Source organism: Dermochelys coriacea, chromosome 7, assembly GCF_009764565.3.
Source record: "Dermochelys coriacea isolate rDerCor1 chromosome 7, rDerCor1.pri.v4, whole genome shotgun sequence".
Classification (NCBI taxonomy): Eukaryota; Metazoa; Chordata; order Testudines; family Dermochelyidae; genus Dermochelys; species Dermochelys coriacea.
The window spans coordinates 23,098,828-23,158,734 of record NC_050074.1 but is presented as its reverse complement, the minus strand read 5'-3'; the positions used below and the strand labels follow the sequence as shown (position 1 = coordinate 23,158,734).

Sequence of the window (59,907 nt, the reverse complement as noted above, 5' to 3'; positions counted from 1 at the left end):
GTGGGCTGGCCCTGGGAGACCTGGGTTCAACCAGCCTCTGTGCGCTTCAGTTCCCCATCTATAAAATAGGGATACCTCAGAGGGGTGAAACATTCAGATACTAGCGTAATGGAGGCCATACAAGTACCTAAGATAGGCAGACTGGTGAAAGGTCTGAACTGCCACCACCTTTAGACACTGATGGAGCATTTTAATTTGGAAGATTCACTTATCATACGATATAAACCAATAACACTATACAACTGGCAAATAGTTTTTTATATATTAGGGATATCAATTAACTGCCATTAATGTGTGAGACTAACGCACAGCACAATTAACACGTTAATTTTTTTAACGCACGTTAATCACAGACCCTCTGGGCATGAGGGAAGCATGAGCTGCTCTGGAGAACCTACATCTGGTCAGGCACAGTAACTCAAGCCACCACCAGGAAGAGAAGAGGCTAGAGAAAGACGTGGTTTTCATCCCAGCTCCAGCAGAGAAGTAGAGATCTTGACACACACCTACCCCAGAGTGACCATATTTTTTAAAGTAAAAACAGGATGGCCAGGAGCTCACCCGAGCCACTCCCAACCTTGCAGAGCTCACCTGAGCTGCCCTCCCCATGCCTCCTGAGACTGGGGTTGACCCTTCCCACCCCAAGCTGCCCATATCTGGGACTAAGTCCCGTGCCGCCCAGCCCTGTGCCACCTGCAGCTAGGGTTCATTTGCCCTTCCCCCATGCTGCCTGAGGCTGCCCGCCACTCCCACGAGCTCAGGGGCTGACCGCCCAGCCCTGTGTCACTCACAGCTGGGGCCAGCTCTGCCCTTCCCATGGCTGGGGCTCAATCTCCCCCCCACCCCATCCTGTGCTGCTCAAAGCTGGGGCTGATTGCCCCTGTGCCACCCGCAGCGGAGGCGGATTCCCACCCCCACCCCAAGGTCTGCACCTCCCCCGCTGAGGATTCCCACCCCGAGCTCTACACCGCCCAGGGATCAGCTCTGAAACCAGCATTGCCCACCAGCAGCAAATTTCTCCGCTTCCCTGCGGGCGGGCAGTGCTGCCTTCAGCTGACCCCTGGCAGCAGCCGCCACCCTCTGCTCTGCCTTGCAGCCAGGACAAATGCCCAGTTTCGGCAAAAAAGTAGGGACGGCCGGGACAGAGCTGAAAAAGGGGACCGTCCTGGCCAAAATGGGATGTATCATCATCCTAGCCAGCCTGGGCCTTTGTTCCCAGCCAGCCCCTCACTCCCGGGACCAGCCCCCCGTGCCTTGCCCCTAGCAAACCACTCAATCCAAGGGTACCCCACAGAGAACATGGGGCTGGTGAGCTCAGCCTCCTTACACCAGCCTCTCCTCCCCGGCAGTATGAGTCCCTGAGGTAAAATCCACCCTCCCTTTCAAACAAGGGCTCACTCAGCTGAAGGGAGCCCACCTAGCTCAGTAAAAGGAGGTAAGCCTGGTGAGCCCAGTACTAGAAACCACCCTTCCAGAAGCAGCAGCAAGACACCGTCCTCTCCCTCCTCCTGCACAAGTTATTGCTTGCTCCTCCCCATTGTCATCTCCTGTCCTCTCAGACCCTTCTCCTGCACAAGTTATTGCTTACTTCCCCCCTCCCCTGTCCTCTCCCAACACTGAATGCTTGTTTGTCTGAGTGATTGGCTGAACAAGTAGAAGAACTGAGTGGACTTATAGGCTCTTAAGTTTTACATTGTTTTATTAAGTGCAGTTTTTTTTTACATAATTCTACATTCGTAAGTTCAACTTTCATGAAAAGAGATTGCGCTACAGTACTTCAAGTAGGTGAATTGATTTTTTTTTACAGTGCAAATGTTTGTAATAAAAATATAAAGTGAGCACTGTACACTTTGTATTCTGTGTTGTAATTGAACTCAATATATTTGAAAATGTAGAAAACATCCAAAAATTTAAATAAATGGTAATTATTGTTTAACAGCACGATTAATTTTTTTAATCACTTGACAGACCTAATATATATATATATATGCATTATTAATAGGACATTAGATGGCAGTGGAGAGTAAAGTAGGGCTGTAATTCACACCAAAACCACCTACAGAGAATGAGAGTTCATAAAGGATGAAATAGAGATACATGCATTCATTTTTCTGTCACACGTGGGGAAGGCAACATGGGCACCTGCACTGACATCTCCAGAAAGGGAGTGGGGTCAAGGGTATAGAACACGAATAGGAAAGCTGGATTATAAACCCTATTAGTCTTTAAATTTTGCCTCAGTTTCTCCTCCAGTAAAATGTGGATAATGCTTGTTTGCCCTTTGTAAGTGCATTGAGGTCTGTGAAGGAAGAGTACCAAATATTATCTATCTTAGCCATTACTAGGAATGCCTGCAGTGGCAGACTCTTCTAACAGATTGTCACCAAGAGAGGAAGGATCAGGTTGGAGAAGGTGAGAGAGACCCAGACACACAACGGTCATAGTTACAGGGCTAGCAGCACCTTTGGCCCCCTTCTGCGTCCCCCAGTGCTCTCCCTCAGGCATTAGGCCATGTGCCATTATTTCCCTCAGGGTAGGATACCACAATTCTCCACCTGCTAGACTGGGTGGTGAGCTACAGCACCCTGCGGTGAAACCATGCTTACCTAGCATGCCCAACTGGGTTTGGGTCCGCACACAGTGTCGGAAAAAGAAAAGGAGGACTTGTGACACCTTAGAGACTAACACATTTATTTGCGCATAAGCTTTCGTGAACTACAGCTCACTTCATCGGGTTTACAATGGCGCCAGTGGTGCCATGGAGCGAGTCCCATGCTCAGAAGGGGCCCAGGCCTGCTCCGCTTGCACTGTGCCCCGAGATCCCGCCAGCCTGCTGGCTCCCCACCCCCACCCACCACTTGCTCCTCTTGGCCAGCCCGTCAGCCAGCTGACGGCTCCTCTCTGCCCTGTCGCCCCACTCAGCAGCTTCTGCCTGCCTCCTGGCCAGACCCCAGTGCACCTCTGCCTCTGGTTGGGCCCCTCCAGGCCAGCGGGTCTTGAGGGAGCCTGGCTGATCATGCCACTCCCAAGGGACTGGAGCAATTCCCCACCCCGGGACCAGCCCTGGCTGCACTGCTGGCTCAGCCCGGCAGACACAGTCGCCTCCCAGAGGGCCGGTGAGTGTGGCCAGGAGGCAGGGCATGGGGGAGTGGGTCTCTGAAGGGGTGCTGCTGGGCTGTGAGGGGGCAGGGAAGAACTGTGTGTGTTGGGGCTCTAGGGTGTGTGTGGGGGTCACTGGGTAGGGGTGGTGCTGTGCAGAATGTTGTGCATTTGTGACAGGGTTGGGGGGGGCCTGGGCATAAGGAGTCGGGGGTGTTGAGTGCAGAGGGCTCTGTGATGTGGCGTGGCGTGGGCCCACCCCCCAAGGGGAAGGGACATGCTGGCAGCATGGGCCATTGTGTGTCTGGCAACTGCCGGTTTGTAAATAGTGCCCTGGCACTGGGCTGGATGGAGCAGGGTCAGCCCTCCCATGCCATGCCCCTGGCCGTCCCCTTGCTCTGGGGACTGACCCCCCACGCTATGCTCCATTGCCCTCAAGGGGGCCCACAAATATGTTTGGCGCCGGGCCCACAAAAGCTTAATCCGGCCCTGTCTGCACATCCTTCCTTTGGGAGCAGTGGTATATCAGTGATCAGACAGCTTTCTCAAGCCAGCTTTCTCAAGCCAAAGTACTGTTTAATCTTAACAGTTGAAACAAAGCACACCATAGGAGAAAAAAAAATTTTTTAACAGGCTACATAAACAAGCTACACAAACCTAAAGCCCCATCACCCTGTGGTATCTGGCCAGGCAGGGTTTGCTGCTTCAGACCCGCCAGCAGAGTCTGACTATCTCAGTCCATTCTCTACAAACAGCTCTCCAACAACTGCCTCACCCTCTCTCCAGTGAGTGACTTTAACAGTTTAGTATCCTTTTGATCTTCTTACTTGCAGCCTTGGCAACGCAAATCTTGTAACTTTGGCGAGAGGCATTATCTTTTAATGACCCCTCCTCTGTTTAGTGTGATGTTGTTTATCTGGAGCTATCGTGGTGCCTTCCTGCTTGTTTCTTAATAACACGACTATTAAACTAAACCAACATATGCCTGCAGTAAGCATTCCAGTAATCCAATACAGCCAGATGGTAACTCTCCCAATAGCCAGGTCACATATAGTGTCTATAAATTATTAGAGATCAGCCCCATGCCCTTCATGACTCCTTGGGAGGTAGAGTTTAATTTAGGCATTGGATTAGCTTTCTCTCTCCATGGGACTAAATCAGGCTGTGGATGCTCTTCAATGCCTGGACTATTTCCAGAAATCCAGATGAAAAAATTCCTAAGAGATTAATTAAGAGTTTGTATGAATCTCCTGATATGCACTAATGTCTAATTACAGGAAACTTGGTGAAGAAATCTGTTTAGCCCAGAAGGAGGTGAATAGTCTAGCTGAGGAAGCATTTATTCCATCTCCCAAGAAAATATCTACAGAGAAGAAAGTATGGAGGGACCGGGGAGAGGATTTAGTGAGGCAGCTAAGGCTACAATAAGAGAGAACTGTCAGGACAATGGCTAATGCTATTCCTTAACTATTTTCAAGTTTTAAGAAAGTTTCCCTAAATAAGAGAGAATAAAACAAGACTCAGCCACTCAAAGGCGATGGACCAAATCCTGGTATCCTGAGTCAAAGTTACCAATCAAGTCAATGGAACTTTAGGTTTACTGAGGACAGCAAGATTTAGCTCTAAATTTCTTTCCACAATTATTGTTTTTAATTTAAAAACTGGCCTTTCCTCTGGAAAATGGTGAGACCTGCACAGCTTTTCTAAAAGCAAAGCAGCACTCTGAATAAGACTTCCACTTAGGAATAGATTATGTGCCAGATGCAAGCTCACATTACAAATATATCATCATTTGAAGTTACTGCTTCCTTCACTTTGGATTACAGGGTTGGTTTTCTGGCAGGAAGCTTCTCACCACTGCTAACACCAATGGAGCTGCGCCTGCATTAACAATTTTGGGATCCCTAATGGAGATAACCTCCACCACGCACTGATGTTTTTACCACTGTCTTCGAACCCTGCTCAAAGCAGGTGTATGTGACATGGTGTTAACGTCACTGGCTGCAGGAACTTAGTCTGGACCAGTGCTCACACAACTTCAGGGGTGCTGGAACAATTTTTATAGTCAGGAGGCTGAGAGCCATTGAACCAAACTGTAAACCCTGTATATAATGGAAACCACTTCAAGACAGGAGGTGCGGCAATGTCCCCTCCCAACCCCACCACACTCCTAGTTCCAACTCCTATGCACAGCACTCATCTGTAGAGGGGTGCTGCACGAATGGGAACTTTTTTCCAACCCCCCCTAGTGGGGACAAGGCCTTACCTACCAAGTTATCAGTTCAAGATTCTTACTGAGAGCACAATCAGCACTTTGCAGCAGAGTAGGGAACAAATCATTTTCTAATTCTGTTTCTTCTGAAGTAGAAGATGACAACTGTTTAGCTAGCAGCATACACCATCACTACAAAGCAAGTTAGGTCAGGGAGTGAGGAATGCTGTGCCTACTTGACCCTCTGTGGGGAATTCAGGGACACACAAGAGTTACCCAAGCTAAAACTTGTCCAGGACACCAGGCTCAACACATTCATCTCTTGCAAAAAAAATTCTAAAAATCTTCAGTGACCACAAGTAATCAGGATCTGAAGAGCAAGAGCCCCTCTGAAATACTCTCCTGTCCATCTTGTATTGTGTTCTCAGTGTCTCAGCAACAGTGTTTTTGAGGAGAGGGGAAAGGAAACGAGGCCATTGATAAGTTGGGTCTTAAAACTACTTGGTAAAGTTCTTCTTGGTCTGGGGGCAGTAATCAATTCTAGAGCAGCAGAATGCTGGCTCCACTGTTATGGAAGTATTTTAAATTAAATTAATAGAAATATTAGTTTTGTGCTGTTCTGTGCCTGAATTATATTAGAATGCTCACTTCTTTAGATGTTAATTATGGGAGATCAAAGCTGATCTTTCCAGTAAGGGCTAAGATGATCCTACCATTCTCTGTCCGAGCAGAGGATTTCATACTACAGTATTACTTTATTTGCCTGAAGTGCAGATTTCTATGTACAGATTCTCTCTCTCAGTTGATCAGTGTCACTTGTCAGGCAACTCCCTGTCACTAACCATAATGGCATCAGGATGCTCCTGTCCACCCGAAACGATGGGATAAGAGAACCTCTTCCTCCCATCCTTTAACAGGGCAATTATTACACCCTAACACACAGACCAGCTCCCCTAAATACACGATACAAATCCCAAGTTTCTTCAATATAAGAATACATACAGTCCAAATAAAAGTTTATTCAAGTATTTTCTACAAGTCTTACCTGCCAGGGTCTTCTCAGCCCAGCAGACAGCACTCTTCCTCGGTGCACTTCTTCCAAGCACTAGCTGAGAAGGAGAGGAGCCTGAATTATAAAGGCCCAAGACTCCTCCCCTTTCCCAGCATACCTAGCAAGAGGAGCACAATGGCCAGGCCTCCCTTCCCCCACTCTCTTATAGGAGTGATTCAGACAGCCTCACCTGGCTTTTCTCCTCTCTCTTTCCAGTGAAGAGCCCGTTTTGAACCATGCCTTGAGATCAATGTGGAAAGAGCCTGGAGCTTTCCCTGGACTTGCTTCTTGATCTTTTCCAGTCCTGGAGCCTCTAACACTGTGGGAAAAGAGGAGCTGTCTCTTAAGCTCTGAGAGGAGGGAGTGTATCTCAGGAGCCTGGCAAACAGAACCTTGGGAATATGGCAAGCTCATTAGCTGGCATTGAAGTCCCTTCCTCGAGTCCCCTTCTTTATTCTCCAGCAATTGCTTGCTGTCACATTCCCTTCAAATCTTACTAACCTCAGGGCATTATGGGAGAAGTGCCTCATCAAAAAAAGTATGTGCAATACTGCAGGGCTTTTTTCCCTCAAAAAAATGTTGATCATTCTTAACGGCTGTCATGTCTCTAGGCACCTCTTTGATTTCTAAGCTTAATTTTTCGTGTGCATTTAATGCTCATGAAAGGTACTGGATTGACAGCCCTGGAAACCAAAGTCCATTTTATCTGCCAAAGAAGTAGAGTATGGCCAGGTAGGTATAGCCAAGATCTTTCTCTCTCTCGCACACACTTCCAACAGCATTCCACAATCCAACCCTGAGGGGCCACTTCTTTTGCCAGGAAGGGAGTTCAGTCTCTATTTGACTCTTGCTTTTCTTCCAAGACAAACAAACACTTTGGATAAGTGTAGAGTCCTTGTTTAAACTCAGGTTTCAGAGTAGCAGCCGTGTTAGTCTGTATTCGCAAAAAGAAAAGGAGTACTTGTGGCACCTTAGAGACTAACAAATTTATTAGAGCATAAGCTTTCGTGAGCCGATGAAGTGAGCTGTAGCTCACGAAAGCTTATGCTCTAATAAATTTGTTAGTCTCTAAGGTGCCACAAGTACTCCTTTTCTTCTTGTTTAAACTGTGGTTCTACTCTGATATGTGGGTTCCAATGCGGGCTCTGTCTCTTAACCCCATGCTAGATTTGTTTTGTTTCCAAGAACTGCTCTAACTACCAGGCCCCCAAACTCTCTCCGGAATCTGGGAGTCAGAGCTCCCTCTGCCTTTAACTTCATCACTGGCAAAGACTCCGCAACTAGAACATGTACATCATCTGCTGAACTGTTAACTACATTTAATCCAAAATTGAATCCCGCTCCCAGAAATGTGTGGACTTTGCAGTGCAAACAGGAGCAAGATATAGAGAAAACTTCATTCAGTCGATAGACAGAGCAGAGGAATCTGTCAACACACAGTGAATGAGGTCTGTTAACTGAGAACGTGCCATTTTTAGAAACTGGCCATAAATGCACCAACACAAACTACTTGAGCAGGTAAAAGATAATCCAATCCATGGCTTTTACTCTAGGGTCTCAGCAAATTCCACTTTCACCATGAATAGCCTGCTTAAAACACTGTTGTCCTTCTGGTACAAATCACAAACTGAAGACTGATCACTGTCTGAACTTTTCAAAACTAAGTCCCTTCAGTCAGTTTCAAGTCATTCAAAGGTTTCTATGCTTCCCCCAGGAATACTGTATGTTCTAGAGCTACCTAGCATGCACTTGGGTCTTTACTTCCGTAGGTGCTGGGTACCCACAACTCTCACTGAAGTCAATGGGAGCTGTAGGTGTTCAGCACCTTTACCAGTCAGGTCACTACTGTTTGCTACAGAAACAACATTCTAGCAATTTGGCTACATATGGGGTCTGAAGGGGGAGACAAAAGTCTGCTCTCTTCTCAGAGATGGAGGTGGATGCGGCTGGGATACTTCTGTGATCTTGAGGTTTCTTCCATTAAATTACTTGTGCCTCAGGGAAAGCCCCCAAAGCACACTGGTGTCAAAATAATCTCTGACATAATTCAATGGAGTTACACTAGGGATGAATTTGGCCCAGGCAGGGCAATAGTAATAAGGCAAGACATTCCAGGGGGGGAAGAAGAAAGCCCATATGTGGAGAAAAAAATAAAAACACTCTCAATTCTTTGCTGTTGTGTTGTATCAGGGATTATATGACTGGCCCACTGGGGGGGGGGGTGGAAACGCACATTTTCCCCCACTGCTTGAGAGCAGAAAAAAAAATAGTTATTTGGTGGGTGGGTGGGGATGTGGAGTGCAGGCTAAACGTACCACCTGGGTCTTTTCAGAAATAAAGTCACGCAGACATCATTAGGGTCATTAACAAACAGGCCGCAGCAGAGACAGGCATAGTGAAATATACATTTTTTTTATTGCTGCACACATGCTCACACATTACATTTTTAAATATTTTTATTATAATATATTGCTGCTCTGATAAACTTTACAATTTTCTTATTTCAACAAATTGCTAATCGTAAATTAAGAGGATGGGGATAGCAGAACAGAACACAAAAAAAGACTAACAAGAGAAATCCTAATTTTTCATCTTGCAATAAAATTATTTGCAACACTAAAGTGAGTTCAACACATGTTACAAACCAATTTATTTATTTTACAATTAAGGAGCTTGTTCTGTAGGTTAACCACCTGCTTATCTGTTTTTCAGAGAGATGAAGGAGCCCTAGATACTTGGTAATTGGACAATCCAGTTTAGTTCAGAGATTTGGCCACTATGTACAGCTGGACAGACAAGGTGTTCCGAATTCATCCAGCACATTTAACAAAACTGCATTACCAGGGAGGAAAATAAAAATGACACATTGACCTTTAATCCCACAAGTTACAACTTCTAAGTGCCTTTAGCAGTGGGCGGGCTTCACCCGCCCACTTCCTGGATCCCAATAAGACAACTTCTAAGTGGTTCCCTGCTTAAAGGGACAGGAATGGACACATTTAAGAACAGCTGCATGGAAAATACTTACAAACTGTGGGGCTGCCATTTCACCCATTTTTGTACCACTCTCCTTTTTACTTTAAGAGTTAAGATACCTGCATGGAAAAAGGATAGTGTTTTTCTCAACAGTCCTGCTCCTGAATCTTACTTCCAACACACACCATGCTTTGAGGGCAAAGGCCAAATTCACTGCTGGTGTAAATCCATCTAAATTGGTAGCCCGTAGTCTTCTGGATGGAAGGGGGGGAATGTCACAACAGTTGCTGAGAAAAGGAAGGTTGTGTTGCAAGCAGAGTGACTGAGAAATGTATACAGCAGGAGCAGAGAAGAGGTGATAAAAACCTGAGCATCATGCTTATATACAAAGTCATATGTAGTTATAAAGGGAATAGAAAGGCAGGTGAATCGTACCAGTTTAGCTAGAAGGTTGTTTCTGAATAACAGGTTTTGCAGGATCTTTAAAGAGCTTACATCTCAGAGGGTGAGACAACACTCACTCCTTCCCCTGAGACAAAATACAAGGGATTTAGCATTAGTCTATCCAGCCCTTCCCCCCACATCTTAAATTGAGAGACGCTTCACCAGCTGCAGGTTACTTTTGGCTCTCAGAACTTCACTGTCCTGTCGTTCTGTCCTTCAGCCAAAGCTAATCTGTGCTCTGTAGATGGATACTGAAGTACACAGACCTAGGGTGTTCTAAAATACACACATTTAAGGAGCAGAACATACAGTTCCTCTTTCCATGTCACTATTCTGATACAGGACCAGGCATGCACTCTATGGAATCAAGATGCTGGCACCTGCCTGCAAAAAGCAAGCCAGAAAACTCACCTGTTTCCCCAAAGGAATTTCTAACAGAAATAGAGGCAGATCCTGCTCAAATAGCTCAACACCCTCCAGAGACACACACTTCCCCAAAGATGCCTCGTCTGCAGGAGACACCACAAAAATATGGATAAGAAGAATTCTCTGGAGGCTGGGAGAGCCAGTACATAGCTGAAAACTCTCAGCTCTGACAACGCATCTCAGTCCTGACCTACTAGTCTATTCTTGGGCTTCCACACACAACTCTGCTGATACAGCTCAACTCCGCCGGCAATACCCACTACTCTACCGACACTGAGCCTTTTGGAGTCTTAGCCAAACTATGTAGCAACTTCATAATCATAACTAAACCAAGACAATCAAATGCAATTTCATTAGCTGTCCAAGCCACTTCAGAAGCCAGGCTAGCAGATGGGAAAGGACAACATAAAGCCCACATAACGCAGTCCTTGCCATACAGGGGAACTTAAATCCCTTCCCTTGCTTATGTTGGAAAAATGTTACCAGAAGCACGGTCAGAGGAGCTGTTGGGGACCCAGATCACCTATCTTCATGAACAATTCAAAGGGGCAACACATGAAAGCACAAGTCACAGGGGTGTGGTTTTAAACCCCTGCATCATGCAGTTACTGTAAACAGCAACATCCACCAGTGACAGCAGCACCAACATTTTGATAGGATTCCTCATGCAACTAATACAGCCCAATTTTCTCCCCCCTCCCAGGCCCCAAGTACTGCAGAAAGAATCCACTTCCCTTCCCCTGACAAATCAACTCTCATGTAGTACATAATTCTGAGGAGACTTAGTAACACAGAGCACTCAAAGTCCTTGGCAGCATTAAATTTCCAACATTATGATACTTCCTCTGTCTCCCACCATTAAGCCACGCGCTTCCTATGACTCTCTACAGGGTAAGAGCAGTTAAGTCTCCATGCTTTGCTCTCTGGGAAAACCCGACAGTGAATCCTTGGGACTCTGATGACAACTCTAGAAAGTCTAGCAACCATAGTGCATCCTTGTGACAAGAGACAGGAGATTTATGAAGAAAACAAAATCTGGGTGCAGGCAAGATTTTGTGATCGTAGATCCCCTTCCTCTCTTTAGCCAACACCAAGAAAATAGCCTGACCTCACTCACAAGTTAAAGAGAGGATGTAATTGTCCTGTACTCTGGCAATAATGTCTCTTTGGAGTATTACCCAGTATGAGCACACAGGACCACTGAATCCAACCTGAAGTCATTTCATAACCCTAACATCCTGTAAAATTGCAACGTCCAGCCATGCTGTCACACAAAACAGAGCGACAAGTAAAACTTTAGCTACATTTCCACCTCTGAGGGTATCTAGAAACAGGACAACATTAAAGAGGGACATCTAGTGAGACAGGATGGGTTGTAACAGCGAAGGGCTGTAACAGCATGGGAGCAGGGCTCGGAGAGCTAGTCCATATGATTAGATGTACTTAGTGCAACTGCTGGCTGATGTTGAGAAAAGAGGGAAAGACCAGCACCATCCCTCTCTAAAAGCCAAGGGAGACCAGATTTCTAAAGATAATATCTACTGCAGAGGAAGAATCCCCAAACACGTTTGCAAGGATGAACAATTAGCTTCTTGAAGAACAAGGAACTCAAGGCCAGAGTAAAGTCAGAAGATGAAAGAGCAGGACAGATGAACTGCAACAGGCCTTGTAAAGCTCCCTTTTCCTTGTAACCCACCCTTAAACTTTGATAAGTCTCTCCTTCATCCTGACACAACAGGCCAAAAAAAGAATATGTGGCAACTCTGAGAGGAAAGGAGCTGCTCCCCTGTTAGAGTGAGACAAGGGCAGTACCTCTGCATCAGTGCCTTTGAAAAGTCACTGGCTCTTTAGCAGACTGGGTCTCTATCCTGCGGCTCTCAAATGTATTTCTACAGGTTTATATTTGGGACATGCATTAAACAAAGTATCCAGAAAAGAAATCATTCAATTTAGCCATGTCCCCCGAACAAGGATACACTGTCACAATCTGTCAGAATCTGGATTTAAAACCTAAACTTCCATACTACACGGAGGGTGTAAATCCAGGTACCAATGCTTGGAGGATCCCAGTAGTTTGTGACTGAGAAACAGGAAGAGCAGGTGAAGTCAGCTAACGCCCCATAAGGCTAAATTCCTGTGCCCCATTAGTATGCCATCCTCTCTGCTAACTCCCCATAATCCTGACAGCGAAAGACCAGCCAGTTTAATTCTAATAGATTCCCTTACACTCAGCGTAATCCATTTTTGTTCCCTTGATAAACTATACAAGAACCCTGGTTTGAACCAGTTTCAGAAATGATTGCTGGCTAAGAGGGTGGGGCAGCTCCTGGGGCCAGATGTCATGGAGTCCATTAAAAGAGCTCCATTAGCCACATAGTTGGCAGTTCCCTCTCAGTGCTTTATCGTACAAGCAGTAACTATCAAACTGGTCTGCACTTTGGGATCGTATTAACGGAAGGAAAAAAACAAAACATGTGAGAGTCCAGCCATGAATGAATTAAAAGGAAACCATGCCTGCGGGGGTGGGTGGGAAGGAGGAGAGAAAAAAGAAAAAAGTCATTTGACTAAGACTCATATGTTCTTGCACTCAGAGGTAACCCACTGGAGGTCACACAGGTTGTTCTCTGCATCCAACAGCAGGATTTACAGACTTCAGCACTCGAGCCCTATACTGGCCAGGAGGTTTTCCAGTGCCTCTAGTTTCTGGTTGGCCTCCTCGATGGCACTGTAAGTCTGCACATTGCTGGTGATGTGGAAGCGGATGTCGTCCACCAGGGGGATGGAATCGGTCTCCTGCCGTTCCTCCACCGCCTCAGCATTCTCCTTCACCGCAGCCGCAAACTCCTCCAACTCCACCAACTGGAAGGATGAAGACAAGACATCGATTAGGGAAACTACAAGGCTGATGGGAAGTGGCAACGTGATGTTCAGCTTTCACCACTTAAGTCACCAGTTCAAATCGAGCTCAGGCTGGTAATGAGTGAAAGTCTGGAGAGTTCAGGAACCTGGGTTTGTGAAATGAATTGGAGGGTCTCGGCTTAGTTACCACTGAGAAAATGACCAAAACAAGGTCATCCCCATTGCTGGCGCTTCTGATGAGACTTCCAACAAGGAGGATACAGAGTGCCAAGGACTGAATAGCCCCTGGAGACTGAATTCTCCTTTCACACTCTGCAGGAGTCCTTCCAGGTTCAGCATGAGGCACACCAGCAAGGGGCAGCCCACAGGAAAAGCTTGTCCTGCCATTGACAAGACTGTATCTGCTCTATGGATAGACACAAGGATTCAGTCTTCAGGGCTGTCAATCCTGTACCTTTAACCAGCAGGAAAAAGACTCAAACGTTTAAAGAGCAGACAAAACCTGTCACTAGGCTGCAACCCCTTCTCCCCTTCAGTGTATTGTTGTAAACACACACTGACCAAACATCCATCATTGCAGTGTTTGGGCAACATTTCCATGAACTCACAAAATTTCCCCCAAAGCAGAGAGAGAGAGAGAGAGAGAGGAAGAAACCAGGAAACAAACCTCCACAGGGAAAGCCAACAGCTCCTGTCGTGGCAGAGACAGACAAGAGATGTCAATCTTGCAATGGAACTTTAGGCCTGGTCTATACTACACTGTTTTGCCAAGAACTTCCCATCATTGCCCATACCAATTCAGCTCTCCTAGAGAAAGCGCTACTGTAGAGAAGGGGCTGACATCTGCTGGCAATCTAACTAATGGGTCATCTCAACTTGCTCTGTGCTCCACTAGATGACACAGTTCGTGGTCCCCTGGAGCCCTCCCTGCATCAGCACTCCCACTGTTCTTAGCACTAGTAAAACAATGGGGGAATGCCCTAAAATTGTTAGTCTAAGCAAAGTCCCAGTGGCAAGAATTAAATGTTCCCGATCACTGCTTGTACAGTTCATTCAGCTGTTGGATAAAAATCCCCTTTCCAGAACTCAGTTCTGGTCATAGGCTGATGTGTTGGTTCCCTCATTTATATTGATCAATGGCACTTTTGAAAGAGAAGAACTGTTTGGAAATGATTTTCTTCACTGTTTTCAGAGGCAGGAAAGAGTTGCACACCTTTCTCAAAGCCTCTCAGCTGCAGGTAAAGAATGTTACAGCTCATGTGGGAGTGTTAATTAGAGCCATTTATATAAAACTACTGACCCCACTAGGAACCAAAATACTTAGTAGAAGAACTGAGACTGTCTGTGCCATATGGTCACTGTTTCTTTGCAGACATCACTGACTCCCGGATCTCCAAGCAGCCATAAGAGAGAAAGGCCAAAATAGCAGCGGGAAGGAATGTTTAAATTGATCCTTGTAAATAGGATTCCAGTGTAATAAGATTCAGTATTTAGCTAATCATCAGTAATAAGTTATCCCTATGGAAGCCCCGATAATCTGCTTTTTGGGGGTTGTAATGAATTTGAGGCTACAGTACAAAAGCACTAATTGCACCAGAAAGAGCCATGTATGGAGATGAACACTCCCACCTACCCCCTGCACACAGCACCCCAATGCACATCAGTTGTGATCTGCAGCACTCAATGCTATTCCATAACTGCAGCCTTCTTCACCAGTCATATCAAACTGTGAGATGGGTCCTATTGAAGACCAAGGTGGGACTACAAAATTCACTTCACTTATGACCCAACATCTTCAGAAGTGAAAAGTGCATACATTAAACCATGGCAACACTTAGATGCACATTTAGTAGTCGCACCTGAAACATCTTAGGAAAGGGTTTTGCATACCTTCTCAATGATCTTCGCCATGTACTCCGTGCACTGGTCCTCCAGTCGCGTCAGCTGGAACAGCTTTGCAATCCTCCAGATGTTGACAACATTATCCTCATCAAGTATCTGAGCCAAGGTTCTCCCGCACAAGCGTTTGAGCCCCGGCAATAGATATATGTCTGCTACGCACAGCACGTCATAAGCATTCTCCGGGGACAGCTGGTAATGCAAAGAAGAGAGTCACCATAAAAAAAGTCCTGCCTACACCATGTGCCTCTGTCAGAGATAGATTGCCCTGAGATTTCATTTCAGACATAATATCTTGCAGTTAGGGGAAAAACACCAGTACAGGACTACTAACCCTGAGGAGAGAGCTCTATGCCATCATTCAAGAGACTGAGGCGATGTTTACACTACAGACACTACAGTGGCACAGCCACGGCACTGCAGCACTGTAGTGTAGACACTTGCTATTGTAACAGAAGGGCTTTTTCTGTCACTGTGATTAATCACACCCACAAGAATTCTTCTGCTGACCTAGCAATAGCTACACCAGGACTTACATCGGCTTAACTATTTCTCACACCCCTAAGCGACATCCTAGGTTGACAAAAAAATATATATTTTTTAAAAAATTTACTTAGGAAGTTTTAACAAGTTTACAAACCCTTGCCATGTAAATATGGGAAAGAGAACAATCGTTACAATACTTGTCTTTTTAAACAAAAGCTATTATACACATTTAACAGACTAGGCGCATCAATCAAGATATTTCATAGAATCATAGAAGAATCATAGAACATCAGGGTTGGAAGGGACCTCAGGAGACCATCTAGTCCAACCCCCTGCTCAAAGCAGGACCAATCCCCAATTTTTGCCCCAAATGGCCCCCTCAAGGATTGAACTCACAACCCTGGGTTTAGCAAGCTAATGCTCAAACCACTGAGCTATCTTACTCAGACAAAATACACTCACCTGCAAAAATAAACCCAGCATACTGGTCTAATTTTTTTTTTTTAAATATTAACACTTGATTGTCATGCCCGGGCTGTGTTAAATATGTGTACTGAGTTTTCACTCAGTTTACTGAAATCTCTAGAAATGAAGTATGTGTTATAATGATGCTTACTCTGTAATATGATGGTTAAATAGCAAGGTCTGATGTCTTTTTAAACAAAAAAGTCACAGTCCTAAACCTTGTTCAGACTTTTCTCTCTCTTTTTCCTGGCTGGTCAAATCCTTGACATTTATTTTACTCAATCATCTATGTCACTAATCTGGAACTAGAGTTCTCTTCTGTGCAGTTTTACTATTGCTAATATGAAAGGAACGGTGAAGAGCACTGTTACCCATCTGGATTTGACGGACATGGCATGCACATGCTTTAGAAGAGACCAGGTCATGTAGGATTCTGAGGAGAATGAAATCTTGTATGTTTATGCTAAAAAACTTTACATTTGCAAGTTGGACAGGTACAAGCTGCAATGGTGCAGTGCCTCCACACTAGCCATTCTGGGCCAGGTGCAGTGCTGCCCACATCCACACACAGATACAGATGATCATTTCAAAGTGGGGTTGCACTAGAAGGATTAATTGCACCATTGCAGCTGCAGTGTTTGCATGGCTGTCTACACTAGTACTAGAATAAACAAGATAATTCAGAGCAAGGGTGAATTGGAATGTGACTGGAAAAGTGAATCCTTGTTTGCCACAGTGCACAACTGTACATAAGAATGCAAGGTGTATTAGGAGGCATGCAATAGTTGTTAACGTGCTGTAACAAAGCTATGCAGTTCAAAGCAGCAACAGCAAGGTTGTCGGGGTTATTCAAGTGTTGTTATAGACGCAGGTCTCCCAGATCTGTGCTCCCTGTCACTTTACTTAGTCCAAAGTCATGTGTATACCTTTCTCAAGGACTTTTGCACAGGAGGCTTGCAAATCACCTACCCCTTCCTTAGGGTAATTTGACCACACAGTGCTTGAGTTTCACCCCCACAGTAACTGCAAGTCTCTCTACTGTAGCATCTAATATGATGCTTGGGGAACCTATAAGGTCATGAGCATTTGAACTGAAAACACCAATGCTCGATTGATCACTGTTCAATAAGAAAACAATCAGTTTGATGTTCCTTTTCAAACTTCCCATATATACACATACATATACACACACACAAGTTCCACTCAGCTGCTTATTTTTTCCACTCAGAAACCAAATGCACACACACTCCCCTTTCATTGATAATAAGGGCTGCTGTGAATGACACAACAGTGACAGAAATGTCAATCCTTTGAAAAAGGTGAGGTCATGCAGGATGGGCACTCTGGTTATGTCGGCACTAGACTGGGAAGAAAAAAACACTGTACAAAACTATTGAACTTTGAAAATCTGCCAGGAAAAATAATCAAGAAAACATTAATATAACTTTTCAAACAGATGGCCTCTTTCAACAAAAGCTCATTTGGCTTGGGACTCAAATAGCCACTGGAAAAATATGACTAATAATTTTGGAATGACAGTAAATTGTTTTTAAGCGAGGTGAGCCATCAGGCATAGTGCAGTGCACAAACAGGTAGCATCCAAAGAGCCACTCGAAAGGGAAGGTTGCAGCTAGAACTCCGGTTTGGAAACACTTCTACTTAGCAACAACAGAGAGTTAGCCAGATTCTGGAGGTTCAAAGAGGGGCAGCGGGAACTGGGTCTGGCTGCAGGGCTGTGACAAGATTCTGATGTGCCTTAGGGCTCCTCACCTCCCACTCCACCTATCCTCCAGAGCGTAGACAATAGGACGTTGTGAGCAGAATGAGTTAATGTGAAGAAGTTCTACAGGGTACTAATGACAGCCTCAGCAGGCTAGCCAGTGACTTCCTGTCTGATAAATCATCTCTCTGCCTACCACAGATTCTATATTGCTGCCTGTAGCCAAGCTGGTCAGCAGGAATAAGGTCACAGATGTGCAGGTGGTCACAGCAAACCAAAAGCTAACCCACAGTAGGAATGCCAGAGTAGGAATCTCAGAGTACAGTCTCACTCATACAGGAAAGCCTTAAGCTTTGGAGAGGACACAAACCAGCTCATCGGCATCATTAACCCCTTCAGTGCTGCCAAAAGATGTATAGTGCTGGTTGCACTTTTAATTAGACTGTTAGTTCTTTGAGGCTGGGGATGTCTTTTTGTTATGTGCTTAGCACAATGGGTCCCTGATCTCCGAGTGGGACATCTAGACATTCCAGCGATGCAAATAATTTCTGTTTTAAATGCAAAGATAGGCTGCAATGTCAATAGTAAATGAACAGGCCTCTTAACCTAAGCACACCTGCAAATCTGTTTTCAGCCGCCATCTAGTGGCAGAATTCTGACTGTGTGCCTTTGAGAGCAGTCAGTGCTGCACAGTAGCATTCAGTGGGGAAGAATACACAGCCAGACAAATCATGCATTATGTATCTGGCCTAAGTACCGTGCATCCTAATTTACAGGATATTAATTTAGGATGAAAGATACACATATGGCATTTAGGAGCAGTTGCATTGATGTATTCAGGAAACAAAGTCCCAGCCTAGCCTACAACATGGATAAAACTAAGATACCAGTATTTGGGTTACTAAGGTTCTTCAAGCCAGGTGGGAGAATGGGTGAGTGGTATTTAACAAACCAGCAGCAGGATACTAGAGTATGACACTTCTGCAAAGACATTTAGGCATAACTTGAAGGCGATGAAAGGAGAGAGAGTAGGCTGGTCTCACCTCAGTGTCATCACTGTAGATGTAGTAGAGGACCCTGATGAAGATGTCTTCTGAGATGTTATGAAGGGTCACCACAGGGATGGTGGGCTGAGTCTGCAGCTCCTCGCTCTCACTGAAATGATCCTCAAGGAGGGCTTTGAAGTAATCACTGCGGCCACAGAAAAATGCCTGCATTGGAAAGGAAAAATCCAACACTAGCATCTCCCTTTCTGCTGCACTGAGCCAAACAGCATTAGGCAAGGGATCAACTTTCAGGAATTCATTAAGCAACTTCCAAAGCACCGAGTCAGTAGCATAACCTCTGCCAACGCTCTGTGTTTTTATCCCTAGACTCTGATAAACTTGTCTTTTTTCTTTCATGTCTTATTTTTACACATTACTGCTCTCAAAGCGAAAGAGAGATATTAACTAGAGTGACCATTAATCTAGAGTAGTAATACAGTTCTAGTTAGAGGGCTGGGAGTTAGGATTCCTGAGTTCTGTTTCCAGTTGCACCCTTACACTGAGTCATCCTGAACTATTAAGGATCCAGCATTTCCAATGACAGGCTCAGATTTGTTGCTGGCAGTATGAGACACAATGTAGATGCATCTTACTGCAATTCACGAATCTCCTTACCCTGAAGGGAGACAAGCTGGGTTGTTTCATTAAGAAGCGTGCTTTAAGTTTAAGCTTACCCCTGCAGTATATCTAACTATCTTGTACTAAGTGCGTGGGAAGGATGTGTACATGGACCTTGATGTTTCTAAATGTATGTGCATACCTTATGGCATAAAAAGTTGTAATCTGCCACTCGAAAACACACATCAGGACAGCTGCTAAAGTTGTCAGTGCTGTCAAATGGCAACTCCCCAAAACCCACCTAGAAAGACAAGTTAAAAGATAAGAAATTTCTGCAATTAGCATCCATGGTATCAACATTAGAGGTGTTGGCATTGATCTATAAAGACCTATGTGTCTTGGCTATCTGAGACACCCACCTTTACCCATTTACACCTCAGCAGCAATGGAGATCACCAGAGATGCTCTTCCTGACTGATCCTAGATTTGAACATCTGAGAGCTCGATGCCTGGTATTCTCAGGGGAGAGGCTTCTGAACTGAAATTCCCCTTTCCAGTTTATGCAGCTGAGCCAAATGACCTTCAAGCCAACAGTGGCATGTTCATAACTCCTCTCGGACTTCTAAATGAGGAGGTGGATTGCTGGGTGGGTATTTAGTTTACATCATGGGATGGGCATCTTAACATTGACACCAGTCAAGGAAAGGCACATTATTTTAACCATAGTATATGTAAAAAGTCATTTTATAGCTTAAATAAAGGAATGCACAGATCTGAAGCAATTGCATTGAAACTACATCATTCAATACAATACAAAGCTTCTCATGCACAGTTTAATTTCTTGTCACTTTGCAGTCTAAAGAAATTAAAGTTAAACTAAATCACTAGACTATTAACACAACTCCCTCCAATTAGATATGCCAAGCCAACCGGCATAAAAGGTTGTGGGCTTGGTTTTTTTTAAAAAATAGCATTATGGATATGATGCTTATAAGTTATTCTCTCTCTCTGGACCAAGGGAATTCAATTGTGTGAATCCATGTTCATAGCCATGTAACCAGAGCAATTATCCCCTGAAAACAAGAGTTTCCTCTGCTTTCTCCTATCTAGATATATACCCTGAGCAGCCTGGGATGAAAAGTCTGATCCCTACCACAAGGCTGTCCTCTGAGCAGATCACATCAAAAACTGGCTCTAGGTTTCCCCAGGTGCATTGGGTATAGTGGGGAATTAGTGAGATGCATCAGGTTTCCCCTCCCTGCAATCTCACTCAGCAGGAAACCGGGATACATGCTGCTTTCAATACCATCAGGCAAGCTCAATTCATACACAGTGGGGATTCTCTGGCACTCCTGGTCCTAGGCTGCGGAGAACCACTGAGCTAGCAAAGGCTCTGAATTTCACACTACTTCGGAGCATGGCAATCTGGCCCTACTCCCTGGGCTCTCTGTCAGTACTCAGCACCATTTGACAGAATGGTTTCTAATTATAGTACAACTAAGCCTAATGACCGCCACAATTTCTGGGTTATTAAACAGCAAAGCCACCTTCCCAAACTCTGCAGCAACCCTGCTTGGTCTCTCTCATCTATGACTTTAGATAGATGCTTTAGTTGGTAACCTATTTACTCTTTCTTTTTGTGGGGAGCAGGACAAAGGGAATTTTTACAGCTCCTGAAAGTAAAAGATCTGTAGCGCTTCAGAGTATCTGTCTCACCCCATCTTATCCCCCCGGCTTTTATCCTGCTCTGTATCTTATACAGCACCAGAGACATGCATGGCACTTCAAGAAACATTGGAAGCCTAAGTCCCTGCCCCAAAGAGAGTGCTGTCTAAATTCAGACAAGAACAATTGGCGGGGACAATAATGTGCACAACCAACAGGGAGAAGCAATTTGCTCCTAGATTGGAGTAAGCACAGTAGAAAAATTCAGCCGTAAATAATTTATGACAACCTATAGAGGCCCTTTATGTCCTAACAATCCATAATGGGATTACCAGCAGAGAAGCAGACTCAAGATTTTATATCCAGCTGCATGTTGAGTCATCAGGATTCTACGACACAGAGAACAAAATAGAGCATCTACAAAAGCACAAAGCAAAGCACCAGAACTGTACTGTAGCTTATTACAAGAAGCTTCACGTTTGTGACTGACTGATCAGTGTGCTTTGGCCTCGTAGATTAAGTGTTTTGTATTCCATTATTTGTATGAAATCTACTGGTGAGGTTGCAGGATTGCTGCTCCTGGGACTCAAATGCCTACTTCATGTGATGACCCCAGTAAACTAAGATTTAGAAGAGATGTAAGTGATAATTAAGCAGTAAAAGGCAGATTGAAAGGCTACAATCCTGTCTTTAGGATCTTTATAAATGGCCAGGAAAAAGAGGAGCTTTTAAAAAATTATCAAGTTAAAACAAGGCAATTAGGGGTAATAAGAATCCTGATTCCATGGTTATGGGTGCCATGCAGATGCTCTAATAAATTTTCCCCCCATTCCTTCCTAGCATTCATGAAAACACACACAAAATAGGACAGTAATATCAGTGTAACATGTTTAGATCGGATTATGGTATACTTTTTTCTAAGGTACATAAAACAGCTGAAAAAAATTCAGGAAATTTCAGCAATGCTAACTCATTATTTTATCCAGATTCTCATGATATTTGGGGTTTTTCTTCCTTAAAGAACCAGTTTTCATATGACGACGGAGGAAACTCTGTTTTCATTTTTAAAGAAAATAAGTGCGTTTCTAGCCCTTATGGTTGTGGAGAAAAGCTCGAAAAATGTGACTCAAGTGCACCCTAAAGGCTCAGAAACCTCAGAAAGGAAACAAAAACAAAGAACCTGATTTTTTTTTAATTGCATGATTTTTAAGTCAATCTCATTGTATTTGGGCACCTCACTCATGATTTTTAAGCACTTGGGGTTGACACTATTGGAATTCATTCTACACTACTCTCTGGTTTTTGATTTTTCCAAGTACCTAATGATAAACAAAGAAAACCACAACAAAGGTATACAAAAAAAGCAGCTTTCTGCCTTGATAGAGGGAACATCAATGGACAGGATTCCCTTTTTAAATCCCTCAGGAATTAGAATAACTGGATCACTAAGAGCCAGCACAAAATACCTTGGCACAAGTTTCTTGCTTAAGAAACTTAAGTCACCAGCACATAAAAAAAAGACACATGGAGAGAGTTTCTACCTTGCTTCAGACATTTCCTTGAGCTCTGCATCAGGGAGTTCTGTTTCGCACAAGAAAGCAATAAGCTTTGTTACACTGTTCAGTTATATAGCCCACAGGCACAAAGCTGCTTAAAATGAGTATGTTATTAGTTTTACTACTCAATGTGAAAAAACTGGGACAAACATATTAAAGGAAGGAAAATATAAGATGCAACTATCTATATTACAGAGATGAAAAAGGCAGGAAGAATTGGGGTCCACAAATATCTTCCCTGTTTACTTGCACCGCTGGGGATCAATAGTGTGGAATACACATAGCTGAGTCTAACAGATAATCCTGACTCAATGCTTCTGAGAAAAGTAATAAACTAACTCCCTGCCAGTACACTATGGGGGACGATTCTTAACCAGGGGATCAATTACTCTGAGGACTGATAATTCCAGTTAGACATCACATTCCATCTATACGTATCCAAAGGTACTGCTATCATCCAAGGAATTTTTTCCCCTTTCTTGCATCCCAGTAATATACTCAACTAGGGGCTAAATCTTGTCCCCGTTGAAATCAATGGGGAAACTTTGACTGACTTGGATGAGACCAGGGATCTGACCTCTACAAAGCTCTGAGGGAGGAATAATCTTGGTGCAAAAAGGAAAACCGGCAGCCCGGTTATGAGATTTATAGCATTTCCCTGTGCTATACATGGCTTCAGTGTTTGGAAAGTCAGTTTGTGCCATTAATACCAGCAAACAAGTGACCACAAAACCCAACAGACAAAGTGAGCTTAAGTGCGTGTGACCATGCAGCTCTCCCTCAGTCCGAAGGTCCCAGTGGAGTGTGGGAAAAAATAGAAACACTCCCTACCCGCAGTTCAGCTGGCAGGGCGCAGTCTGCTAGTAGAGCCAGATCCTCCTGCAGCCGACAGTTACCTGGGGGCTCAATCGTCAGCACTTTCACACAGGTCCCTGGCTTGGAAGAGACTGGAAAAGGGAAAAGAAAAACAACAAAACAAAAAGCATAGATGCCTAGAAAAAACTAAATCTAAAAAAAAAAACAAAAAACCTTTCCCTCATGTTAAAAAAAATATCCCTGAGGAACGTTTGTTTTGTCTGGCTCTTAGTTTTTATATTTCAGTGGAAACATGTCCTTCAGAGAGAGACACGCATGCACGTGCTAGCAATGATCAGGGCTGTAACTACCACTGGGAGGAAGAAAGAAGACACAGATTTCACCGTTTCCCCTCTTACGTCTCCACTCAACCCTCGCCTCCAGCAGATCAGTTACAGAGACCATGGTGAGAAAAGGGAGCAGCCATATGCCTGTTCTGTCCTCCTCTCTGCTACCCCTCCCTACAAACAGGATCAAGAACTGCCTTATGGAGGCTGCTTCCCTGCCACTGGAGTCAGCCCTAGGTGACACAGTAATAACACAATAATAAGGTAAGATACATCCCTGCTAGGCAAGGGGGTGAAGCGTATTTAACTACAGACACACCTCCACGTTTACTCCAGGCCACTGGTGCCCCCGTTGGTTATTTAATTTAGAGCGAAGTCTGGCTTATGCTTTCCCTCTGTTGCGCCACCACTCTCCTGGATCAGGTACTAGAAGTGCTGCTGTAATTTAATTCCATTTAATTTAATTGGGGAAGAGGATTTATAACCTTTAAGACTAAGTTCTTTGGGGCAGAGACTGTCATGGGAAGCTATTTCTCAGTTCTCCTCCTGGCTAGGAACCTCACAGTTTCTGGTCCTGTCAGGGTAGCTAGTTAGTCTACCACAAGGGAACACAGTAAGTGCTCCCCATTTGGGGAAACTATTCCCTTGATCCAAATCACACAAAGGACACTCTCCCCCCCAACACTGTGATGGGCACCTTATAGCCAAAGGCCACAACAACAGGAGACTCAGTTGAAGCTGGTCTGGATTCCCTGTAGAGGTTTAGTTTAAAACCTCTCCTCTGGCCCTTCTTTTCCAACAGCTTTGTCCCTTTAGAAAGAGCTGCCTGCCATATCTATAAACTTTTTGTTCCACTGGCAGGAACGATGAATGCAAGTAGTGTGGCAGGTCCCTAGAAGCACAGGTAAAATTAAAGGTCACAGAGGTCTTTGCAACCTCTTTTGGGTACAGCCGCATGAGCACAGATGGGAAGGAAAGGTTTTAAAAAAGTTTGCAGCACTATCAAGGTGTGTACATGCATTACTGTGTAATCTTATAATTGTCAGCTTTGCCTTTCCTCTCCATGATCATTTATGAACTACATTTGCTGTCTCAAGTCCAGTTTAGATTGGACTTTGCCAGATTTTGAGAGCCTCTTAGCAGGGAAAGCTTGTAAAACATGAAATGCAGCTGAAAATATGAAAGTTGCTGCAATGAAATCTTATGGATTCCATTGGGAGCATAATGAAAGAGATGTTAACAATTGGTGATTAAAGAGTTAAACTGCACTGTACTGGATGTTACAAAGGATTTTTGACAGGCATGATTCACTGCATTAAAACCCCTCTCTTCTCAGGTGAATCACATCACAATGAGACCTCATTTTTCCTGACATTTTGCTCATCATTATATGGGCTTCATCAGATGACTACATCAGATGGTGGGTGAAATGAGACCGAGATGTGCCACAATATGAATCCTCCGCCCCCACCACCAAGAAAGCATTGCACTCATCAGGACAGGCCACCATGTCACCTGAATTGGCTGAATATCCCAAATGGTACTGGAAACAGTAGGGTGAATAAAAACCCAATCCACCAATTAAAGACATTATTGATTCTATGATCTATATCCAGAGAGGTGCCCTGGAGAACGAGCTATGCAAGTTCGAGTTTCTATTTATAGGACTGAATGCTGATGCCCTTGTCTTCAGCAAACAACCATACTTACTATAGGGGCAGGACAGGTATGGCATAGACCCAAGCAGAACTGACAAAGCTGTCAGAACAGAGTCCCACAGAATTACAGATCCACATAAGCAACTGAGAACATTGTCTTTGTCCCTTTAAAGTACGTCTTCACTGGAGAGTTAACACGGGCTCTTACTCAGGTGTTTCCGCTAATCCCCCTGCTGTCCACACACAAAATCTTCTCACCCAAGTTCAGTGGTGCTTAAAAATTTGGCTTGCTGGCTTGTCTGGGGCTGCAGGCTAAAACCCAAGAGGCACTTTCACACAGATTGGTAACCTACCCACTTTGCTGTGACAATGCAGACTAAAATCACTAGAGTGCCAACAGTTCTCCAAAGCCTTCCCACAATTTACCCACACAGGTATGCCTAGAAGGACAGACAAGTTCTTCCAAAATTCACTGGCAAAGAATCAGAGTGGCTCATCTTATTGCAGCACAAAGAACCATGGGATAGGCCCTCCAAAGTCCTAATACCACATATGGGTAAGTGTCGCACCAGTGAGGACACTAACTCTGGAACAGCTTCACAGTGTGGCTGTTTACACTCAGCCTAGGCTAACTCAGGTGCTCAGACCTGGGCACCCATCACCCACGTTAACTCTGCAGTGAAGACATATACTTAGACTAGATTTCTATCTGTCTACGGGAGACAGGTTACTGTGACTATGTGATGACAATGATCACTTTTATGGGTGCCTTTCATCAGAGGCTCTCAAAGCACTTTCCATCCATTAACCTTTGAGAGACACAGAGGTCTTGTCTAGACTAGAATAAAAAAGTTTGTTAGAGCATGTTCACACTTTTTACCCTACTGTAGATAAGGCTGGAAAGAGCTTTGTACTAGTTTAAAGAAGAGGTTGTGTACGTAATTGCTTTAAAACCGTATGTTGTGGGAGTCAACCTACCTATCCCGCCCAAGAGACATCTGGGAACAGCAAGAGCGATTAAAAGGGTCAAACAGAGAAACTATCTGAAGCTCCCTTGTAACTGAAGAACTCAGATACCATGGTGACACTATAAAAACTTGAGAGGAAGACAGATAAGATCAAGAAATCCTTCCCTTACACACACACACACACACACACAAGACTCATGCCACATCATATGTGCCTACAGTGGGTTTTGGATGATAGTGTATAAACCAATTCGGACAGTGCATATTTCAAATGCAACATTCCACTGTTACAATTTTTTTTGCTTCTAAAAGGATGAAAGACCAGATGAAAGACAAAAAAAATAGATTGTTGGTAGCCACAGGCAGAAGGGTCCATCATCTAATGTTTGTGAAATGCAGGGAATTCAGAAAAGAGAAATACAAATAATAAAAGGAGCTGGAGCTACTTATCTAGCTAGGAAGGAAGATTAAATGAAGCATATCTACGTGCAGCTCAGCTAAATAAGAACAGGAAAGCACACTAATCTCCTTCAAATGTTTGGCAAGTATAAGCACCAAGGAGGGACAATAACCATTTAAGGTGAATTAAGGAGTTGTAATAGGTATGAAACGAAGCAAACGAATGTAGATTGAGTATTTGGGAGGCTCTTCTAGAGTAGTAGAACGGTGTCAAGAGAAGACACTCAAGTCTTTAAAAAAAGGTAGGCCAAAGCACTGTCAAGTACATTGTAGGGAACAGTCCTGCAGTGCCTGGAGGGAATATACTGTTTAGTCACTAAACTCCCTTCTGGTACAGCTGCACAGCACAGTACATCACCGACTGCTTCATAATCTGTCTTTGTTCTTGACTTGCTTAATACTTCTTCGTAGTCTTTACTAATAGACCACTGGTTTAGCTGGGTTGAAAGAAACCTTTCCAAGATCATGCAATACCTGGACTGCAACACTTGTGCAATGCTGTGCATAACCGCCACTGGCCCTTTAGATCAGAGATCTGAGGTCTGAAAACAGGGCTTTGGAGAGGAGCCCAGAGCTGGAGCGTGGAGCAGCTCCGGAGCAGTGGAGCTGCAGGTTTTTGCCTGGAGCTGAAGTGGAGCTGGAGCACAGCTCCAAAGCCCTGTGAAAATAGGTGTTCACAAATCCTGTCCTGAATTCTTATGCTTTGCAACAAACAGAAAATTCTCCTGAACATTTAAAAAAAAAATGCCTCCAGTTACATAGCAAGGATTATAACTTAATCTGGACAAATCCTGTCTGAATTCTTCCAAATAGTGTAACAGGTTTTTGTGGACCCTGACCAGTGCAATTAGGCCAGATACCCAGGTTTGAACCAGATGCCTATTTCCTAGAAAATATTCTGAGCAGAAACTTCTAATATACAATAGGGAACAATAATATTTTGGCAAGTAAAGGATACTAGGTGACCCAACAGGTCTTTCCAATCCCTTAACTTCTCTGATTCTTTCATATTAATTCTCTCCTGGGGATTCAACACTAGTTCCCCTGGTTCACCTATAACATGTATGATTTGACAGGCAAACATTTAATGTTACTAGCTACAATGCTGCAAATTCACTACAGTCCTGCTCTGCCACAAAACACACAACCCCTATCACTTATATCAGTGCTTTGCAAACATTGATTAAGCCCCACAACACCCTTGTGAAATAAAATCATCATCCCCATTCTATAGAGGGGAACACAGAAGTTAAAGTGATTTGCCCAGTGCCATTCAGGAAGCTTACACCAGGGTGGGATTAGAAGCTATATCCGACTCCCACTCCAATTGCTGCTGCTATGAGGTAATGCTTCTCTTGTTCCTCTAATCTTAGGGCCCAATGCCTCAATCCTACTTGCAGTCATTTTTTTATTTCTTCCCCGGACCTCATGAGTAGAAGCTAACAATCATGCCAAACTGCACGATCGTTTCAGAATATTTATAAACCGTTACACTAATAGACCACCTTAACTTTATTTAATTTGCAGCCTAATAAGGGATTATAACGTGGGCTTTTGGAGAAGAATGGTCACCACACCAATCAACTACAACACCATAAAGCTGCCATCCAGTGACCCACTGAAACATATTGGTATTACAAGATGCTGTAAATCATAACATCATTTTTGTTATCTGACTGTCTGATTTACTAACTTATTTTTTCTTAAGGATGTTGACCACAGCTTTTTCTTTTCCAGCATATAGTTGGTACATAAAGTGGAATCTTCTACCACTCATTAAAAGCAGCAGAACAATTCTTTCTTCATGTGTTTAAATATTTTTGTATACACGCGCATATAACAGGGAAAAAAAATGCAAGATCTGTGATGCCGCTGTAGAGCTAACATTGCACTATGGGAGGATTCCCATGGTGTTCACACCTCAACTGCTAGAAGAGGGCCTCATCCTCCCTGATGGTGATGGCTCATCTTAAAGTGATCACTTTCCTTACAGTGTGTATGATAAAACCCATTGTTTCATGTTCTCTGTATGTGTATATAAATCTCCCCTCTGTATTTTCCACCAAATGCATCCGATGAAGTGAGCTGTAGCTCACGAAAGCTTATGCTCAAATAAATTTGTTAGTCTCTAAGGTGCCACAAGTACTCCTTTTCTTTTTGCGAATACAGACTAACACGGCTGCTACTCTGAAACCGGAGTTAACCTCGTTATCCCTAGCTTGATTTCTGCTTGCGTATTTATACCTGCCTCTGGAAATTTCCACTACATGCACCCAACAAAGTGGGTATTCACCCACAAAACCTTATGCTCCAATATGTCTGTTAGTCTATAAGGTGCCACAGGACTCTCTGCCGCTTTTACAGATCCAGATTAACACGGCTACCCCTCTGATATGGGAGGACTGTCACTCCAGGCTACATATGTAATCATACAAATCTGCAAAATCTGAATGGACAATTAATATTTAAAATAAAAACCTGAGCAGCTACAACAACCCTACCTCTTAGATCAAAGAAAGGATACAATCAGATTAAAAACAATGAGCCAGATTCTGCTTTCACATCAGAAGTAACTCAACTAAGTCAAAGGAATTATTTACACTAGAGTATAAATGAGGGGAGACGCAGACCCTGTGTGATTTCAAACTACATGTTTCCTTACCAGTTAAACCATTAAACTATTACATCTGAAAGCAGTTCATTTTCTAAATGTATCTTACTTTGCCATATTTACGCTGTTAGAAGACTAGTATTCATAGGAATTAAGGTCAGAAGGGACCATTATGATCATCTAGTCTGACCTCCTGCACAATGCAGGCCACAGAATCTCACCCACCCACTCCTGCGATAAACCTCTCACCTATGTCTGAGCTACTAAAGTCCTCAAATCATGGTTTAAAGACTTCAAGGTGCAGATAATCCTCCACCAAGTAACTGTGCCCCATGCTACAAAGGAAGGCAAAAAAACCCCAGGGCCTCTTCCAGTCTTCCCTGGAGGAAAATTCCTTCCCAACACCAAATATGGCAATCAGCTGAACCCTGAGCATGTGGGCAAGATTCACCAGCCAGATACCCAGGAAAGAATTCTCTGTAGTAACTCAGATCCCACCCCATCTAACATCCCACCTGCTGATTCTCATTCAATGGCCCAATGCTGTTGTGTTTGGATTACGAACACTCCAGAAGAATGTTCAAAAACCATGCAACTGTTTGTATTTTTAAAAACACACATAAAACATTTTTATATTAAGTGTGTGTGTGTGTTCACACACAGAACGCACCAAGTCTAAATTATCTGACTGTCCACTTTAAGTCAGGTGTTTCTAACATGCAGAGAATGCATGAGCCACCACTGTAACCCACTAGCTCTCTGATTACAGGGACTCTGAAACATGCTCCACAGTGCTCTGCTATTGTTGCTGGACTACTCAATAAAGCCTTGCACCCAGGGTCCCCACTACTATAATGTACACTTGTTCACTGTTCAGACATGGAGTATTACAGAAGTTGCCCCACAGGGATCCTCCATGTGAAAGACTTATTCAGCTAACAGCTGTGCATAGAACTACTCAGGGTTTTTCCCCCCACAATTAGTTTCTGAGTGCCACAGGTATCCCATTGGTGGAACGTCCATTGTCATGATCTCCCCTCCCACTCCAAAAGGAAAAACAAACATAATGAAGAAAAGCAGCCATTAAAGGGGAGCTCACCAAATTCATAGACCTTTTTACACTTGATCTCCAAATCCTCGATGAGATCCTGAAGCCGACACTGCTTGGCTAGTCTCTTGCAATCATTCACATATTCTACATCAATGTCTAGACGACCTGCCAAAGAGAAACACCAAAATTCTATCAGACAGTTTCTTGACCTCTTTTCAGAGTAGCAGCCGTGTTAGTCTGTATTCGCAAAAAGAAAAGGAGTACTTGTGGCACCTTAGAGACTAACAAATTTATTTGAGCATAAGCTTTCGTGAGCTACAGCTCACTTCATCGGATGCGTCCGATGAAGTGAGCTGTAGCTCACGAAAGCTTATGCTCAAATAAATTTGTTAGTCTCTAAGGTGCCACAAGTACTCCTTTTCTTTTCTTGACCTCACAGCAGTCACCATTTACTTACTTAGACGTAAAAATGGCTGATCTATAGACAAGGGACTGGATGGACTGAAGGATTGCTAATGGGCTATGCAGTCTCACTTCTGGATCACTGGTATAAATCTAGCTCAGGTAAGCACGTGTCGTTACAGCAGTGCAAATTATTATCTGTTGACTGCTGAGTGGCTGAACCAAATTTGGTGAATATCAGCTCAGTTTCTCAGTTGCCCACACTGTAGCTGGACCCCCACTTGGCAGTCTCAGGAAAGAGGCCAAAGACTGAATGGCTCTTGGAGACAAAATTTCATTTTCTCTGGAAGAACAGAGATGAGGGGCAGGGCGGTGGAAGCTTGCATTGCTGCTGCCATCATGTTTTGCCGTGAGAAAGGACTTCGGTCTCAATCTTTCAGAAGCACCAAATTTACTAAAGAGCATTTTAAAGAGTGCACTGGGGAAAGATAACCCTAAAGAGATAAGCAGTTATTGTTTTCCGGGGAAGAAACTCAGATGCCTTAGTAACGTTTCCCTTACAGTACACGTTGGAAGTTTAACTTAGGGCACCACCCTATGGTCCGAGGGAATATTGCACTTGCCTTCCCTCCTAGAATACAAAATACTTGGTTAATACTGGCTGAAGGTTTAAGAACAACAACTTCTGCTGGAATGACAGTAACAAGTTGTAGTCAAACCATTCAGCAATCAGGGCTGCCAGTTTCAAATTCTCACAAGCCAGTGTACACAGGGAATATGGCCACTGCTCAGCTTAGGAGATCATTTGCTTAGATGGCACGCATATTTTTAAAAAGAAAAGGAGTACTTGTGGCAAGTACTCCTTTTCTTTTTACACATACAGACTAACACAGCTGCTACTCTGAAACACATGTTTTTATTATCCTAGAGAAGGTACATTTCTCACATCTGTCCACTCAACCAAAGTTGATTTTTATTGACTCCCCAGTTACTGGCAGAACCACAACTGGCAAGAGGTACAAATATGCATTTACAACCAGCTTTCAACAACAACAACATGGAATTGCTCATACTCCTCATATCTGCCAGATGACAGAGAGATTGTGTCTAAGCCATGATTACCCACCCACCCACCCACACAAGCTTGTCTAGAAGCCTCTGCCACCCAAACAGTGCCATGGCAAAGAGGTGCTGTCTACTGCATTCCAACGTGCACGCATATGTCAAGCAGCAGGAACACACCTGTGTAAAGATACTGCAGGAGGGAGCCAAAGGCCGCTGGGTTGATCTAAAATAAGACATGAAAAGGTCACCTAAATAAAGCACACACATTTATCCAAGGAGCTTGAAATGTCAATATGGATATATATGACCTAACTAGAGGGATAGCACATTACACACCAAGGTAAAGTTCAGGAGGTTACGTTCAAGAAAGGACTCTAGAATTGCAAGGGAGGTAAGGGATGATGCCTCCTCTATGGAAACTCCAACTAGTACAATAGCAGCATTTTGATTACACACACCATTCCCCTGATCCCTCACATAACTAGTATTCCCACTCTACCCAGTTTACAGAGATCTGTAAATATATTAATTTTGATTTACCCACCCCCACCTCGTGTACACATCAGCGAACGAGGTTTGTTCCAGGAAAAGGCACAGAATTTGTGCCTGCAGAGTTGGCAGGTAACAGGGACATTGCAGTTCACATCTAAGAAGGCAACTGCAGTAGAAGCACTATCGCAACAGGTCATCCAAGGGTCCCCACCACTTCCAACCCTCCTAGTTAAAGAGGAGCCCAAGTTACAGCCTAAAGAGCAACACAGATGGAAGGTGATGAAAACTAGGATTGTCTTGAGAAACAGGAAGGATGTTTGCAACAGGAGAGAATCTGAGGTTTCCAACAGACAGCCAAACCACAGAAACATATGCTGGAGAGTGTTGGTAACGGACAAGCAAAATCCACTTATGGCCTATTTAGTTCTTAGCCTCTCTGCTGAGGCAACAAGTGGGAGCCAATTAGTGCAAATTACAGTGGTGATTTCTATGGTGTGGACCACCTGTCTACTGGGAATTAGACAAAGGCTCAACTCATTTCACATAAGGGTCACCAAACAGCTAGTAACAGCTCTTTTACTACTGACCTGAGCTGAATTTGAACCAATGCCAGAGGTGAGAGGAATCTGACAGAATACAGCCTACAGCTTTCAATGTATCAGAGTAAGAAGCCATTTTAGTGCATAAAGTGTTCCATCTTCCTCTGAGTTCTGGAACTGTTCTGTGTTATGGAAAGTGTCAACTATGGACATTACCCCTGAAACTGCCTTTTCAACCTCCCTTTCCTTGGAGAGAAAATATCTAAGACGGGGGAACCTGAAACGTGGTTCTCCTCACCAGTGGGTGCTTTAATGCGATCATGTTCTTCCCTTTCCACTTGGTCTCAAACATTTCTGCAAAGTATACGCTGCGGGCACTAAGGATGCAGCGGTGGGCACAGAAGGATTTCCCATGGACAATGAACACAATGTCGCTTTGGTAACCCTGTTCCAGAAGCCTGGAAGAAAAAAAGAAAGAGGGGAAGATAAAATCGGCTGCACAGAATGAGGAAGGAGAATACAGAGAAAAGTGAAGGAGAAGAGAGCTTTCACACACTGGGGAAAAAGGTAATTTGTGAACATCTTGCTCCTTAAGGAGACACTGTCAAGATAAAGAGTGTTGCAGTTTTTCTTCAGTACTTATATAGCCCTCATTATCATAGAATCTGAGTGCCTCACAATCTATAATGCATTATCCATACAACATCCCCATGAGGAAGGCATTATCCCCATTACAGATGGGGAACTGACACACAGAGAGGCAAAGAAGCTTGCCAAGGACACAGAGGATTCCAACCAAGGTACTGTCCTTCCTACTGATATCTCACTTAAGTACAAATGAAAGATTTTATAAATGATGAATTAATTTACTTTTCAGCATTACTGCCATTTGTTACAATTTTAACTTTAGTTCCATTTGAAAAATGAAAGTGGAATGTAGCCAGTTTCACCCTGGTTCTGGTGAATTAGCTCAACAATGCAACATCTGAGATGTTTAAATCAACTTTTCAAAATTGTACTTACCTGGGGAGAGTAATTTTTTGCAAAAACAAGCAAGCTATATTTTCTGGTTTCCATGCAGGGTAAAAAATGGAAACTAAGGAGAAATTCCAAGCTCCCAACGGGACTCATTTTCTTCCAGATTTGGAAGGTACAGGCTTTAAAATCATGATTTTTTTTTTTAAAAAAGTCTATTAAAATCTATTTTAGATCAGTTTTAGACAGACTTATGGCTCCTTTGAGCCCCGTGTAATTGGATTCATGGTAATTCAAGTAACACAATATATAGAGACTCGTTTAAAAGATTTTAAGATTCTTGTACATTCTTTTTATGTTCTGTAAAGTAAATGGCATGCAGTGAACACATGACAGTGCAGTCTGAATGTCTTATCAGCTGTTTGGGATGCGCGGCTCACTTGTGGATTGCCCATTCCCCCATGAACGTGACCACCTCCAAGCTCATGCTGACAAAGCCTGTATTCAACACTTCATTATAATGCATTCCCTAAGCTTTTTGTATTTAGAGAAATGGGAGTACACAATGTGCACTAGGGAACTTTAAGCGTGTAGCAGCAGGGTCCACACAGATACTTAGGCTACATCTACACTATGAGCTGGGGGAGTGATTCCCAGCATGTGTAGACATATTTGTGCTCGCTCTAAAAAGCACACTAAAAAAAGATGTATAGCTGCAGTAGCACAGACAGTGGTGAGCAGCGGCACTCTGAGTACTCGCCCTTCTGAACCCCATGGGTACGTACTCAGCAGAGCTAGCCTGTGAAACTGCTCCCCATGCTACTCCAGCTATGCTATTATTTTTAGCACACTGGAGCTTAATGAGAGCTAGCATGTCTATGGGAGCTGGGAACCACACCCCTAGATCCACGGTGGAGATATAGCCTTAGCGCACAGCATGATACAGTGGGAAAAATGTACACCCCAGTTTGTCATGAACTAAGTGTTTGTATAGACAAGCCTTAAGTATTTCCATTCTAATGGGCCTTTTTCAGGTGCTTAGAACCTTCTCTTATCTTTGAAGCTGAAGTTTTCCCCATGTTTCCTCTCAGCTCAAGAGCTATATTTTTGGAAGACTGAGCAAAGACAATTCTATCATTTTTTTTAATACAAAAGAGAGTGGGGAAAATCCAATACATTTGCTGTTCTAAAACAATCTATAATTTTTTTGTTTGTTTGAAAATTTAGGCCAATATTTTCAAAAATGACTTCTGACTTTGACAGCCCAACTGGAGACACCTTAAAGGAGCCAGATTTTCAGGAAGTGCTTAGCGCCTTCTCTCTGAAAATCAGACTTCTTTAAGAGGTCATAAATTGGGCACCCCCAAAATAAAGCACTTACAATCACTGCTCACTAGTGAAAATATTGGCCTTATTGCCGCAGCAGGTTAGGGGTGAAACTGAAATTTGTCTGACATGTCGTTCCAATTCACACGTGTGTTTCTTGGCAACCTGATGAAAATGTGTTTTGATTTGGCAGTCAAGGGTTCCAAAATGTACGTTGCACATGTCATGCTTTTACTATGCTCTCTCAACATTCCACTGGCCCTGCCTCTGTGTGTGTATGTAAGCTGATGGAAATTTCATTCAACACCCAGAGGAATGTGGTAAATGATCCGTTAGCATACGTTTGAAGCTTTGCCTAATTTGACAAGATATGTAAAAGCATGTATAGAATGAGGCAGGGCTCTGATCAACCTGCAAATGGTTTAAGCCAGAATGACAGATTCAAGTGGCCTAGTGTGACATCCAGACTGGGATTCTGAAATGTGCTGAATAGCTGTCCAATCACCTTACCGCTGCAAGAAGACATCGTAATAATCTCTCTTCATGCACTTCGCTGTGATCTGCTTGTATTCCTTCAACACACGTCGGATGGCATCACTCAAAGCCCCATACAAACAACGCTCCCCATCAAAAGTGTTTGCTTCACATTTTGCACCTGCAAAATGGCAACAGGTGTAACACTGGAAGACAGACACAGCAAACACACCTCTAAAAGATGGCTCCCTCGCTAAATAGAGGAAATTGTCCTATGGCTGACTATATGATTTACGAGAATCATCACCCCATACAGTACTGGAATTCAATAGCCAAAATTAGGCTCCCCACCTATCCACACTCCAAATTTGACCTTCCACCACTACCACTCCTTCATGAATGAGCCAGGAGATGTTTCATGTATCTTCTGTGACGGAAGGATCTGGGCCTTAGCCCTGGCATAACTCCATCATTCAAGGAGGAAGAAACTCACTGTGTGAATGGTGCTATTAGCCACAGGATACTTAAAAGACCAATTTTATGCTTTACACAGAAAGCAAGGGACCCGTTTTAAAGGTGAACCACAAAAGTTTTACTAAAAAAAGAGAATTAGAAGGAAATTTTATTAGATTTCAAGAGAAATTAATAAGCTGTTTAAGTGTGTTAAATACAGCATTAATGACAAATCCTCTCCCTGAGATCTTGAACGGCAAGTGCCCTGGTTTGTCTGCCAGAATGAGGGATGTCATGGGTGCCTTAGAACTGAATGGACAGTCACTCACTCTGGCACAGAAAGCAGGAAGTTTGAAGGGTGTTTTGAAGAAAAGCTTTTGTAGTTGGACTTTGGGCTTGTCCACACTACCCACCGGATCGGCAGGCAGTGATCGATCCAGCGGGGGGCCAATTTATTGCGTTTAGTATAGACACGATAAATCGACTGCTGAGTGCCCTCCCGTCAACTCCGGTACTCCACCAGAACAAGGAGCGCAAGTGGAGTTGACGGGAGAACGTCAGCTGTCGACTTACCGCAGTGAAGACACTGCAATAAGTAGATCTAAGTACATCGACTTCAGCTACACTATTCACGTAGCTGAAGTTGCGCATCTTAGATCGACCCCGCGCGGTAGTGTAGACAAGCCCGCAGACTCACAGACTTTAAGGTCAGAAGGGACCATCTTGATCATTTATTCTGACTTCCTGCACATTGCAGGTCACAGAACTTCACCCATTCCTGAAATAGACCCCTAACCTCTGGCTGAAATCCTCAAATCATGATTTAAAGACTTCAAGTTACAGAGAATTCACCATTTACACTAGTTTAAACCTGCAAGTGACCCGTGCCCCATGCTGCAGAGGAAGGCAAAAAAAAAAACCCCTCAGGGTCTCTGCCAATCTGACTTGGGGAAAAATTCCTTCCCAAACCCAACTATGGCAATCAGTTAGACTCTGAGCATGTGGCCAAGACCCACCTGGCAGATACCTGGGAAAGAATTCTCTGTAATTACTCAGAGCCTCCCCATCTAGTGTCCCATCTCCAGCAGTTGGGGATTTTTGCTACTGGCAGTCACCAATGGGCCACATGCCATCATAGGCAGTCCCATCATACCACCCCCTCCATAAACTTATCAAGCTCAGTCTTAAAGCCGGTTAGGTTTTTTGCCCCCCCCCACTGCTCCCCTTGGAAGCCTGTTCCAGAACTTCACACCTCTGATGATTAGAAACCTTCATTTAATTTTGAGCCTAAACTTGTTGATTGACAGTTTACAGCCATTTGTTCTTGTGTCCACATTGGCGCTTAACTTAAGTAACTCCTCTCCCTCCCTAGTATTTATCCTTCTGATGTGTTTATAAAGAGCAATCATATCTCCCCTCAGCCTTCTTTTCATTAGGTTAAACAAGCCAAGCTCTCTGAGTCTCCTCTCAAAGTAGGTTTTCCATTCCTCTGATCATCCTTTTCTGAACCAGTTCCAGTTTAAATTCATCTTTCTTAAACAGGAAAGACCAGATTTGCACACAGTATTCCAGATGAGGTCTCACCAGTGCCTTGTATAATGGTACTAACACTTCCCTGTCTCTACTGGAAATACCTCGCCTGATGAATCCTAGGACTGCACTAGCCTTTTTCATGCCCACACCAGATTGATGGCTCATAGTTATCCTGTTATCAGCCGGTACATCCAGGTCTTTCTCCTCCTATGATATTTCCAACTGATCAGTTCCCATCTTATAGCAAAAATTCTTGTTGTTAATCCCTAAATGCATGAGCTTGCACTTTGCACTATTAATTTTCACCCCATTTCTATCATTCCAGTTTACATGGTCATCCTTCTTGTATGATATCCTAGTCCTCCTCTGTATTAGCAATACATCCCAACTTTGTGTCATCCGCACTTTTTATTAGCACACATTCACTTTTTGTGCCAAAGTCATTAATAAAAATGTTAAATAAAATTAGTCCCAAGATGAATCCCTGAGGAACTCCAATAGTAACCTCCCTCCAGCCTGACAGTTCACCTTTCAGTATGACCCGTTGTACTCTCCTCTTCAACCAGTTCCTTATCCATCTTTTAATTCTCATATTAATCTCCACCTTCTCCAATTTAACTAATAATTTCCCACGTAGAACTGTATCATATGCCTTACTGACATCCAGGTAGATTAAATCCACTGCATTTCCTTTGTCTAAAAAAAAAATCAGTTATCTTCTCAAAGAAGGAGATCAGGTGGGTCTGGCACAATCTACCTTTTGTAAAAGCATGTTGCATTTTATCCCAATTACCATTCACCTCTATGTCCTTAACTACTTTCTCTTTCAATGTTTGTTCTAAGACCTGGTATACAACTGAGGTCAAACTAACAGGCCTGTAGTTTCTTGGATCGCTTTTTTCCCCTTTCTTAAAAATAGGAACTGTGTTAGTAATTCTCCAGTCATAGAGTACAACCCCCGAATTTACAGATTCATTAAAATCCTAGCTATTGGGCTTGCAACTTCATGTGCCAGTTCCTTTAATATTCTTGGATGGAGATTATCTGGGCCCCTTCATTTAGTCCCATTAAATTGTTTGAGTTTGACTTCCACCTCGGATGCGGTAATTTCTACCTCCATATCTTCTTTGCCATTAGCCACCCTGCCACTACCCTTAAGCTCTTCATTGGCCTTATTAAAAACTAAGGCAAATTATTTGTTTAGGTGTTGGGCCAAATGTAGATAATCTTTAATCTCCACCCCATCCTCAATATTTAGTGGTCCCACTTCTTCTTTCCTCATGTTCTTCTTATTTATAGAACCTTTTACTATTGGTTTTAATTCCCTTTGCAAGGTCATACTCTGCTTGGCTTTTGGCAGGTCTCATTTTATCCCTACACTTTCTGACCTCTAAGAGGTAGCGTTCCTTGCTGATCCCTCCCATCTTCCATTCCTTGTAGGCTTTCTGCTTTTTCTTAAATCTCCTGTTCGAGATGCTTGCTCATCTAGCTTGGTCTGCAATCCTTCCCTATGAATTTTTTCCCCCTTGCTTGGGATGCAGGCTTCAGTAGCTTCTGCCTTTACATACTGTGTATGAAGCAAGACTTAAAAAAAAAAAAAAAAAAAAAAAAAAAGTAGGCGGCCAGAAAGGAAGAGAAGAGAAAAGCTCATCCTAGTGATTCATTGACTAAGGTGCAGTTCTGACATTATAACAGCACTACACTCCTGCAAAAGTCTGCTGTAACTGTAGGCAGCCCTCATTAGAGCCTCTAACTCACCAACTTCATGTGGTGAACTTACTGCCACCAGGGAAAGAAAACAAAACAAAAACACACCTTCCCTGTAGGAAGCCCAAGAGGTAAGTGGCCTGTAAAGGGGACATTAGTAAGTTCAGCCTGACTGTGCAGTCCCACAACAGTCAAGATTTTTTAATCAGAGGTTTGATTATATTATGATATGGTTCTGCAGGCAACAGTTAAAGGGATACAGACTTCTACATACATCAGCAGCAAATGATAAATGGAAGGCTAGAAATGGGACAGATACTCAAAGACAACAGCATAATCTCAACACCCTCTCTTACCACTGGCTAGAAGATAGGATACAAGCTCCTCGTGTCCACAGAGACAAGCATAGTATCTGTTAATTAACACGAAAAGAAAGTCAGAATTACGACAAGTGAAACCATCATTGCTTTGAGAGTGTATCACAATGCCTCAAGAGGCCCCTGTTTTCCCCAACAGGTCCCACACTGCACTAAACTGTCCATCAGTGGTGGGGTGCTTATGTCTCCTTCTGGGGCTAAACAATGGTCCTCTCTTGGAGTTTAAGGAGATTGCTCAGGAATGACCCAAGGTGCCCCCTCCATATAAAGAAGATGGGCAGGTTCTGCCTTCTGTTCTCAGCACATTCAGGTCCTCTTGGCCTGCCAGAGGTCCAAACCCTGACTCAGCCCCTCGTAATGCTTCTAGGCTGCCAAACTTGATTCATTAGTTTATTTCATGTGCACTCAGCAATTCCATGTCCTGCTGCCCCAAGCACACTCCTGCTTCTTCAGCAGGCACATTCATTATTGCATACTTAGAATGCTGTAGGCTCAACCCCATATGTCAGATGTACAGTAAACCGATGTCCCCAATTCCCTTTTAGGATGGATTTATTTTCCTTTTGGCATCTTTCCACAACCCAAGTATTTTATGCTTCTCTCGCACCTTTCAATTGAAGATCTCAAATTGCACTATAAATATCAATTAAGAATATAACCCCTCAATGTAGTAGGTATTATCCCTCTTTTACAGGCTGATAAAACTGGCTATAGACTGAAATACATGAGAACCTTTATATAGGTGTTTTGAACTATCCAAAAAGCTATTGAAGAGATCTCTGTCTCTATTCAGTTCTACAGATCTTACAGTCATTTTAGAACCCTATTGGTGGTTTGGTCCCTATAGAATTCTAGAGGACTTTTCCATCAGGAAAGCAAGAGAGACAGGAAATGACTTACCCAAGGTCACACAGCAAGTCAGTAACAGAACTGGAAATTAAACTCATAAGTCTTGACTTCTAATTCCCAATAACCACTAGACTACACACTCCCACTATTTCACTCATGCTTATCTCTACATCATCTTCTATGCCCTGTCTACCATGCCTCTGCTCTTCTCCCTCTGCAAACACACTTCTGCCAGGAGGCCTGTAAACCTTCATCCTGCTTTCACAAAAGCATCCAAAAATAGTTCTAAACAGTCATGGAACAAGACAAATGCTTAGCCTCAACTCGCCTTCATTCTTATTGCATCCCATCTCCCTTCCTTTGTCTATATGTTGCCTATTTGGATTGTAAACTTCCAGGGACTCATGTTTATTACGACAGTGCCTGGGGACCAACTGAGATCATGAGCCTCACACACTTTTGGCACTCAAACACCACCACCTCCTTAATCTTTACTGCTTAATTCTTGTACAAGCCTTCTGGAAGATATTCAGTCTTCAGAACACATTGCAGATGTTTCAAGGCACTTTGGAATCAGCATATTATACGCACAGAGCTCCCACCAGACTTCAATAGTGAACATGGGATTCTTCACTGCCTGTCCCACACTGTTATGCAGAGTTCCTGTACACGTCTAAATCAGTCACCACACCCAGCTCCAGAGGGGGAGGCAGTGATCCATTGTCTGCCTTGGGATTCTTCTGGCATTTCCAAAGCATGTCCCATTCAGATTATTATATCCACTACCTCAGTGGCTAGACAAGGGGGCACCTGACTGCACAAAATGCATGAAAGGGAGAATAAAATATTCAGCAGAGCATCCAACCAGGCATGATTCCTAGAGATTTCATATACGTAATCTCCCATCTCCCCACCCAAATGCCTCACACTGAAGCTTTGTAACACTTACAAAGGGGTACTGTCCCATTTATCCCGAACATTTATTTCCACATCTCTCTGTTCAAGAAGATATCTGAAAGAGAAGAAAGAAAAAGCTCATAAGTTATAACTTCTTCTAGACACTTATGTCATGTCACATTTTACCCTCTAGAAGATGTAGCTTTGGGTTTTACAGTAATAAATATCAAAAGGTTCCCTGGATTCTTTAACTTCCAACTGGGCAACCACCAGAGATGGTTAGAAAGGATTTCAACAACCCACTTGAGGGACAGCAGCTGTACCAATGCAGTCTGTCTCAATGATACTGTACTGTGGTGTCAGTGCCGGCTCTGACCTGACGTTCTGGTGATGGACTCAAATCCACAACCTTCTGAGCCTAAGGTGACAAATCACTGACCAAGCTAGATCATTTAAAAAACCACCTCCAAGTTCTTCTGCAACGGTTGTTGCTGAGCAATTACTTATAACTGACCACACACACACAAAAATATCTTAAAACATAACATAGCCAAAACAGAATTTATTTTCTTTCTGCCCACTTCCAGACTTCTCTACTACAGGTGTCAACAATACCATCCTCCCTGTCACTAGGCATTATAATTGACTCCTCTCTCTCTTGCCCCACACATCCAGGCCATAGCCAAATTCCACCACTTCTTGCTCCTCGGCATCTCCAAGAGCTGTCCTTTTCTTTCCATCCCCACAGACACATCTCCTATTCACCGTCACATTATAGCCTGCCCCGACTACGTCAACATCTTCCTCTCTGATCTTCTGAGCACACACTGGCCACCTTCAGTCCATTCAAAACATTCAAGTCATTTTCCTGGCCCATCACTTTGATCACGTCACTCCTCTCTTTGATTCTTCCATCTGCTACTGCACCAAAATCCTCTAACCACCTTCAAACCTCTACATAACTCTGCCCTTCACTACTTAGCCACTGTTGTAAAGCTTTACATTACCTCCTCACCCCCTCCACTCTGCCAGCATTACCAGCCTGGTCCACTTCTCCCACAATTGCCTCCAGGCCTTCTTTCAGCAGTCCCTAAGCCTGGTACAATTTCCAAGAGCTCATCTGTAAGACTCCACCACTGTCCACAATTAAGTCTCTCAAAGATGCACTTCTGCTGCGCTGCTCACAGTAAACTATGCTAACTTGTATACGAACAGCCTATTCTTGTTCCCCTAACCTCTGTCTATTTGCCTGTTTGTCCTTAGATTGTGTGCTCCTCAGAGCAATGGTCACTCTTCTGGAGCATTTGGAAAGTACCTACCACATCATGGGTATAAACAGATAAACAATAAATAATCAGTGCTGTTACAATCTATAACAAAGTGTGGACCTATGGAATACAGTATCTGATTTATCATTAGAGTGAGCAAGGAAGGCAAAGCGTCACAAGAGCTGGTAACAGTACAGAAAGCTTCCTTTGCTCTCCAACTGAGTCTGGCTCTTAAATTAATGTATCCTCTTCTAGTCTTGTCTAAGGCTGAACAGTAGGGTGAACTGATTAAAACAGTTAGCACAGGGTACTGTACTGTGCTTGCATTTACTGCAAATGTAACTGTGGTTCATGTACAAGGGAGCAGATTTACTTTCAGAACTAAATTAACTGACTTTAATACTGCTTGCTATAGATATCACAGACTCTTCTCCTTCCCAAATGTTTCTGTCGGGGATTAAAAGGCCTGTTCTTTCTTTTACAAGCGTAACGCCCGATTTTACAATAACATGGTTCTTCTCATGAGATTAATAAATTATCCATTATTTATATTACAGCAGCACCTAGAGGCCCCAACTAAGACCAGCACGCCATTGTGTTAAGCACTATACCAGTGGTTCCCAAACTTGTTCCGCCGCTTGTGCGGAGAAAGCCCCTGTCAGGCCAAGCCAGTTTGTTTACCTGCCGCATCCGCAGGTTTGGCCGATTGTGGCTTCCACTGGCTGCGGTTCGCTGCTCCGGGCCAATGGGAGCTGCTGGAAGCGGCGCGGGCCGAGGGACGTACTGGCTGCAGCTTCCAGCAGCCCCCATTGGCCTGGAGCAGCGAACTGCGGCCACTGGAAGCCGCAATCGGCCGAACCTGCGGACGCTGCAGGAAAACAAACCGCCTGGCCTGCCAGGGGCTTTCCCTGCACAAGCGGCAGAACAAGTTTGGGAACCACTGGACTATACATACACAAAGTGGGAGACAATTCCTGCCCCAAAGAGCTTACAATCAAAATACATGAGAAGGGGAAACTGAGGCACAGAGTAATATAGTGCCTGGCCCAAGGTCTCCCAGCTGCTCAGCGGCAGAGCCAGGAAAAGAATGTTGGTCTGCTAACTAGTTCTGGGTCCCCTGCTGAGATCATGCTGTCTCACTACAGGAGAACAGACTCAAGCAATTTTCCCCCGGGTCAGATTGGCAGAGACTCTAGAGAGGTAGCTTGCCTTCCTCTGAAGCATAGGGCATGGGTCACTTGCAGATTTGAACTAGAGTAAATGGTGGATTCTCTGTAACTTGAAATCTTTAAATCATGATTTGAGGATTTCAGTAACTCAGCCAGAGGTTCTAGGTCTATTATAGGAGTGGCTGGGTGAGGGTCTGTGGCCTGCAATGTGCAGGAGGTCAGACTAAGTGATCATGATGGTCCCTTCTGACCCTAAAGTCTATAATTTTGAATTTAACATTCCAATGCTTCACAGAGTTGTTCGTACCATCAGCAAAGCAAATATTCAGCCTTTTCTTTAGATAATGGGACTGTGTTATTGATCATCATGGAGATATCCTAATAATCATTTTCCAACATTGCAGTGAATTATATTTGCACTGATATGAAATTATTCTAGAGAGGGACCAGATGGAGAGAAAAAGAGGGCTACTAGAAACAGCTGCCATATAGATTGGTTGCTTGTGAATGATGCACACTAGGACCAGTTGATGTGAACAGATGCTTGATCTTTAAAGAAATATATCAAACTAAAGCAAAGCCAAATACATTAGGGTAGAAAAATGCAGTACACCCAACAACTTGGGAAAAACGTTTTATAATTTTAAAAAGTGACTTTCCCCTTTGCATCCATCTCTCTCTTGGTGTTCTGACTGCTATCTAAAGTCATTAGCTGTTTCAGGCCGTAAGGTCTATCTGATATCCAGGGCTAGACAAACTAAGAATTCTCATAAATACTAGTTCCCGTACTCCCCGACCACAGACCCAGTCAGGAAGCAACAAGGTATTGGTATATTACAAAGTCAGATTGTTAAATTTAAGCAGCCCAATTAAATGAGCATTCAGTAATAAAGGAAAAATGGCCTGCTGTGTAATAAGAGAACACATTTCTTAGTATCCTCTTACAAAATTCCTGGTCCATTTTAAAGTTATTTAATTAAAGCAAAACTGTCTATTAAAATAGAGAGGTGTAGAGAGAAATTCACACATGCTCATGGTAACAAACTTTACTGTTACATGGAAACTATCCCAGGGCACATTTTATAAAGGAAGCACAACTCTGGTTCTAGCTAGCAGGGATAACACTATTACAGATGCAAGGAACTCCTTAGAAAAGGAGAACATAATCACAAGAAGGAGTTGTTTTATGTACACATCCATGCTTCTTTGTTGTGCATGTGAATATTTCTGTATTAATATTTTGTGACATATCTATTTAATTAGAATCTTCTTTAGACCTCTCATCAGATTTCAAACAGTTAATTCCTCAAAACCAGTGGAAACTAAGCAAGCATTAGCCCATACAGATAGGTAAGACAGACACAGAGTGTACATCTATACTGAGATAAAAAAACCTGCAGCATGGAGTCTCAGGTCTACATTACAATTAAAAACACATGGCTGGCCCGTGCGGGATCACAAGGCTCTGGCTGTAGGACTCTTTGTGATCCAGATGTTCAGGCTCAGGCTGCAGACGGGGTGCTAGGACTCTGCAAGGTGGGAGGGTCCCGTAGCAGGGGCTGCAGGCCAGTCTGAGCCCAAACATCTACATTACAATTAAATAGCCCCACAGCCCGAGCCAGCTAGCACAGGCCAGCCGCAGGGTTTTTAATTGCAGTGTAGACATACCCTGAGAGCCTGGGTCAGCTGACTCAGGTTCAAGAGGCTCCGGCTGTAGGGCTAAAAATAGCAGTATAGACATTCAGGCTCGGGCTGGAGCCCAGGCTGAGAGACCAACCCCCTCATGGGGTGTCAGAGCCTGGGCTCCAGCCTGACCCCAAACATGTACATTGCAATTTATAGCCCCGCAACCCAAACCCTGTGAGCCTTACTCAGCTGATCTGGGCCAGTTGCAACCCTGCTACTGGTCTCTTATCGCCGTGGAGACTAGGGTGACCAGATAGCAAGTATAAAAAAAATCAGGATGGGGGTGGGGGGTAATAGGTGCCTATATAAGAAAAAGCCCCCAAACTCGGGACATCTGGTCACCCTAGTGGAGACATACCCAAAGGGATTAGGTGTCTTGTCCAAGATCATACAGTGAGTCAGTATCAGACCTGGGCTAAGTATTCACAAGTCCCTCTACCTACCCATCGTACTTCAGAGACAGTGTGGGACTAGGAGCCAGGATTCTTGGGTACTAACCCCAGTTGTACAACTGAATCACTGGGTGACCCTGGGCAAGATATTCAACCTTTCTGTGCCTCAGTTGCTGAGCTGTAAAAGGAAAGTGTTGATGCTGACTCCGGCCCAGCACGTGTTGAAGCTAATGCACATAAAGCATTTTGAAAGGATAAAGCATTATAGAAATGCCTACTAATATACCACTGCCTCAGCTCAGCCACCTCCTACGCCCTGTGCAATGCTCCCACCTCTCAGAACCCCAGCCTATTCCCAGAGGCACAGGGAGCCGATACGGGTGTTACGGAATGGTGAAAAGTCACATAACAAGAGTGTGCCACACACCTACCCCCCCGACTCTATATGTGGGGGAGGTGCCCACAGCTATCCCACAGACCAGGAGAACTTACTGGGTGTGGCAAGGGGGACTGCTCTCTCCTGGTCCCTTTCCAGCGGTCTTTGCTGCCAATGACCCCAGCTCTCTATTGCTCTTTGCAACCCCTACCTTCCATTTTCTGCTACCCCTCCCCACTTCTTTCTCTGTGACCCCCCCCTCCCGCGCCCTGGCCACCCCATATCCTCTGCCCCCATTCCCCTTCAGCTCCAACTTCTGCCCCTCTCCCTGTGCCCCCAAGGCCTAGCCTGTATTCCCCCTGCCCTGGCCCATACTTCTCTCCCTGCCTCCCTGAGCCCTGACCCATAACTCTCTCTCTGTGTCCCCATGCCCTAGCCTCTATCCCATGGGCCCCTCTCCCTGTGCCCCCACAACCTGCCCTGTATGCCCCATACCCCTCTCCCTGTGCCCCCAAACCAGGCCCGTATGCCCTGGGTCCCTCTCCCTGGGCCCCCACGGCCTGGCCTGTATCCTAGTCCCAGCCCCCCGCTTCCTGCACCCCCTTTTCCCAGCCTACTCCCCATAAGCCCCCGGGCCCTTCCCCCGCTCGCTCAAGCCCCGGGCCCTGCCCAGCCTCACCGCACTCGGCTCACGTCCCCCTTCTTGCAGCTGGTGAACAGGTCGCTGGTGTCCATGGCCGGGGCGAGGGGCGGCGGCGCCGCATTGGCTCTGCCTGGGGGGCTGGGCCGGGGCCGGGGCCGGGGGCCGGGGGCGGGACAGGCCAGGCCAGGCCGGGCCGGGCCGGGCCGTCCGGGGGAGGCGAGCGGCGACGGATGTAAACACTGCGGCGGGCGGAGGGGCGCTGACACCGCGAAGCCCGGCCCGGCGCTCGGGAGGAGCGAGGAGTCCGAGGACCAACCCCCTGCTCCCGGGGCGGGCGGGTCTAGAACGGAGGCGGGGCGGGGGGAGGGCGCGCCGAAGCGGCTCTAGAACATAGCCGCTGCGGGGGGGGGGGCGCCCCCTCCCGTTTGTTCTAGACCGCGCGGGGGCTGCCGCGAGCTCTAGCATGGGGTGGGGGCGCTCTGCTCCCTATAGTGCCTCATGGGAGAGGGCATTGCTCTGGAACGCTTTATGGGGTACTGGCTCTAAAACGCCACACCCTGCCTGGCTTCCGCCCGCTGCAAAGAACCACAGATGTTCTAGACCATGGGGGCTTGGGCGGGTCTGCTCTAGTCCATGACCTGGTGTCTAGAACATGCTCTAGAGTAGAACAATGAGCATCGGGGCTCTACGCGACCTCGGCACCGTCGTCTGCTCCGTGGTCTAGAGTAGGCCGCACAGGCACGCCAGGCCCCATTCCAGAGGGGGTTCTGTGTCAATGCTCAAGGACATGATGGTCCCAAAAGGCTCAATACAGTTTTCTCATGTGCTGTGCTCCTACAAGGCATATAGCTGCAGGCTATATAAACCACAGCTATCCTGCTTCATTCGACGTTGATCTTTCGGGATCTGACTTCGCTTGTACTCTCTTTAACTGTACCAGTATAGTTAAAGCGGTACAACTCCCCCTAGTGTGGACAAAGTTATGTCAGCGTAAAAGTGCTTATGTGGGTTTTACTTATTCCAGTATGGGAAGCGGAATAAATTAATAATTTAGCGGAATAGGTTTCCAGAGCTATGCCAGAATAATCCTGTAGTGTAGATGCAGCCTACGAAGACAGAAGGGTTGCATTTTTCCGTAAGTGTAGGAACACTATCTTCCCGAGCTACTGTAACTACATCAACAGAAGCATTCTTCCATCAACAAAGCTACATCTACACTGGGGGTTAGGTCAACATAGTTTCAGCGCTAGGGCTGTGTGTATTTTTCACACCCCTGACTGGCGTTGCTATGTCAGCCTAACTTGTAAGTGTAGACTAGGCCCCAGTATAAGCACATTTATATTGGTGTAATTGTGTCAATGCTAGAGGTTGTACTGGTGCAACTATTACTCCTGTTGGAATTCTGCGCCACTGCATGTGCACATAATTAATAAGATGCACATATATTTTTTTCCCCAGAAAAAAGCTTCTGCTGGAAAGTTACTGTTGTTCTACCTTTTGCCCACCAGTGAGAGCTGTGGTGCTAGAACAGAGCAGCCTCCCCCATCAGCTCCAGCAGAAAATAACTTTGGCTGGAAAGTTGCTGCAATGCTGTCTTTTGCCCAACAGAGGGCGCTGTAGTGATAGAACAGAGCAGCTGCTCTGGGCCAGGTAGGGAAGAGAAAGAGCCTGTAGTATGTTCTTTACAGTGCCTGTTAGGCCAGTTTAGGAGACAGGGGTTATGGGGAGACAGACAGTGTGGATCTGCTGCGGGGTCAGACAGGGGATCATAAAGGCTAGTGGGGGAAGAGAGACTGGGGCAGGGGCTGAATGGGCATGGAGGTGCAGGGCCCCAGGGGGAGGGAGGTGCAGGGCCACATGGTGATGGGGGAGGGGATGCAGGGCCACATAGGGATGGGGGGGTGGCTGAGTGGGGGCACAGAGACTCATGGGGACAGAGGGAGGGGGTGCAGGGCTACCTTGGGATGGGGGGAGTGGGTGTCTGAGTGGGGGTGGAGGGACACGTGGACAGGGGGTAAATGACACGTGGGAGTTCAGGGACACATGGGGACAGGGGCAGATGTGCCTGACTGAATGGGAGAGGCTAGGAGTCAGCCAGGGTCTGCATGGGGGAAGCTCCCTAACAGTTCCTCCCCGCCCTCCAAAAAAACATGTTCCATACTTTTCCCACCCATACCCAACAACCTTCCAAATTCATACCCAGGCTCTTTCCCAGAAATTACTTCCCTCTACCTCAGCTCCTCCATTATCCCTGACTCCCCCAAGCATTTGCACTGCTTCTGAGGGGCACAGGAAATACGGTTCTGTATTGTAGTTTAAATGAATTATTTACTCAGAGTTCTGTATTAATATGACTAGTAAGAAATCTATTTGTCAAAAAACATTTCCTGAATCTTTTTTGTTGTCTGTATTGTTACAGACATACTTGCTGACAGGTATTTTGAAATAAATGACCAAAAATAATTTAAACTGGTGTGATTATATTGTGTTATTTTGACAAATAAAATATGCAGAATTTTACAGAATTTGAAAATACTGTGTGCAGAATTTTTAATTTTTTTGCACAGAATTCCCCAATGAGTAAACTATATTGGTTAAAAAAAATCACACCCTAGTTGGCAGCTATAGTGGCATAAAATATGTGCCTAGACCAGGCCTTAGTCTCCAGCTTAGCTTTCCCAGCTCAGAGCATTTATAGGCTGGCCAGTCTCCCTACATTTTAATTAAAGTCTTTTAGTAAATTTCCTTAATGAACATACATTCATAGAGAAGGCAATTACAGAATCATCAAAATTAGAGACAGATAAGATCTAGGTACTCAGATACAACTGTGTGGGAGCCATATAAACATGTAGATAGGTTGATCAGTTTATCCATCCCCTGGCCAGTACAGGATCATTCTCTACAGTATACTCTCTAGTGCTTTGCCCTGTCCCATTTTGATGAATCATCCACCACTTCCCCTGTAAGATGCTGTTAGATCTCATTAGTAGACATGTTTCATGATGGTCTATATTTTTCTTTGCTTATTTTCATTCCATTACTCCTGGTTACAGCCTCTGGGCCTTTCTAAATTATTCCTTTAGCTCCTGGATGTTTTGAGCCTTCAGATACTTGCAGGTGAGTTTGTGTTGTGTTTTAGCCAAGCAATAAACGTAACATACATGACATACATATGTATGCACACACAGAGACGTGACACACATGTTCAGATCCAGAATGATTTTCCCCTATAATTATAAACTGAAATTTTGGAAAACCACAGAAGCAATGAAATTCTATGTTTTACAGTTTATGGCAGAAACTGAAAAATCCACTTGTCAGTGGTGAGTAGGAAACTTTCCCTGTTAAGTGGGATAGAATTTAAACTTTCATGTAAAAAAAAAGTATCTATCCCTTATGGTTTAGAACACTGGCTCTCAACCTTTCCAGACTACTGTACTCCTTTCAGGAGTCTGTTTTGCCTACCCCTAGGTTTCACCTCACTTAAAAACTATTTGCTTACAAAATCAGACCTAAAAATTAGGGCTGTCAAGCGATTAAAAAAATTAATTGCAATTAATCACACTGTTAATAATAGACTACCATTTATTTAAATATTTTTGGATGTTTTCTACATTTTCAAATATATTGATTTCAATTACAACACAGAATACAAAGTGTACAGTGTTCACTTTATATATATCTTTTATTTCAAATATTTTCACTGTAAAGAACAAAAGAAATAGTATTTTTCAATTCACCTACTACAAGTACTATAGTGCAATCTCTTTATCATGAAAGTTGAACTTAAAAATGTAGCGTTATGTACAATAAAAACCTGCATTCAAAAATAAAACAATGTAAAACTTTAGAGCCTACAAGCCTTTGTTCAGCCAGTCGCTCAAACAAGTTAGTTTACACTTGCAGAAGATAATGCTGCCTGCTTCTTGTTTATAATGTCACTTGAAAGTGAGAACAGATGTTTGCATGGCACTGTTGTAGCCAACATAGCAAGATATTTACATGACAGATGTGCTAAAGATTCATTTGTCCCTTCATACTTCAATCACTATTCCAGAAGACATGTGTCCATGCTGATGACGGGTTCTACTCGATAACGATCCAAAACAGTGCAGACTGACGCATGTTCATTTTCATCATCTGAGTCAGATGCCACTAGCATAAGGTTAATTTTCTTTTTTGGTGGTTTGGGTTCTGTAATTTCCACATCAGAGTGCTGCTCTTTTTAAGACTTCTGAAAGCAAGCTCCACGCCTCATCCCTCTCAGATTTTGGAAGACACTTCAGATTCTTAAATTTTGGGTCAAGTGCTGCATCTGTCTTTAGAAATTTTACATTGGTATCTTCTTTGCATTTTGTCAAATTTGCAGTGAAAGTGTACTTAAAACGAATAACATGTGCTGGGTCATCACTCGAGACTGCAATAACATGAAATATATGGCAGAATGCAGGTAAAACTGAGCAGGAGACATACAATTCTCTCCCAAGGAGTTCAGTCACTAATTTAATTAACACATTCTTTTTTTAATGAGCATCATCAGCATAGAGGCATGTCGTCTGGAACGATGGTCAAAGCATGAAGAGGCATATGAATCTTTAGTGCATCTGGCAGTAAATATCTTACAACGCCAACTACAACAGTGCCATGCAATCACCTGTTCTCACTTTCAGGTGACATTGTAATTAAGAAGTGGGGAGCATTATCTCCCGTAAATGTAAAAAACTTCTTTCTCTTAGAAACTGGCTGAACAAGAAGTAGGACTGAGTGGACTTGTAGGCTCTAAAGTTTTACATTGTTTTGTTTGAGTGCAGTTATGTAATAAAAAAACCTACATTTGTAAAAAGAAAAGGAGTACTTGTGGCACCTTAGAGACTTACAAATTTATTTGAGCATAAGCTTTCGTGAGCTACACTTAAGTAGCTCACGAAAGCTTATGCTCAAATAAATTTGTTAGTCTCTAAGGTGCCACAAGTACTCCTTTTCTTTTTGCGAATACAGACTAACACGGCTGCTACTCTGAAACCTACATTTGTAAGTTGCACTTTCATGATAAAGAGATTGCACTAAAGTACTTGTATGAGGTGAATTGAAAAATACAATTTCTTTTATCATTTTCACAGTGCAAATATTTGTAATCAAAAATAATATTTAAAGTGAGCACTGTACACTTTTTATTCTGTGTTGTAATTGAAATTGATATATTTGAAAATGAAGAAAAACATCCAAAATATTTAATAAATTTCAATTGGTATTCTATTGTTTAACAGTACGATTAATCACAATTGTTTTAATTGTGATTAATATTTTTGTTAATCTTGTGAGTTAACTGCGATTAATCGACAGCCCTCCTAAAAATACAAAAAATGTCACAGCACACTATTGCTGAAAAAATGCTTACTTTCTCATTTTTATCATATAATTATAAAATAAATCAATTGGAATATAAATATTGTACTTAACATTTCAGTGTATAGTATATAGAGCAGTATAAACAAGTCATTGTCTGTATGAAATTTTCGTTTGTACTGAATTCACTAGGGCTTTTTATATTGCCTGATTGTGACAGGGTCAGGCCAGATGGCTATAGGAGAGTAATAGAAGGCAGATATATTAGCCCCAGGCTAAGTAGGTCCCTTTTCCCTGGGTAAGGTAACAGGGAAGGTTCAAGAACAATCAGGAACCTTCTGGAGACAATTAAGACAGGCTGATTAGAACTCCTGCAGTCAATCAAGAAGCTGCTAGAATCAATTAAGGCAGGCTAATCAGAGCACCTGGGTTTTAAAAAGGAGCTCACTTCAGTTTGTGGTGTGCATGTGAGGAGTTGGGAGCCAGAGGCACTAGGAGCTGAGAGTGAAAACGCGGACTGTTAGAGGACTGAGGTGTACAAGAATTATCAGACACCAGGAGGAAGGTCCTATGGTGAGGATAAAGAAGATTTTGGGAGGAGGCCATGGGGAAGTAGCCCAGGGAGTTGTAGCTGTCGCACAGCTGTTCCAGGAAGCACTCTAGACAGCTGCATTCCACAGGGCCCTGGGCTGGAACCCAGAGTAGAGGGCGGGCCCAGGTTCCCCCCAAATCCTCCCAACTCCTGGTCAGACACAGGAGTAGTTGATCTGGACTGTGAATTCAAAAAAACAGCCAAGCTGAGGGCTGCTGTGAACCTCCAAGGTGAGCAAATCTGCCAATAAGTGCAAGACCCACCAAGCTAGAGCAGGAACTTTGTCACAACTGGTGTCGGAAGTGGGATCTGGTGTCCACAGCGCGGCGGGAAGAAGGAGGGTGTTTGGAAGGGGAAAAAAAAAGGGGGGGGGGAAGAGGGTCTATTTTTATTTTTTTCACCACAGTGGAGGAGGTAGTGCGGGCACTGATACAAGCCGGGGCTGCCCAGCAGGAGGCTACCCGTGTCCAGTCAGCCGCCCAACAGGAGGCAGTTCGGCTGCAGCAAGAGACTAATCACCTGCTGATGGACCAGGCTGCTCTAGACTGGGCTATGTTGTGGGAACTGGTAAAGCAGGTAAAGGCCCTTACAGAGCTGAACCGCAGCCATGATGGGACGCAGATTATGTGGGCCAGCAATTGGCTGCAGAAAATGACGTGGGAGGATGATGTAGAGGCATACCTCCTGGCCTTTGAAAGGACAGCCCTGCAGGAGGCTCGGCCCCAAAAACAGTGGTCTGGCATCCTTGCTCCATTCCTATGTGGGGAGGCCCAGAAGGCCTACTGTGATTTGCCTGAAGAGGCTGCAGCAGACTACCCCCAGCTGAAAGCAGAGATCCTGGCCAGATCTGGGGTAATGACCACAGTGCGGGTCCAGCAATATCATGAGTGGAGGTACCAGGAAAACAAAACCTCACGGTCCCAATTATATGACCTCATCCATTTCGCACGAAAGTGGTTACGAACTGAGTCCCGGAGTCTGGAGGAGATCCTAGAAGTTCTGGTAATTGACCGGTACATGAGAGGACTACCACCAGACCTTCGTGCCTGGGTAAGCCAGAACGAACCCTCCACCTATGATGAGGTTGTCGCACTGGTAGAAAGGTGAAGGATGGCAAGGGAGCTGACCCGACCAGTTAAGGAAGAAGCACCCCAGGTTAAACTAGCAGCACCAAGCCCTAGAGCTCGGGTGACTGGGCCACCAGGAGAACACAGGTGGAAAAAGAGAGGGACTGAAGGCCCACCAGAAGCCACAAAGAGTCGGAGCACTGAGGGGGAAGAGGATCGTGATGTAAGATTACCCAAACCAAGAGACTGGGGAATGCATACGGCTCCATACAGATGTTACGCCTGCAGGGAGTGGGGACACATAGCTGCACAGTATCCCAATGCCGAGGAGCCTATGCAGTGTAACCTGGGGAACTGGGCAGACCCATGCTCCCTCATCCACCTTGTGGGGGTCTCACTAACCCCACATATGTACACCAGACCAGCGAAGCTAAATGGAGTAGAGACCACGACACTGGTTGATTCGGGGAGTGCTATCACACTTGTCTCGGGAAAACTCGTGAAGCGTAGTCAGCTGCTGTGGGCTAAGCATACGGGGATAACATGCGTCCATGGGACAGTTGGTTATTACCCCACCATCCCAGTAAAAATCGAGATTCAGGGGAACACTACTGAGGTAGCAGCAGGTATAGTCCCTAAACTCCCATACCCAGTGCTCATAGGGAGGGGCTTCCCAGAGTTTGGAGACTTACTCCCGGTAGGGGAATTGGAGAAAAGGGGAAGCCCTGAAAGTAGTGAGGCATCCACAGTAGACTGTCAACCCCCAACCTTCTCTGAAATATCCCTAGATTTGTTCTCCACTCCCAGACAGCATAGAAAGACGAAAATGGAAAGAAGGGGAGCTAAGGCCTTGGGAAGCCGAATATTGGCCCAAAGCCAGAGGGTTGCTCTCGTAGGTAGGCGGACCCGAGCAGCTGAAAAGGAGGCCACCCAGGAGGGAGAAGCACCCAAGTCTGACCCACACCCTAATGCCTCTGAACCAGTAGAGGCAATAGAGACTCACTCCCCAGATCTGGGGCAGATTAGCCCCAGGAGAGGACATTTTGGACGGGACCAGGCTGAAGACTCAAGGTACGACAACATTAGGAAGGAGGTGACCGAAATAGATTGGGTCCCCGTGGAAGGGAAAACCCAGGGACCCTACTTCATAATGAAGAAGAATCTCTTCTACCAGGTTGCACCAGTATAGGGGCAGAAGGTACTGCAGATCCTAGTACCTCAAAAACACCAGAATGCTGTATTAAGTCTGGCCCATAGTCATCTTTTTGGGGGCATTTGGGGGTAAAGAAGACCCTGGCACGGGTCCTGTGACTATTCTTCTGGCCCAGAGTACATGAAGAAGTGCGGAGGTACTGTGCATCCTGCCCAGAGTGTCAGCTGCACAGTCCCCGTCCCCACTTGAGGGCACCTTTACTACCCCTTCCCACCATAGAGGTCCCCTTCGAGCGAATAGCCATGAATCTAGTGAGACCCCTGGAGAAGACAGCCCCGGGCCACCAATATATACTTGTCGTTCTGGATTATGCTACTCGCTACCCAGAAGCCATCCCCCTGCGGAACACGGCCTCTAAAACGATAGCTAAAGGGTTGGTGGGGATCTTTGCCCGAGTGGGGCTACCAAAGGAGATATTAACAGACCAAGGTACCCCATTTATGTCAAAGCTAATGAAGGACCTCTGTACGATGCTCCATATACATACCCTGAGAACTTCAGTCTATCATCCGCAGACTGATGGGCTGCTAGAACGGTTTAACTGAACCCTCAAGGCAACGATAAGGAAAGTAGTAAGTCGAGACGGGAAGGATTGGGACACCCTACTACCCTACCTTATGTTTGCAATCTGGAAGGTACCTCAGACCTCCACTGGGTTTTCCCCCTTTGAATTATGATATGGACGCCACTCCCGTGGCATACTAGATATTGCAAAAGAAATCTGGGAAGAGGAACCCAATGAGGGGAGAAATATAATTGACCATGTGTTGCAGATACGAGAACGGAGAGCCTGGGTCACCCCCCTTGTACAGGAACATTTGGAAAAGGCGCAGGAGGCCCAGCAAACCCATTACAATCGCCAGGCAAAAGTCTGACAGTTCCAAACAGGGGATCGGGTGATGGTGTTGGTACCCACGGCAGAAATCAAGCTTTTGGCCCAATGGCAAGGGCCCTATGAGGTGGTTGAACCCGTGGGGGAAGTAACCTACAAGATGCAGCAGCCAGGATGCTGGAAACAAGAACAAATTATTCACATTAACCTCTTAAAGCCTTGGCACCAACAAGAGACGTGCGTAGTGGCCCAAGAGACCCCGATCCAAGGAAATAATATGCAGGAGCAGATCAGGATATCCACTGATCTGACACCAAACCAGAAGAAGGAGGTAACTGAGATGATCAACCGATACCAGGACGTGTTTTCAACCAAACCAGGCCGGACCACCAAAGCACATCACCACATTATCACAGACCCTGGGGCAAAGGTAACTTTAAGGCCCTATCGGGTCCCAGCAGCAAAAAGGGAGGAGATCAAGGCAGAGGTAAAAAGGAAGTTGGAGCTGGGAGTCATCGAAGAGTCCCACAGTCAGTGGTCAAGCCCGATTGTGTTGGTGCCCAAACCCGATGGCACCACTAGGTTTTGTAATGACTTTCACCGGCTGAATGAGATATCCAAATTCGATGCATACCCCATATCGATGAGTTAGTTGACCACCTGGGCAATGCCCATTTTTTGACCACCCTTGATTTAACAAAGGGATACTGGCAGATTCCCCTTGCCACAGATGCGAAAGAAAAGATGGCATTCTCTACACCAGAGGGTCTGTTTCAATATACTGTTCTTCCTTTTAGACTGCATGGGGCACCTGCCATCTTCCAGCGTCTTATGGACAAACTCCTACGGCCCCATACCAGTTATGCAGTGGCATACCTGGATGATGTGATTATTCACACCCCCGACTGGGAAACCCACTTAGGAAAGGTGGAAGCAGTTCTGGACACGCTAAGGCAGGCTGGCCTCACAGCCAACCCAGCCAAGTGTGCTATAGGGCTAGCCGAGGCTAAATACCTTGGCTACATTGTAGGAAGGGGCATGGTCAAGCCCCAACTAAACAAACTAGAGGCTATCCAAAATTGGCCCCGGCCACATCGGAAAAAGCAAGTCCGGGCATTCCTGGGTGTGGTGGGGTACTACCGATGATTTATTCCCCATTTTGCTACCAGAGCGAGTCCCCTGACAGACCTGATAAAAGCCCGGGATCCAGACATGGTGAAGTGGACAGATGCTGCAGAGAAAGCATTCATGGATCTACAGACAGCCCTCTGCAGTAATCCCGTGCTTATAGCCCCAGACTTCAACAAATAATACATTTTACAAACAGATGCATCTGAAGTAGGATTGGGAGCTGTCCTATCGCAGATGGTCGGAGATGAAGAACACCCAATCCTCTACCTCAGCAGGAAACTCCTCCCGAGAGCGCAGAAGTATGCTGTGGTTGAAAGAGAGTGCCTTGCTGTGAAATGGGCCATGGAAACACTAAGTTATTACCTTCTGGGACGACGGTTTACCTTTGTGACTGACCATGCACCCCTCCAGTGGATGCAGCGAAATAAAGAGAAGAACGCAAGGGTGACCAGATGGTTCCTGTCCCTACAATCTTTCCAATTCACCACACAACACTGGGCTGGAAGTCACCACGGCAATGCAGATGACTTGTCACGAGTACGCTGCCTGACGTCCCAAATTGCCCAACCCCATAGTGTTGAGCGGGGTGGGGGGGTGGGGATATGTGACAGAGTCAGGCCAGATGGCTATAGGAGAGTAATAGAAGGCAGATATATTAGCCCCAGGCTAAGTAGGTCCCTTTTCCCTGGGTAAGGTAACAGGGAAGGTTCAAGAACAATCAGGAACCTTCTGGAGACAATTAAGACAGGCTGATTAGAACTCCTGCAGTCAATCAAGAAGCTGCTAGAATCAATTAAGGCAGGCTAATCAGGGCACCTGGGTTTTAAAAAGGAGCTCACTTCAGTTTGTGGTGTGCGTGTGAGGAGTTGGGAGCAAGAGGCACTAGGAGCTGAGAGTGAGAACGCGGACTGTTGGAGGACTGAGGTGTACAAGCATTATCAGACACCAGGAGGAAGGTCCTATGGTGAGGATAAAGAAGGTGTTGGGAGGAGGCCATGGGGAAGTAGCCCAGGGAGTTGTTGCTGTTGCACAGCTGTTCCAGGAAGCACTCTAGACAGCTGCATTCCACAGGGCCCTGGGCTGGAACCCGGAGTAGAGGGTGGGCCCAGGTTTCCCCAAATCCTCCCAACTCCTGGTCAGACACAGGAGGAGTCGACCTAGACTGTGAATTCAGAAAAACGGCCAAGCTGAGGGCTGCCGTGAAGCTCCAAGGTGAGCAAATCTGCCAATAAGCGCAAGACCCACCAAGGTAGAGCAGGAACTTTGTCACACTGATGTAAAACTAGGCAAATATCTAAATGAGTTGACGCACCCTCCTCTGTGTATCCCCAGGAGTACATGTACCCCTGGTTGAGAACCACTGGTTTGGAAGAAAATCTTTCAAATGAGATCACTAAATTCTGTTTTCCTGAGTCTGCACACAGGCAGCTCCAGTGTCTCTGCTCCTGCTCATAATTTTCCCAAGAAGCATCAGCTTGATGTTAACACCTTTGGGGCGAGTTACAGTGCTCTGCTATTCAAGCCAGTATGCAACAAGGAAATTCATGAGAATCATGTTAATTTCACTCTGCAGCTGCTACTTTAGAAAGCCCTCAGCAGGATCAGACACTGAAGCTATTCATGAGAGAGGATGACCCAAAATTAAAGGCTGAGGAAGGGTAGTGCCATATAGACTCTCTCTCACAGACACACACATTCTCTCTGAGGAATAGCAGGCAGACATCTAAAGGAACAATAGATTAGCAGAGACAGTCTGTACTTATTAGCAGCCAGGAGGCTGGAAGAGGGATAGTATAGTTATTCTTCCATCCCAGTAGATAGGAGGCTGGGAACATTGGTGGGGTTGAGAGAGCAGCACTTCCACCAAGTGCGGAGAGGAAGGCTTTATGTTTATCAGCCACCTATGAGCTGGAGACCCATACTGGAAGTGCAGCGTACACCAGCAGTAGTTTTTCTGTTGTTGTAGGAACACCGCTTCCCGCAGCAAAGCCAGCTGTGTTGATGGAAACCCTCTTTAGTCAACATACCTGTGTCTGCACTGGGGGGGTCTGTTGGCACGGCTATGTTGGTCACAGAGTGGTGTGGTGATTTGGGTTTTTTAACCCCTGGCTGATGTAGCCATGTCAATATAACTTTTCAGTGTAGACCAAGCCTAAGCTTTCTTCAGCCACGGCTGCAAACAAATACAAAGGGTGGCTTGCTGCAGCCAACTCCAGCAGGAACAAGGAATTCAAGAACACTCACTGCTGTCTAAGCTAGAGGCTATTGGCCCAATTTTCAGTGGTGATGAGCACACACTGCTCCCACTGATGCAATGGGACCTGAGGTGCTGAGCACCTTTGAAAGTCAGGCCCATGAACCCCAATCCACAGCACAGGAAAAACTCTTGCTGCCAGGAACTTTGTCTGTGGACAGGACACATAGGTTATTGCCAGAGAGAACAAGCAGGAAAGGGTAAAAAGGATCCATTGTTGCTCTCAAAATAATCATTCTAATAACGTCTATAATAATATCCGTACATTTTATGCAGCATTGTGCATCCAGAGGGTTCTCAAAGCAATTTACAAACTATATATTGTAATGAATTGCTTGCTCACTACTGGATACCTTCCCCACACTCTACACCTAGACACATAGCCTATAGCTTTGACAAGTCTTAGCATGCATCTTGATCCATTTGGTTTCATCTCTAGCTTAAACAACACGGTGGCCACAGGTCTGATTCCAGACACCCCGAGCTACATTTGGC

At 44.7% G+C, this 59,907-nt stretch overlaps 1 protein-coding gene across 2 annotated transcripts; it reads right to left on the bottom strand.

The window, feature by feature from the left end:
* Positions 1-8,755: 8,755 nt before the first annotated feature.
* ABTB1 (ankyrin repeat and BTB domain containing 1) lies at positions 8,756-47,272 on the bottom strand. 2 transcript variants are annotated; one of them, XM_038410079.2, is made up of 13 exons: positions 47,182-47,272; positions 47,011-47,141; positions 41,493-41,555; positions 39,674-39,729; positions 35,661-35,805; positions 33,148-33,307; positions 31,996-32,041; positions 30,400-30,516; positions 23,294-23,409; positions 19,444-19,542; positions 18,681-18,848; positions 14,958-15,158; positions 8,756-13,067 (listed from the first exon to the last, which is right to left on the bottom strand). In XM_038410079.2, exons 2-13 carry the CDS (start codon positions 47,064-47,066, stop codon positions 12,861-12,863), a joined length of 1,434 nt encoding a protein of 477 aa, XP_038266007.1. In that variant the 5' UTR covers positions 47,067-47,141; positions 47,182-47,272; the 3' UTR covers positions 8,756-12,860. The 2 variants fall into 2 exon arrangements, with proteins under 2 accessions (XP_038266007.1, XP_038266011.1); XM_038410083.2 differs by lacking the exons at positions 47,011-47,141; positions 47,182-47,272 and having other exon boundaries at positions 35,661-35,830.
* Between the last annotated feature and the right edge of the window lie 12,635 nt (positions 47,273-59,907).

Coding starts and splice junctions, on each gene's coding strand:
- ABTB1 (XM_038410079.2), bottom strand. CDS start 47,066: ATGGACACCAGCGACCTGTTCACCAGCTGCAAGAAGGGGGACGTGAGC. Junction 33,308..35,660: donor TACGATGTCTTCTTGCAGCG/GTAAGGTGATTG, acceptor TTTTTCTTCCAG/GCTTCTGGAACAGGGTTACC. Junction 19,543..23,293: donor CCCTGCCAGCTGAACTGCGG/GTAGGGAGTGTT, acceptor TTGTCTTTCTAG/GTGGGTTTTGGGGAGTTGCC.